This window comes from Muscardinus avellanarius, assembly GCF_963383645.1.
Source record: "Muscardinus avellanarius genome assembly, chromosome: 14".
Taxonomy (NCBI): domain Eukaryota; kingdom Metazoa; phylum Chordata; class Mammalia; order Rodentia; family Gliridae; genus Muscardinus; species Muscardinus avellanarius.
In genome coordinates, this window is record NC_137800.1 from 71118668 (window position 1) to 71179615 (window position 60948).

At 45.1% G+C, this 60948-nt stretch overlaps 2 protein-coding genes across 4 annotated transcripts in view; one reads left to right on the forward strand and one right to left on the reverse strand.

Moving 5' to 3' along the window:
- Positions 1–7180, forward strand: part of LOC308273190 (phosphatase and actin regulator 4-like) — a gene marked incomplete at both ends in the record, with an annotated part of 13710 nt that extends 6530 nt beyond the window's left edge. The window contains 3 exons of the mRNA XM_080710281.1: positions 4527–4667; positions 5778–5854; positions 6982–7180. Of these exons, the coding sequence (XP_080566407.1) occupies positions 4527–4667; positions 5778–5854; positions 6982–7180 (417 nt within the window). The remainder of the gene's footprint in view (positions 1–4526; positions 4668–5777; positions 5855–6981) is intronic.
- A 16218-nt stretch (positions 7181–23398) lies between these two features.
- On the reverse strand, positions 23399–42923 carry LOC308272791 (TBC1 domain family member 7; the record flags this gene model as incomplete). 3 transcript variants are annotated; one of them, XM_080709777.1, is made up of 7 exons in its annotated part: positions 23399–23485; positions 24588–24717; positions 26244–26389; positions 34985–35122; positions 37670–37857; positions 40783–40863; positions 42812–42923. In XM_080709777.1, 7 exons carry the CDS (start codon positions 42921–42923, stop codon positions 23399–23401), a joined length of 882 nt encoding a protein of 293 aa, XP_080565903.1. The 3 variants fall into 3 exon arrangements, with proteins under 3 accessions (XP_080565903.1, XP_080565904.1, XP_080565905.1); XM_080709778.1 differs by lacking the exon at positions 40783–40863; XM_080709779.1 differs by lacking the exon at positions 24588–24717 and having other exon boundaries at positions 26240–26389.
- Positions 42924–60948: the final 18025 nt, after the last annotated feature.

The window sequence follows — 60948 nt, forward strand, 5'->3', positions numbered from 1 at the left end:
ACAGATTTTTTAATTAGGTTCATTGGAGTTGATCGTTGGAATCCCCAAATTCCCCAAAACATTAAAGTTGCTTGTTAAAAAAAAAAAAGTAGTCATAGAAAGTTGCTTAGACATATGTTTAATCCTGATGTCTTAAAAATGATCATGTGAGCCGGGCGTGGTGGCGCACGCTTGTAATCCCCGCGCTGGGGAGGCAGAGACAGGAGGACCGCGCAGGTTCATTGTCAGCCTCGCTGGCTTAAGAGACCCTGTTTCCAAATAAATAAAATAATATGAAATAGGTCTGGGAGTGTTGCCCCAAGGTAGAAGGGCTTCCAGGAACCCCAGTACCACAAAAAAAAAATGATCATATGAGAAGCTGAGCGTGGTGGTGCACACTTGTAATCCCAGCGTCTGGGAGGCTGAGATGGGAGGATCATGGTTCATGAATAGCCTCAGCTACTACTTAGTGAGGCCCTTTGCAACTCAGTGAGACCCTGTTTCAAAATAAAGGATAGAGGTCATGGGTATAAAAAGTCTGATCCACGTGCTATATCTTTGGGTGGTGAACTGGCTCGAACCACCACCCCCATATGCCATTGGCATGGGGCTGTTACTATCTTCTGTATTTCTCTTTTTAATAAACTTCTTTAAATCTTAAAAAAAAATAAAGGATAAAAAATAGGCTTGGGGCTGTCGTTCAGAGGTAGAATGCCCCTGGGTTCCATTCCCCAGTACCACACACACACAAAAAAAATGATCATATGATTTTGCAGAGAGACACTTGACCAATTGTGCAAGTAGGCAAGAGAAGAGGGTTGCTTCCCATATTTATCACCCCCAGAGGGGTGACACTGGGGTTCACTACCCCCAAGTAGCCCCTAGTTTTTGCAGATTTCCATGATAAGATACTTGCTTCCTTCTCCCTGGTCTCCTCTTCTCCTTTCCCTAGGTGAATGGCCCTGCAATTCCAGCATTTACCTCCCCTAGGACTAGACTGGGGAATCAGTAGCAAAGGGGTGACTGTTCCTAAGGGAGACACTGGGGGGCGCCCTTCGCATCTGTTTATGTTGACAGAGCTGTGGCAGTACCAGCAGGTAGAGCATCCATACATGTTCTGGCTCTGGGCAAATTCTTAATCCTTTATCACACTAGGACCAGATGCCAGGGAAGGTGTTGTGGTTTTTTTTTGTTTGTTTGTTTGTTTGTTTGTTTGTTTGTTTTTAACATACTCTTTAGCCCAAAGATTTCCTTGATTTTATTTGATTTTAATATACTCATGAGAAAAATAAAACTCAGTGGCTGAGGCTGATAGCAACAGACCATCATTTTTGTCAACCAAACTGAGAATAACGTAAAAATTGTATCCCAAGAAAATGCCCGTCTTCCCTCTCCAAAAAAAAAAAAAACAAAAAGAATAAATGACTGTTAGTTAAATGAATGGATGCATGGACAGATAGATGGGAGGAAGGAAGAAAAGGAAGAAAGAAATGGAATAGGGATCAGGCTGTATTCATAATGGAATTTCAGCCTATTAACTTTTTTTAAGGATTTGATCACACATATTGTTGCTTCTATAGATCAATACAGCTGCTACCAGTCACTGTCTCCACCCCTTTGTCCAGCCCATCAGCCCCCAAAAAACCTGACTTTGGCCACTAAGATGATTTCTTCAGCACCCAAGGAAGGTCCTCAGGTGCCAGGTCAGAGCTGCATCCAGACACAGGCTAATGGTACATCTTTTGAGCCCCGTGTGGTCAGGGGACAGACATGCCCATGTTCATGGAAGAGAGACCTGGCTGCTGCTTGTGCCGCTGGGATCCACACTCCACCCTAGATCCCAGTGACACAGCAGCTCCTGCTCTTGCTGAGGAGGTAGACACTACCTCCTCCTGATATGGAAGGGTAGTGTCTAAGCCCCCATGGGATATAGGCACAGATCATAGTATCTGCCCTCAGTCCCTTACACTGAATTTTCTGTTTCTTCCAGATTATACCATAGACAGGCTAGGAATAAAACCCAGGTCATGATTTCCAGGAAGATAAATTCAAAAGTGAGGGCTGTATTCAAATAATGTTATGTCTGTGTATGATGGTATCACTAGCCATCTCACTAACATGTACAGGGAGGCCAGAAGGGGTAGGATGCAAGGGTGATACCCCAAGTGATGTGTGCATATGTTTATATCACTTTGAACCTCAGTATCCTGCATAATTACAATGCACCAATAAAAGTATAAAAATAAATAAAATATTACCAACTGTAAGAAAATTCAGGGCCTCACAGCCTTTTTAGAGACACACCACACATTCAATTACCACGGTTCATCCAATGCCCTAGAGTAGACTCTGCTAGACCTGAGGGATACAAACTGTACAATTCAAGTGGGCGTCCGTCTAAATATGGTAAACATTAATGTTTTATGCATTTAAATCATTATACAAATCCTCCCTGCTCCCACGTTTTTTGTTTTGTTTTTTGCAGTACTGAGGATGGGTCCCAGGGGCATTCTACCTGCAACTTACACCCCCAGCCCTATTTTTTATTCTTTATTTTGAAACAGGATTTCACTGAGCTTCACAGGGCCTCACTAAGAAGCTGAGGCTGGCCTTGAACGGCGATCCTCTTGTCTCAGCCTCCCAGATTCTGAGATTACAAGCGTGCGCCACCACGCCCGGCTCTGCTCTCACGTTTTGTTGTCAGGGTGACCGCTCTTTTTTATTACAGTGACTCAAGCCATATGGCCTGGGAAATCTGTAGTCTCCCATGACAGGCCAGCACTAATTCCAAAATGTCCTGCCCCGGTTAAACCAGAGCTGCCTGAACACAGACAAAATCACTCAGGGGAACTGCATGCCGTCTGGGCAAGTAGGCCTGCTCTGACCCCCAGAACTCACCATTGGCCAAGAGGGAGCCGCAGGCTCACTCTGGTCCCACCCAGAGCCCAGCACTACCCGCCATCACTCTGTTTAATTGCAGCAGGCAGTCATCTCCCTGCGCCCTGCCAGCCGGCAGCCCGTTGCAGCACCCCAGCAGGAGCCAGGAGTTTCAGGCAGCTGCGTGAGGCTGCCGGACTGCCTGGACTCTTTCACTTGAGTTTGGTTATAGGCCTGAGCAGTGAAGGCTCTGTCCAACTGTATCTTCTATTAATAGCAGTAAAACACCATCTAGGGCTCAGAGGAAAGATTGTTTTTAAATAACATTGGCTGAACATGAATTGACAGCCTCCTAGAGGGGGAAACGATGTTGCTCCAGAAGAAATAACCCAGTAACAGGAGAAGATAATAGAAATGTCAGCCTTCTGTGGTTAAAGGACAGAGAAAGGGCACTCGAGGTAGCACGGGGAGCTGGTTCATCCCTGCCTTCCACATCACAGAGCCATCCACGCGCACCGAGGCCCGCCTTCCCAGGCCTCACCCTGGCCTTGCTCAGCACACGGTCAGCTCTGCTTCCTTAACTGACCTTGCATTTGAACTTTCTAAGGAGACCATTAGCAACGTTTGCACTAAAGACTCATAAGTCCACACATTCCCATCCTGACATACCCGCTTTTTTGCGTATCTAAAGCACATATGCACATTGTGTGTGTGTGTGTGTGTGTGTGTGTGTGTGTGTGTGTGTGTGTGTGTTACAAGGCAGGTACAGCACGCACGTATAATATCTGGGAAGCTGAGATCGAAGTTTCAAAGCCAGCCTCAGTGACAGTGAAACCCTCGACAACTTAGTGAGACCCTGCTTCAAAATAAAAATAAATAAATAAAAGTGCTAGAGGTATAGCTCAGAGGAAGAATGCCTCTGTGTTCAATCCCAAGTTAAAAAAAAAAAGACAAAAATACTATTAAAAACCCATCTTGAGCCAGGCATGGTGGCGCACACTTGTAATCCCCACGCTTGGGAGGTGGAGACAGGAGGATCTCGCAGGTTCGAAGCCAGCTGTGCTGGCTTAAGAGACCCTGTTTCTAAATTTAAAAAAGTATAAAATAGGTCTGGGAATGTAGCCCAGAGGTAGAAGGGCTTCCAGGAACCCCAGTACCACATATATATATATATATATATACTAAATTCAACAGATGTGGACTCATATATTAAATCATTAAATACAAGACAAAATCATTGTGTAAGTTGCCTGACACCTGGTAGGTAAAGGGCAGACTCAGAAAAAATTTAGATCAGGCTCCCACATAGAAAAAAAATAAGCTTTTTAAAAAGACCAAAATACAGCAGTGCTGTGAAGAAAGAGGCCGGTTGCCCATCTATATAGGAGCAGAGGTATAAGAAGGAATGATAAAGCTCTCAAAATCCTGGAGAAGCCCAGTTCAGAGCCGGAGCTGGCTCCTCTGGACTTGCTGCCTGCCATGGCAGTTACCTCTCTGGACCACATGTTCCCCACCTACAGGTGCACAGAGAGCACCACCTGGTCTCAGCTCCTCTGGCTGACTCTCCTCTCCTCTTCTCTTCTCTCTCTCTCTCTCTCTCTCTCTCTCTCTCTCTCTCTCTCTCCCCCTCCCCCTCCCTCCCTCCCTCCCCCCCTCTCTCCTGCCTACAGCTCAGTCAGAGGCCCACGGTGGAAGAACTTCGGGAAAGGAAGATCCTCATCCGCTTCAGTGACTACGTGGAGGTGGCAGACGCTCAGGACTACGACCGCAGGGCAGATAAGCCATGGACCCGCCTCACCGCTGCTGATAAAGTAAGTATGGGATGGGGAGCCCAGAGAGCAGCATCAGGGCCGCATGCGGGGCTTCTCGCACACCACTGGGGAGCCCGTGACGAGACCTGCAGCGAAGCCTGGGCCCCAGTCTTCACGATAGGGTACTGAGAGCCAGGTTTGAACAGTGCTGCTCCCTTGACACCATTCACCAGGGGCTCCAGGTAATCTGCAAAGAAGTCACTAAACACTTTCTCCACTACTTAGAAAAGGCACAGGACAGACAAGAGGACACTGTGCCTCATTTACAGAAGCAGAAAGGGTTCTGTCTTAATGTTTGTTGTTATTATGACAGAATACCTGAGGCTGGGGTATTTTATAAGAAAAGAAGGTTATTTAGACTCACGGTTCTAGAGGCTAGGAAGTCCAAGATCAGGCAGCAACATCTAGTGAGGGCCTCATGCTGCTTTATAACATGGCGGAGGTTGGAAAGGGAATTAGGGGCATATTAGAGAACAACACAGGGGGCAGCCTTGCTTTATAAGTCTACTCTGGCCGTAATGAGTCCAGTTCCTGAAGAAAGGTATTAACCCCTTCTAATGACCTAATCACTTCTTACAGGCCCTGCTACCTCTCACTGTAGTTGCACTGGAAACGAAGGTTCCCACACACGAACTTTCAGGCACACACTCAAACCCTAGCAGGCAGCAAGGGAGGCTGTGCCCAGAGACAGGCTAGTGCTGGTCTAGGCCCAGAGCAAGTCAGGAGCGTGAGGCTCCAGGCTCAGCACAGACCTTCCATGACAAAGACACCATCCTGAGCATCTAAGAAGGGACTTACAAAGACATCGGAAGCCAAGCTCATGGTGTCTGCCACTCTTGGAGCCCAAGGGGAGAAACAGGGCACAAATCATAGGCACATCTCAAAACAGAAGTTCGCTGCACTAGCCCCTCATTGATTTCTCTTAAGAAGGGGAATCTTGGAACGTTCTTAAGGACACCTCAGGTGATTTTTTTTTTTTTCATTCTGATGAAAGAATGTATTTTACCCACTTGTATGACTTTTTGGAAGAAAAAATATTGTTGTGCATGAAAAAGAAAGGGAGCCCTTTCCCTCTCCTCCCTGCACACTGATGGCTTCTTTTTACTCCAGGCTGCCATCCGGAAGGAGCTCAATGAATTTAAAAGCACTGAAATGGAAGTTCATGAATTGAGTAGACACTTAACAAGGTTAGTATCAGGGGTTTGTTTTGTTCCACTGCCCTCAAATTGCAAGATTTACTTCAAAACAAACATCTCCGATCTGTTCCTGGGTCACAAACCTGTCTGCTTCCGGGTCACAAGTAGTTTGGCGGTGGAGGTACAGGCGGGGATGGGGGGAGCAGGACAAGAAAGGACAATGTGAGGTTCTACTTTAAGTTGAACCTAGCATAAGGGACATTGAAGACCTTGGTAAAACCCGACCTTCTCAGAACTTGTTCCTTAATCCATTCAAATGAATGATCTGACAAGTGCCAGGTCACCAGTAACCCCTACAGTGAGATTTCATGAAAACTTAAACTGAGGAGAAAAGCTGATGGCAGTTCATAGTCTGCCAGCAAAAGCCAAACCTGGGATGAATACCAAATCTATAGGGGACTCCAAAGCAGGTCCGCTTCTGTTACTCCGTGCCACTTCTCCAGACAGTCCTGTGTGGTATCATTTGGAGAAATTGAGGCACTGAGAAAGTAAAGAGTTTATATAAGGTCACGTGGCTACTTAGTGGCAAATCCATTGACTTACTCCTTCTACCCTTTCTCCTTTGGTAAACACTTAGAGAAATAGGAATTACCAAGTATTTGGTGGCTGAAGCCAGTGTCACCACATAGGATCCCCCTGCCTTCTGCTGAATCCAGGCTGGTGGCGTGGGCTGGAGCCCCCAGGGCCAACTAGCTCGGCCGTCAGGAGCTCCAGGCTAAACTGTCCAAAACCCAGAAGGGAATTTGAGGAAGTTCAAGTACTTGGGAAGGTCCTGTGTGTATATGCCTTGTAGAGAAGGCCCACATCTCCTCGTGACTGTCACAAACAGGGCGTCTGAGGACAGGAAGGTTGTATTCCCAAATTGTCTGGCAGCCCCTTGGTCCTGATGAAGTTATTTGTTCTCCTAGGTTTCACCGACCTTAACAGTAGAATTCCTCCTGAGTGCTATGCTGTCTTCAAAACATAAATTTATAAGAACCATAAGTGCTGGTATTTATTCACTTCCCCATTACGATGTAAATCTTCTGAACTGCCTTTTTTTAAAAGAAGAAGAAGAAAAATAAAAGGAAACACAATCAGGATTCTATGTGCGAAAACGAATGGTGACCGCCCTGCAGTCACAGTTTCGAGCGCCGCTTCCGGTCTGCAATGCGTCCCACCCCCCGCGGGGCCCTGACGAAGACCTCACAGAGGGGCCACGTCCTCGACCTCGCCATCCAGGCCCAGCTGGCACCAAGTTTCGCCTCCAGTGAACCCTTCCTCAAGGGTCTGTCACCTGGTCCCAGAAGGCGGAAGCGGCGGGCTCAGCCAGAGTGACTATGCACAGCTTTGTCTGGCTCACCTGGTAGAGCGTGAGCTCACAGGGCATCTGGTTTGGGGGTCTCTGAGGAGGGAGATGCCAAGAGCAAGGGAGTACCTCTCAATTGTCCCTGTTCTTTCTCTTCAACTATCTTGCACACAGGGAGCAAAATGGAAGGGTCTTTTCCTGGGGGAGTCTCCAGTTCCCTGTAGGTCCCTTGTGTGTGCTCTAAGGGTAGAAGGCTGGCACCCCACAGCCCAAGTGGCTCTGGGTTATAGAGAGCTGTCACCTCTCATTTCTAATTCATTGACCCAGCCAGATGTTCAGAAAGCTAGGTGTCACAGGTGATCAGGTGCATAGCACCATTGCTAAGGCATCCCAACATGCCCCTGCATTGGGGCGTGAGGACCCGTCAGGGCCACAATGGCTGGGATCAGCATCTCTGCTTGGCCAGTGTTCTTAATTTTTGCTGTACGCCCCTGGGCCGCTGACTGTGTGGCTTGGAAGTTGATGGCTTCCAGATATAGGACCAATGCAGGGAGTCCAGGAAGCATCCCTATAAGATGGGATCTCCAGCCGCTGAGGGTCGAGTCTCCAGCCGCTGAGGGTCGAGTACTCCAGAACCACCGGATGGCCTTCCATTCTCCTTTCTTTGCACTGAAAAGCTTCTAGGCAGAAGCCTAGACTTCAGCATGTGCCAGATTTGGGCAAACGCCAGGCGTGCCTGCCCTGCGGTGACCTTCCTGCTCCATTTATGCGGAGACTCCTTCCTGTCTTATGAGGCTGGGTGTGTGGAGGTGTGTCTCCAACTATCCTATACACTGGGACCACAGGAAGGCCTTGCTCTGATGACAGGGACACCAAGGGTTGGGCGTGAAGTACCTTCCCTAGGCCCACTGCAGCGTTTTTTCTTTTCCTTCTTAACAGAGCTCACAGGCCCTTAGGCACAGAGCTCTGCCTGGCCTGTGATGGTTCCAGAGCCCTCAAGATCTTTCTAGATCTTCAAAGCTCTCCACTATACATGTCCAGGATTTAGTAAGATGCCAGCCAGCCAGCCTGGCCATGCCCCAAAAGAGAGACAACAAGTACCCACCAAACACCTTGTGGGATCATGTTACTCTTAGGGTGTAACACCCATCCTGGGTCTGTGGAATCTTCTAGAGGCACCATGACTCCGTGGCCAGCACTCACCCAGGAGTCAGGCAGATTTGGGGGTGCACTCAGGGCAGCTCTGTGGGCAGCACCCCCAGCCACTGCTCATCTTGCACCATCCGGAGCAAGCATGCCTCTGCCCAGCCCAAGAGCAGACACAGCCCCATCTGTAGACACCATCACTAGATCTTTGTTTTGTTTGGGTTTTTTTTTTTTCTTTGAATGTCAAATCTGAATAGATCCTGCGTTCGGGAGAGGTATTCAGGGAAAAAATGTGGTCGGGATTTTAGTGTGACTGTAAATGCAGTCTTCCCGAAAGGCTTACTGACATTTGAATGTGCAAATGGTAGGACAAAAGATGCTTAGCTCTCTCATTGAACCTCCTTAGGGCAGGATGGTCAGGCACATGTTCCAGGCAAAGATGCCTGACTGCCCAGGCTTGCGGGCTATACTTCCTCTAACCAGCAGCTCTGCCTCAAATGGCACTTGGCAGGACAGTCGGGCCTTCCCCCGTCCAGGAGTGAGTACACTACTGCCTGGACTCCTCCTACAAAGGCCCCTGGCTTCCCTGCTGGCCTCAGTTCTTGGGCCCTTCAGATTCTTGGGGAATAGACAGCCCAAATCCACCTCTCCGCAGCCAGATGGTCAGCAGCCAGGTTGTCCACCCCAAATGCTCTGGACCTGCAGTCTATTTCATGCACAGAAGAAATTGAATACAATTTCTCCTTCTGTTCCTGCAGGGCACCACCCTTTGGGGAAACCACTTGCTTGCAGGTAGAGGTGCACCTCCCGTGTCCCCAAAAGGTCATCGACCTTCGGGATCAGCTATCTCAAGCCCATTTTTGGTGGTTCCTACCCAGGTTGAGTGACCTCAGTGGCCTGCAGGATGGGCCTCTGCTGTCTCTTAAAGCCTCAAAATCTTTAGAGAGATCTAAAGATCTCATTTTTTTTTTTTTGGCCACATTATTATGAAGCAACTTGTGGTACTTTCCAAGATGACAGTTTGACATTAATTGGGGATATGGGCAGTGGGGTGCTAGATGGTTCAACATCAATCACTTTTCTGAAAAAACTCAAGTTTCAAGTTCTTTTTTTTTTTTTGGCTATATACATTCCTGATTGAGCATTATATCATTTGGATTCGCAGAAGAAGGAAAATGGAAAGTTTCTCAAATCACGTTTCCCTCTCAAAATTAGACACTGCTCCACACCTGGCTCCAACCCCACCTTAATGACAGAAGAGACTGTCGGCCTACTTCATTTTCCCAATTCCTGGTAACTTCATCCCCCCAGCAGGCCCTCAAAGCCCTGTAAAGCATTGAAAACTGTAGCCTTTCTGTCTGATGAGAGAAACCAAATGGCACGGCAGTAAATGAGATGAAGAGCTCTGAGTTTATTTTTCTCCCACTTACGAATGTGTACTTACATTTGCCGAAAAGAAACCCGTGGTGTGTTGCTTCGATGAATGGATTCGTGGGCTCCCCTCCGCGCCGCCAGGGGGCAGAGGCCACGTTCAGTGACTTTTCCTTCCCATTTGTCTGTTAACCCCCAAACCGGTTGCTTTTCCCAGTTGCTTCCTGGGTGTGTGCACATAGTTTGTCTTTGTATAGGAGTGAGAGAGTTTGGTGACCGTCAATCCCGCGCTCTCCCGGGTTCTAATTTCACAGACGACGGATATATGAGGATGACGATGTACATAGAATACAAATTAAACTGGATCTCTATGGCCTAGATTTTGTACATACAGAAACTGCATGGTATTTAAATTATTGTTTGTCTCTGATGATGTATGCAGTTTCTTTAAAAACAAACCAAAAAAAATGTCTAAAAAAATCTTGACTTCTGTGTGTTTTATCACCCACCAGCAGGAATCACTGAAAATACTTAGTAGGGCTGGCGAAGGGCGCTGGTGGGGAGGGGGAAATGGCACCAGCCAGGGGAGACACAGGGCAACCTTCTATATCTGGTAATGTCAGGGGAAGGAAGGATTGTTGCACATAAATTAACTTTCAGGAAGACTTTTTTATACCGGGATTTTTTTCTTCCTTAATATTTAGAATACCTACAATGTTTTGCCCAGCTCTCTGTCCTTGAACAACCTGGGAATAGTGATATAAATTAACCTTTTGTGAAATGGCTCAGGGTCATCTCAGTATTAATTATAAGATGGCCTGTAGCCCTAATGCCCTGGGAGGGTTGGGGGAGTCACAACAACAGTCCATGATGACTTGGCTTTTTGTACAGTCACCCCCTCCATATCTGTGATATCAACCAATCATGAGCCAACGAGTAATAAGAAAAAAATGCATCTGTAATGAACATGTACAGACATTTTTTCTTGCTGTTATTCCCTAAACAGTACTGCATAACAACTATTTACATAGCATTTACATTGCATTAGGTTATTAGAAGTAATCTAGAGATGATTTAAAGTACACAGGTTGTGTATAGGTTCTGTGCAAATACTACACCTTTTTATAGAAGGGATTTTTTTTTAAGTACTGGAGATGGGACCCAGGGGCATTCTACCTCCAAACTATACCCCCAGCCCTATTTTTCATCCTATTTTTAAACAGGGGGTCCGTGAGTTGCAAAGAGCCTTACTAAGTAGCTGAGGCTGACCACGAATTACAATCCTCCTGTCTCAGCCTCCCAAATGCTGTAATTACAAGCATACCCCACCACACCCGGCTAATAGAAGGGATTTGAACATTGGTGAATTCTGCTGTCCACAGGAGGGGAGGTAGTCCTGAAACCAATCCCCAAAGACAGACAACTGTACTGACATCTTGAGAAGCCTATTTATCCTACAAAGCAAAGAGTTTTCCTCCCCCCTCCCTTTTTTTTTTTTTTTTGGTATAACTTTCTGGTCACCAAATGGTCTTTATGACAGTTTTAGGGGGAGCAGAGGGGCTTGCAGTTTGAGTGGCTGAAGTTACCAAGCACTGCATCCTTGGCCTAGAGGCATGGGAAGGCTCTCCAGGAGCTGCTCACATGCTACCCGGGGGGGGGGGGGCTCGGTAGGGTGCCGGTGCCCATGAGCAGTTCTGGACTGGGCACAGAGTCTGCGCGCAAAATAAGCTCCGAGCCTGCTAGGCCGGGAATAGCCCTTCAGCGTGGCGAGGCCTGGGGAAGACAGTCCACAGGGAGCCACTTCCCCAGCCTGGGCCCTCTGAGTGTCCTCACACATTGCCTCTCGGCTGGGGGACAGCTGCAGAGTCCTGGGGAGTCTCATGGGAGTCTGCGCCCCAGGCCCCATGCAGGCAGGCATGCTGGAGCGGTGTGCGCACCGCGGGCAGGTGAGCCTTGTACTGATGGTTTGCAGCCTCTGCGCTCAGAGCCCTTCTCTCTGCCCTTTCCTCTTTTTGGAGCTCACTGGTTTTTAACCTGGCAGAACTTGGCTTCTGTTTTCTAGAGGAGTGGAGGAGCTAGAAAGAAATATTTTCAAGAAGCCCCAACAGTCTCTTCCTGGCCAGAAGCAAAGAAAATGGTGAGGAAGGGGGGGAAAGGTCTGGCTGGACATTCCCTCATGGGGAGGCAGCCTGCTGTGTCCATTCCTGCATCTTTTTCCACCCTGCACCTTTGAGTGGGCTTCAGTTCATCGGCCACCCCACCCCCCCTCAGCCTCTGCAGGTCCCAAGCTGTCTTCCCTACCTCGTGGTGCTAGCTCTGTAGTCGTGGATCCTGGACCCAGGTTTCCCAGTGTCACAGAGCAGCCGTGTAGCCTAGACATGAAGAGCTCGTGGCACCGAGTCAGATGGCTTGGGGTCAGATCCCAGCCCCATTCTCTCCTAGCTGTGTAACTGTGGACATGCCATTTAACCTCTGTGCCCCACTCAGCCTTCCCACCTGTAAAATGGAATGAAAGGCACCTGTTTATGGGGCTGTTATAAGGATTAAAGAGAACAGACAGTGCCTCGAACATTGTTGAATGTACAGGTGGGCTTCACCACGTGGTCGCTGCCTGGACGCTAATCCACCGCAGGCCTGCGGCTCCTTAGTTAAGGCTCTTCCCCACCTGGGTGGTGGCAGCCTGTCTCCTTGCCTGTGGCCTCCACATGCCCAGGCCTGGCATCTGCAGCAGCTCCACTGTCTTTCTGGTGAAGCCCCACTCTGCAGCGTGGCTTCCGAGGTGACAGGGTGGCTCGCGCCCGCTTTCCCCAATTCCGGGTCCCATTCACCGCCATGTCCCTGAGCTGACCCTTCTGCTGTGTCTGGAGGCTTGCGAGGGGGCTGGCGACGTGGAGGCCGCTACAGGGACAGCCAGGGCTTAAGCAGGGGCTTTGGGGACAGAGCACATAAGCTTCTGCAAAGGAGTCCAGCCAAGGCCTCTAGCTGATCTCAGAGCTCTAATGAAGAGCGGGAAACACGTGAGCACCCCCCCAAAAAAAAAAAGAGTATGGACAAGAGTTGTGTCTTCCACCACTTGGTTCCTGTTCATACACCTGTAGCAGTTTCCATATGTTAAACCCTGCACAGCAGGCAGCGTGCTGCACTGTTCTCACACACTGGCTTTTTTTGTTGTTTTGTTTGCTTTTTTGTGGTATTGGGGATTGAACCACTACATCCCCCAGCCCTGTTTTTAAATTTTTTATTTTTTATTTTTGTGGGTCAGGGGATAGAACCCAGGGGCATGCGACCTCCGAGCCACACCCCCTGCCCTGTTTTTTTATTCTTTATTTTGAAACAGGGTCTCACTACGTTGTAAAGGGCCTAAGTAGCTGAGGCTGTCCGCGAACGGCGATCCTCCAGTTTCAGCCTCCTGAATGCTGGGATTACAAGCGTGCACCACCACGCCCGGCTCCCCCAGCCCTTTTTTATCTTCTTATTTTGAAGACAGGGACTTGCTAACTTGCTGAAGGTCTCACTGAGTTGCTGCATCTGTTATCCTGCTGTTTCAGCCTCCCAAGTACTAACATTACAGGTGTGCTCCACCACACCTGTAACCCTTTTATACATTAGTTACTGGTGGCAAAACCCAGGTCCCCAGACAATGACTTGAACAAAGACACACAGATTGCTGCCTGGCAGAGTGGCTTCCACCCCCACATCTGTCTAAAGCAGTAGCCCTCCCTGCCCCCAGGTGATGCAAGCGCCAATCTCCTCCACTCTCTCCAGTTCAGTTTCTCAAAATCCATCCAGTGATCTCAGCTTCTTGTCTTGGGTGATGATATCATCCCCTGATACCCACCGAGGACCAGGCAGGAGAAGTCCCAAGTCTCCCCACTTACCCCCCCACTCCCGTGGCTGCCCATCTGTGATAGGCTGAGTGGGGACCTCCTTTGACATTATTTATAACTCCCTGCAAGGGAAACAATGTTGAATAAGGCCCTGGCTCTGGCTCTGTGTGGGTCCTACCTAGAGCTTTAGGAAAGGCAAGAGGAGAACAGCAAGCCGACCAACAACAGAGGAGAAACGCCAGACAGCCCTGAGCAAACAACCAGTCCTTTTCCTAGAAGCTATTTTCCGATTTAAAAGGGGGGTGGGGGTTGCTTTTGACTAAAGAATGCTTCCTGTAGTTCCCAATGGGAAGCATCACCAGCCACTACTTCCAGGCATGACACCCCAGACTAAGGCAAAAGAGCCTTGTTAAATGCACCGATGGATTTGTTTGCAGAATAGGAGTAGTAAGCCACAAAAGCAGATTTTACTAATCCTTCTTCCAGACTATGCCAACCAGTGAACAGATCTCCTACCCTGAGCCAGAATTCCAGACGCCATTTCTCTTCCTCATTCAAGATAAAGTGAGCCTGCACGTGCCCTGTGGCCTGCGAGGTGCGACAATTCATACGTGGTAGGATCACTGCTGCTGCTGGTCCTTTAATAAAAATGAGAGGTGTTTGTGGTAGTAGTAGAGGAGGAAAGAAGATGTCCTGACCAGGAGTGGGACATTATCACTGACACCTTTTTCCTGGGGAGTCTCAGGTCCACGAGCAGCTGCCTTTTTATGAGGCCTGTGTATTCAGAGTCCCCATCAGAAGGTAAACTAATCTCTGCCGCTGCACAGGTGGAAATACTGTACACATTGATCAAACTACCTCAGACAGACTCCCCCATGGATGGAATTGGGGTACAGGCTTCAGTCCCATTCTGCAACCCCATGACCAGCCCCCAGCATCCCGGAGGGTCAGCCAGCTGTGCAGACTGAGAGAGCACATCTGGGGCTTCCTGCTCAACACCTGGGCCTCCCCAGAGGCTCAGCCTCTCACAGAAGTCCCACCGTGGAGCTCCATGGGCCCTGGGGTGAGAGGCTGGCCTTGCTCACAGCATGTGCTGCCTTGAGGTCGGGGTGCTGGGGACGCCTTCAGGCCACCATTAAAGTGCTGACCATCCTTGTGCCAGCCCATGCCTCCTCCCCACTGCTCAGCATCCTCCCCACGGGCAGCAGGACACCCTCGCTGCAGTTGTCCTTGCTTGTCCAGCTCACTGGCTTTGTGACAGTAGTCCATGTGGGACAAAACCCCTTCTCTCTTTATAAAAAAGCACACCCTCTAACTTGTTCAATTAGGCTAACAAGTTGGCTTTAAGTAAAGGAACTTGGGGCTGGGAACAGGGAGGGTGAAGAGTCGCCAGTCACTGCAGACCTTTTTATCCTAGTTCCCTTTTACTATTTAAAAAAAAAAAAAAAAAGAGCTCAAGTTACTAAAAAAAAAAAAGGGGGGGGGGAGATTAAGTCGGTGTGGTGTGGTGACACCCGCCTGTAAACCAGCACTTGCGAGGCGGAGACAGGAGGATCTGAAGTTTGAGGAGAGCACATGGTAACTTAGGGAGACCCTGCTTCAAAATAAAACATTAAGAGGGTGGGGGTGTAACTCAGTGACAGCCCCCCTGGGTTCAGTAGCACACACAAAGGAAAGTACACTAAACAGTACAAACCTCATCAGTTGTGTTTGATAGACCAAGGACACCGACATGTATCATGTGCCCACAGAGGCCTTATTTCAATCATATCACATTTTAAAATCTAGGACCCAGCTATAATAAGGAAACGCTGGCATGTTTCAGACCATCTGGCCGACCCACTGGAGCGAGCGCTGAGGTTCCTCTTGTCCTGGCCTATTTCTGGCCTCTGGCCCCACCCCCGTGCTGGGAGGTAAGCACATCGCTTGACATTTTCAGCTTACTGTACAGACGTGGTTTTTGCGCTCCAGGAACCAGCTAGCTACGCCTGAGTGGAAACAGTACAGGTGCCCCACGTAAACTGATTGGGGTGGGGGAATGTGGGTGGTGACTGTGGGTTGAAGGGTGGCTGGGAGGGGTTGGAAGCAAACAGGCTCTCTGGTTTAGACAGATGAGGAGGTGTGCATGGTTCCGCCATGGTTGAAAACATCCTACCGTGGGCTTCAGCAAGCGAGAGGGAGCGAGCTGTCGTCGGTGATCACGAGGAACATTTGGCCAGCTTGCAGCCAGCATTTGGGCGGTGCTCATTTGGATTCAGCAGCAAAGCGATGGGGGCAGGGCTGACACAGAGCAAGGCCCCTCCCAGGTCTCAGCACTGAGGTCAAGAGCAGGTGCAGTGGTCTCTCAAAACCCCCTGAGAGCAGTAGGCGCATCCTCAGCTTTTCTCCAAACAAACCACACTCACAGCCATCACTGAGCAGGGGCGCTTAGCTCAGCCACTTCTGGTACAGTGGAGGTAGCAGGGCTCTGCACATCAAGGTGAGCAGCCCCAAAGAAAATACCAGAAGGTGTATCGCTGCTGTGCCTAAGCGCCACCCACGTGTCCCCTCACGGCTCCATCAGCTCTGGTCAGTGTGTCCTCACGCACCACTGGGAATGAGTTCTGCCCAGGGGTGCTGGGCTGCTCACTTTGATCCCTCATCCCCATCTTACGGTGAGGGGACTGTCCCTCACAGGGAACAGCAGCCTGAGACTCTGGCTCTCAGTCCAGCCCCCTGTCCCAAAGCCACTAGTGAATCCTACAGAGTGGTCGGAAGAGGAGAGTTTAGACCCAGATTTAACTCTGTGTTTGTTCCTCCAGACCTTGTCTGCTCTGATGGTGTCAATTAGATTAGGCATAACAGCCTTCGCATTACCAGAAACTTTAGCATCTAACAGTGACCGAAGCAACACGAGTGGTGTTTCCTGATGTGAAAGAAGCTTAGAAGGTCTTTTGGGTGGCTGACACCATCTGTCACAGATCTGTTCTGCCCCACTGTAACCAGAGTCCTTGGACAAAGACCCTGGCCCCGGAAGTCCCAAGAGACCAGGCTTGCACCCACCCCCAGCCCCATCCCAGTAAGCCAATCAAGGAGACGAGTGGTGGTGAAGGACAGAAAAGAGACTTTAGTCAGCACAGCCACACTGGGAAGACTGAATATAGATCTCAGGAAAAAGAGACCTCTCTTTAAGAAACCAACAAAACCTTGGAGGTTTTATAGAACAAAGAATCGGAAGCTTGCCTGGCTGGGAGTTTGCATAGCTGGCCAAGTAGGTCCTATGGGTCAGGCCAGGGTCTTCCTGATCGTTATCTCAGGACGGGCTCTGGGGAGCCCTGGGAAGGTCACTCGAGGAGACTATTGGGTTTCCATGTTGGGATGACCACCCCTTCTTAGCCCAAGCCTCAGTATCCTCGTGGGATAATTGCTTGTGAGGGGGACAGTCTCATCATGGTGAGAGCTGTTCTGCAAGGCTCCCCTTGGGGGTAGTTTCAGTCTCTTGTCATAAAGATGCTTATCAATCAAGCCTGTTCTGGAATCCAAAGTAACTACAGAAAATAGTGGCGCAGAAGATAGAAAGTTACAAAGACCAGTGGAGTCACAGGGAAGGGAAAAATGAAGTTGGTTAGGTCAGTGGCAGGCCCTGCCTGCCCCACCACCCTGATTATGTGGCTTCTATCCTTGAGGATAGAACATGAGTGGTGGTGAAGGACCTCTGTGTTCCCGGCATGAAGCAAGAAGAAACATTGCCTGCGGGCTGAGGCAATCCTCGTTAAGCACTTTTTCTGGAAGTTCTTGTTTACTGGCTTTGTCTTCACACTATTGGTCATTACTTTTAACAAAAGAGCCTGGGAGATAGTTTGATTAACCTACACCTGCCTCAAATAAAATTAAGGCCTGGTTAGTAAGAAAAGAGGGAGAGATGGATCCTGGGTCGGTGACCATAGGTGGTTAGTGCTGGGCGAGCTACTGCAGAGCTATCTTTCCTAATGAGCTGATTTGCAGTAAGATCAGAAGGAAAATGCTTCCAGTGGCCTAGTGGGGAGAGATACCGGTTTGTAGAGAACATCACATCTCAGTACTGAAATTTTATGCCTGGCTTGGTGACATGCTTTATAAGCTTTTAGCAGTATCTTAGGCACAAGTTCACATTTATCATCTGAAAGTGGGAACCGGACACTGGCAGGTGGCATTCTCTTGACATCTTTCTTCAGCAACCAGGATTAAATACTATATTAGGTGGAATCCACATTCCCTAGGTCCTGCCACTCTAACTGGTCTCCAAGGACCAGCAGGATCAGAAAGCTTGTTGCAAACACAGAACCTTAGCTTAGAATCTGCAGTTCACCAAGATCCCGGGAGTTCCTATGCATGGTAGAGTTTGAAAACCCCTGATCCACCAGGCTCCTACAGAACCTGGAATGGGCCTCTCTGGTCCCCTCAACACCTCTTCTCAGGAAGCAGTATGCTCCAAGACTTATTTTTTAACTGAGACTCTGAGTCACAATGCCACTCTCTAAGGAGAATGTCCAGTAAAACCCTTGTAAAACAAGAAAGCCTGGTATTATCAAGTGCTCATTCTGGGCCAGGCAGTATGCTAAGGACAGCATGTGTGTGTTTCTGTGCTTCACCCTCCTAACACCTCTGTGGGATGGGCACTGTTACAGCTGTCCCCTCCCCTGGTTCATAGGCCTAGACATCTGGTAACAGAAAGGTGCAATAGAGTATGCTGTGAACAGGCAGTTGGATGCTGGGTTCTACAACTTTCCCAGTAACTAATGTGACCTCCTGTAACCTTGCACAGTTCTCTTATCTGTGGGTGGCTGATCTGCAGGATCCCAGGCAGCTCTGACATTCCTCAGGTCTAGGAGCACCTTCCATGTGACCTGTGATCGGTCAGCCTTAGCTGCCTGCCCTGATTGGCTGCATTCAGGTTCACCCAGCTGGCAACAGTCTCGTTGGACCCAGATGTGAGACACCCTGGGGGAGTTGTGCACCCTCCTGAGAAATCAGAGGCAAATAAATACAACTGCTGCCTGCCCTGGACTCCAAGCCCTCTCCCACTTCACCCTGGTAGGGACGGAGAGGGCAGAGCCAACTTTCTGTAGATTTCTGGACTGATTTAGATTTGGTATGAAGGTTCGGGAAAGGAGGACATGCTGTATGCGACAGTCTTCCAAAACTACCAGCAGGACAGTCCCCTCTACCACCCCATCTGAAAGGGCTTGCCACTTGCCTACAGGTCAGTTTGCAGAAATCAGGAAGAATTGTGCAAAAAAAGCCACCACTCCAACTAAGTTGAAGCAGAGGCTTCTTATCCCCCACCACTTGCAGTTATCTCTGGTCAACAGACTTGCAAAGTGGAATGGAGAACTTTTAAGGGATCTCCTCTGTCCACAGTGAATTTTTAATACTGTCCCTGCCCTCTGGCTAGAGATGACTGGGCTGTCTGCACCAGACCCAAGCTACCACAGATTTAGGAATGGAGGCCCAGCCACTGGTTCCAGGGGCCTATAACTTAGAAGTTTAGTGTCTCAGGATAAGGTTCCTTCCACCAAGCATTCAGACTACAGAGAGAGAGAGAGAGAACCTAGCTGACCCAAGGAGCAGATGGAGAACAAGAGGATACAGGATTCTATTCCAGATTCCAGCCTTCCTTCTGTGGGCTCTGCAGTAGTCTCCTTTAAGCAAGCTAGCTCTGGGACAACTCTCCAACTTGTCACCAGAGGAGCCTTAAGTGTGGTGGAAAGGACACCACAGAGTGCCATGGAAGAAGACCAGCCTGGAGCACAGGGCAGGGACAGAGAGCCAGGAAGCTTCTGGAAGAGGGACTTGGGCTGAATCTTAGAGGTGGGATGATGGAGCTGCAATTGGGGGAGGATGTTCCTTTCAAGGATGACAGCATGCCCCACAGTGTAGAGCAGCTTCTAGAGCCACATATGCACAGACCTGTACTGAGCAAAGCGAGGCGTGCCGGAGGGAACCAGGCACAGCTCCCCACTTCAAGGAGCTTGTGTCTTAAGAGGAAACCACACCGGATATGATGGTGCAGGCCTCTAATCCCAGTCCTTGGAAGGCTAAGACAGGAAGATGGCTCAAGGCCAGCCTCTGCAACTTAGCAAGCCCCTGTTTCATAACCATAAAAAGGGCTGGGGGTATAGCTTGGAGGTAGAATGTACCTGGGCTCAATCTCCAGAACTAAGAAAAATTAAAATAAAAAATAAGAGAAAATCACATAGAGGCTTTAAGCACATGTAAAATAAGCCACATGGAGAGTTCAAGAAAAGAAGGGGTGGAGTGGGGAGAGGGTGGTTAATGGGTATGGGGTGCAGCTGGAGGTGGTGGGAGGGATAACCTCATGTTCTGCAGCACAGTGCCTCTTCCCCACATAAGCTCCAAAGAGGCAGATACCAAAGGCCTCATTTAATACCTTCTGCAATTAAATGCTCCGTACCCAGCACCTAGTTAGAAGAGCATTCCCATTCACTTCACAAGTGAATGAAGAAGAAAACAACCACAAGAAACAAGCAAATCGCTGGAAAGGGGAGAACCAGGAGCTCTGTGTCTAGGAGAGCTGAGAGCAGCGCTTAGAAATTAACCATACCATCTCTCCTCCCACCTGCTGCCCCCCTCGCCTGTCCTGCCAGCACGGGGTCCACAAGGCAGGAGGGATGAGGAGAGACCGTAGGTTAGCATGCTAGGAACTGAAGGCTGAGGGATGCTGTGGGTAAGTTTTCAGCCAGAAAGGGACACCTGAACCGCTGGGTCTGAATTTGAGGTTTGAACAGGGCTTGCTAGGATGCCCTATTTGGAGTTGCACTGGGTCAGGACAAGCTTCCTGAAGGGTTCTTCCACATCCTCCTTGGTCACAATCTTCAACTGTCTGGTGGTTGTCCCCAGCAGTGAAAGGGAAATTGTCACCTTGCCTAGCAAGTGTCCATTTACTTTTAACTTCCACAAGGCAGGGCCGGGAGAGGGACAGGAAGGGAAAGGGAAGAACTGGTGAGGAAAGCAGACAGGCCAGCGTCCCTCAGGTCCACGGGGACCCAGCACCTCCTCTGACCTGGTCCCCACCCGCCTGGCACTGTGGGGACAGCTGAGGCAGGGAGGCAGGGCCTGTGCATGGGATCCAAGAGAAATGGCTATTTCAGACACCAAAGGAAATGCCGCCAACTCCTGCCACAAGCCCCACATGTCCAGCCTCTCTGTCTAGGACACAGGAAAGCGCCCCTCTGCCTTCCCAACCCGAGGCTGCTCCCTGTGCCCATGGCAGGGGCCAGATAGGGAACCAGATGCTCTGTCCTCGCTGGTCCTTGCCCATACCCCACTGTGGCCCCCCAGAGGCCAGGAAAGCTCAGGACAAGGCCTCCGCTATGCTGTCTCAGCAGCGGCAGGCACTGTCATTGCAAACCAGGGATCTAGTCCTGGGCTCCATCTCCTCATCAGGAAACAAAACACCCCAGTGGGTCGCAGGGGAGGTGATGATCACGTGATGGGACACCAGCAATTCTAGGCAGGTGGGCAGGGCTGGGCATCTCCACTCTGTCGGTGCACAGGACTGGAGTGGGCCCAGGCTTCCAGGCCAACTATCCCAAGCATAGGAAGTGCTTTCTTAGACCCTCAGCCAGGGCCCGCGCCCCACCTCCTGAAGAGCCTCCACACACAGGACCCTGTGCCAACCATCTGTCCATTCAATTTGTCAGCAGACAAAAGCCATACTCCACAACCCTCACCTACACACACTCCACACCCACTCTGTACACATACACATGAACACATCCTCACATTATATCCCCACACACACTCAAGTATACACTGCATGCCCTCCACAACCCTATACACACATCACACACAAATACATACACCTCACACACAATACATACACACACACCCATATGCTGTAGGCTTATACTACACACTCCCACACCCCCCCATACATACAACACTGCATACACACCCCCACACACTTCACACACATGCCCTCCGACCATTCTCAGCCCATGTCTCCTAGCACGGTGAATTTATAGCTTATCTCATTTGTGTTTAAGAATCTCTGGGAGGAGAAGAGTAGAAATGGAACATCATCGTGTTAAATCCCAGTCTCCTGAGGTAGAGGGAGAAGCCACACTTTAGCTGCAACAGCTCTGGCCGTGACAGGCATCCTGGGTTTTAATGCAGAAGAAACATCCCCTGGCAACCTAACAAAATGTTTTCAAAAAAGGGAATGGGGGACATTTTTATTAGAAGTGTGTTCCTCCCAAGGGCAGCAGGAGAAATGAAACACTGAGCTCGCAGGAAAGTAAAATTCTATTAAAAGAAATTGGGCCTTCATCTACTCTGTCACTTCTGCCACAGTGGGCTTTAAAAAAAATCCTTCTGCTGTTAAGTTGTCTAATAAGGAAAACTTTTGATAGTATAAGATCGACTCACTTTAAAAACAATCCCAACCCCATGGCCAGAAAGGTTTTACCAAACTGGAGTTGACAGAACACACTTGCAGGGCTTATTTTTAGATCCCCAGGGGTGTAGCTGTAGCCTTCCATTTCAGATCATCTGAATCTTGGCCAAAGTAGACGACCCTCACTCCCCAAGTCCTGGCGCCCACGCCGATTCCGTAGCCACTATTCAGGCATGAGTCCCCAAAATCACGTTCAAAGTCTCCTCTTGTTGAGAGGCTGCTAACCCCTCTTTTCTGGAATTGGAATTTATTAATATCACTTTACTTCATTTCTATTTTCTTAAAAAATGATATGTAACATTACTTCTGCTTTATTCTCTGCAGATCTCACATATCCCCACTGGGTAGCAGGCAGCTGCGCAGGGATTCCTCTGCATGTATTTTTTTTTTCTTTTGACCCCAATATTCTTCAGGGGCCAAAGGTGATAAATGAATAAATGGTTGGTGGCAAGTCATTTTGTAAAGTATTAACTGCAGGTAGCAGTTTTGCTTTAAGAGTGCTTTCTTCCTAGTGGATTTTTTAATTTTAAACAGCTAGATACTCTTGGATCTGTTGCTATACAGAAGTACCAGTTAGTTTTAACAAGGCCGTTTTCTTTTAACTCTTTCTCAATAGGCTATTTCATACCCTAGGAAGGGATTCGGTTCTTAGGTTCTTATAATTATATAACTTTATAATCTCATCTCCTCACTCTGGGGGTGGGCCAGGCAGAGAAACCAACTCACCACTCAGACTCTGGCAGGTCATACACCCAGACAGTCTGAAACAAAGGGCCCGGTTCAAACATCAGTACAGCCGGCAGCTGCCCAGTGAACGGTGACCACTGTGTGACACAGTACAGCCCTGGGGTCACTGGCTAGTAATCTCAACCTGCCATCTCTACCTTTCCCGTGTCAGGTAGACACAGGCTCTCTGAAGTCCACCCAACAGTTAATGACCCATCAAGAAAAAGCAAAATATCTAGCAAAATATCAAACAAGAACTCTCTCCTAGTAGGTAAATGTAGACATGTTTTGTTCAATAAAGGCTTCATTCCAATGCACAAAGAGGGGAGGAAAGCATAAAGACTGCTTTTAAGCTTATTTATGAAGAGGAGGCCACCAAAGGCAGCTTAGCTTTAACAAGCTGTGCTTGGTGCTAGAGAGGTTTGGCAGCTGCTCTGCATGTCTCAGGAATATACCCACCCACCCCATCCACCCCGCCCCTGGCTGAACTCTTTAAAACCTGGGCGCCATTGTTGAGCAACCCTTTAAAAATGCTATTCTGACTTGAATTTTGCATTTCGGTGTAACTACACGATGCTGTTCTACAACACGGCAACACGGGGTATTTTGATTAAATTATTTTACTGGGAAGGAGAATAACACTTTGAGCACCAAAGCAAGGAGACTCTTTCCAACCGGCTTAGTAGACCAGGTGAGGAGAACAAGCGCCAGCAGCCGGGCCGTCCACACGCCGGGAGCACTCAGGCCGAGTGCACGGGCGTGCCGCAGTGCTTGTGCCACAGGTCGATGGCCTTGCTCACGATGGCATCCGAGCTGTCCTGGGGAATCTGCAACGGCATGCCAGTCTGGGTGAGATTTCTGTGTTGATAACTTTGGGACCTTCTCTCATTTGCTATGGCACTAAACTGATGTCCACAGGAGTTTTCACTGTGTTCGGGAGTGATGGCTTTAAAGGATTGTTTTAATGCCACCTGAGAACACACCAAGCAGCTCTGGTGTGGGACAGGCCTGTTCACATCCTGCGCTACCCACGGAGCATGGGGCCCAGGCGAGTTCCCCGGGCTGCTGAATCTCAGAGCTCTCCAGTGAGGGCAATGGAAGTCCTGCAAGTCAAGGGCTGTTTACAGGCCGCAGGAGATAATCCACACAACACTCAGCCTGGCCCTGGCACTGTCAGCCACCGATTATGATAATGTTGGTGATTCATTTATTGAGCTCACATTCATTTAGCACTTATTACCAGGCCACTGTCCAAATGTTAATATTGAGTAATAAAAAAAAAGAAAGATAGGCCTTGGGTCCTGTCCATGATCCATTATTCATGCAGGTTTAACTCTCTTTATTTCTACCTCTTGACTAGTAGAAAGTATTCTAAAATACAAAGAGAGGGAAAAGCTGATTCATTTAAGCCTTTTTCAGCATGCACTAAGATAACACTCCAGCACATTAACAAACCCAACTGGGATTCCACCAGAGATAGTAACAGAAATGAAAGGGCTTATGAAATCCCCTAGAACATCAAGACTCTTTTTCCATAGAAAAAAAATTACAGCTAGATTTCACCTCTGGCTGGAAGGGACTTTGGTCCCTGTGGGCACACACTCCAGCAACGGCCTTGCTTCACATCATCCCTCAAAGATAGGAAGATGCAAACCATAACCTGCAGGCCAGCTTAAGCCAAGATGTTTCAAGGGAAAACATGTTTTTATATTATACAAAAGGGTATAGTGTAAAAAACATATGGTATTATTTCTCTGAAATAATTTAATACAATAGGGAAGTCTGGCTTGCTAAGCTGACTTTATTTCTAGATTCAAAATAGAATCAAGGAGCTGGAGGTATAGCTCACTTGCTTTGTATGTACAAAGACATGAGTTCAAATCCCATCATCAGGTTAAAAAAAAAAAAATTCGTGTAAAGCAAACTTACATTTTCCAGGAACTTGGTTATCTTCTCCACATTGTTCAGTGCCATAACTTTTATTTTAAAAGTTAATAAAATCTCCACCGCTACAAAAACTAGGATCTTACAGGATCCGCTTATAACTTTATCCCAAACCCTACAAAAATAAGATGATATAATCAAGTTACACACATTTGAAATTGATGTTTTACCTAGACATCTCAAATTACAGAACAAGATGAAATTAGTCCTATTTTAACTATAAGCTTCAGAGAAAAACAACTGCAAAATAACTACTAAGCAATAAAAACAGAAATAAGCACTGAAATCTATTCTAGACATGATCAGTTTTAGAAGGAAAATGCAAAGTTCACTAAAAAACTACAGCTCTGCTAGGAATCTTGCAAATCTCGTTCCCCCATGTTTCAAACCCAGCATTTTCAGGGAAGGAAACAAAAGTCCTGGGCTGGGGATGGGCTCAGTGGTAGAGCACTTGCCAAGCATGCGTAAGAACTGCCAGAAGAGAAAAAAAGAAAAGTCCTACACCATTTTTTATATTTTACTAATATTCTGCAATGTAACGTAATTATTGCATACAATGGGACAACAAAAGAAGCCTATGAAATACGAGACAAACTCAATTTCATTGCCAGTGATTTGGGGAACAGATTTCTTAAATTTTTCCAAGAGCTTAAAGAACCAGTTATTACTCCACTAATACTCTAACTATTCAGCTAATTCCTAAAACTTTTAAAGTTGGTATCATACTCTGTACACTTAGTTATGGGTTTTTTTTGTTATTGTTGTTGTTTTGTTTTGTTTGTTTGTTTGGTGGTACTGGGGTTCCTGGAAGCCCTTCTACCTCTGAGCTACACTCCCAGACCTATTTTTATATTTTTTTATATTTTTTTGGAAACAGGGTCTCTAAAGCCAGCGCGGCTGGCTTCGAACCTGTGCGATCCTCCTGTCTCTGCCTCCCAAGCGCAGGGATTACAAGCGTGCGCCACCATGCCCAGCATCTTAGTTATGTATTTTAATGTTCTCTGTGTTCTGCCTTTCTTCTCAACTTAGTGCTGGAGGGGTAGGGCTAGGACTCAAAAATATCCAAAACAAGCACCTAGAACTGACTTGGAAGAACTAAGTTTGAGTCTTCTTTGACTGTCTTCAACTCCTTTAAAGATGCCATGATGAGGTGGTGCATGCCTGTGATGCCAGTACTTGGGAGGCTGAGACAGGAGGATTGCCAAGTTCAAGGCCAATCTGGGAAACTTGTCAAGGCCCTCAGCAACTTAGTGAGACATCGTCTCAAAATTAAAATTTTTTAAAAAGGCCTATAGTTGAAACTCAGTGGTAGAATGTCCCTGGGGTCAATCCCAGTACCACACACACAAACACAAAAGATGCTGTGATGAAATTAGGAAACACCAGAATTTCTACTAAATTAGGATCTATCATACTGTGGAAAAGAGGAGCTCATGCTTACATAAACTCCTGGAAACTATTTAAAACATGACTATTGTATGGCACCTAACACATGAAGGGCTGTTTTTCTAAGTGCATATTTAATAGTAAGCAGAACTATGCTGTTACAGTAGCTGCACTAAAACAGTTTACATGCTGGGGGACAATCATATGAAGGCCAGGATGCTTCTCTGACCCCAGGTTTTCTTTCAGAATACTTGCCTCTGTAAACTGGACTCAGGCAGGCATCCTGCGAAGCACCTCTTGAACCAGAGATCATAAGGAAGTTTGGACACTGCAGAACACGTCTTCAGATGACTCAGCAGCTTGCTGTCTTCCAGATTCAAGTATTGTTCGAAAGCCTTTGGCTAAAGATTTAAAAATAAAGAGAGATTACTCATTTCCTGTGACATAATGTCACCTGATATTATTATAGCCTATGATGAAAATAAAGTTTGCATGCTGAATGCAAGGAAGTGCTAGAAAACAAAATTTCAGAATTGCCCAATTCACTTGTAACTTCCAGGTTGGTGCTGAGAGTAACCACCTTCTAGGACTGAGGGGCTTCCAGCGATGATGTAGGGCTCTTTGGGTACTAAGCTCAGGACAGTGCCAAGCAAACCAGAACAGCTGGTCACCCTAACACTGTACTGACTAGATTCAAGAGCAAGGGCAAAGTTCAAAGCAAAATTCAATAGTTCTGGGGAGCCCAGGACATTACTGACTGGTCTAGAGCAGTCAATTATGTATAGGGTAAGATCAAAGAAATAAAGTGGGATTGGGGTGGGGAGAAGGAGCTAGGAAGAATGAGGCAAGAAGAGATGCTGATGAAAGGGGCCACTGGCTACTAAGCCAACACACTGGCCTGTGTTGAGGGCCACCTGACTGGCGCCAGGAGGCTCACGCAACAGGAATGCCCAGAGAATGAACTCGGTTTGCACCACAAACGTGCGTGAGGATGTCGTGGAGCAGGCCAGTAACTCAAGCGCGGAGGGAACGATGCGCCTGGATCCTGTGCTGTGCCCTCTCACTGAGCAAATTCAGAAGACTCAGCGCAGCAGAGCCAGCCCCCCAGACCTGGCCAAATCCACCCTGCCCTGGACTTAAGAGTCCACTGAGGGTCAAGGCCAAAAGCCTGGACTCTATCTTGAAGAGTGTAACAGGCCTCATACTGCAAAACAAAATGTGTATTTACCAGTATCTGTCTCTCCCTGTTCTGTCAAAAAGGCAATTCATAACCTTCCCAGTGTCCATAGTGCCAGACACTGTGCTGGGTGCAAAGAATAAAGGAAAAGATAAATGAAGCCCCGGCTTGCAAGAAGTGTCAGATACACAGAGCGGCAGTGAGTCTACGCTTTGAAGTTGATGGGAACAAGCGCGGGATGCTGGGTCATCGGGAGAGAACCCCAGCCAGACAGGACCCAGAAACCGTCTCTCAGGAGAGGTGATGTGTAAGCTCACCCCGAAGTGGGGGCAGTGTGCCAGGCACAGGGGCCAGGTGTCAATCTCTCTCCTGGGGGGCTCTCCGACTGCTTTGTTTATGTAAATCCCCCACATTACCACAGTATAAACTCTCCAACCCCCTGTGCTTCCCCGGCACGAGTGGAAAGGCTCCCGTCCAGGCCTCCACCTTGGGACCCTATTCTGGAATTTTGGTTGGTTCTGCCAATGGAATATAAGTGCTTTTTTTTTTCTTTACAAAGTGATGTGAAAAGTATATACACATGTGTATTTTTTCCACGTTTAAAAACAGTATACATTCTCTATTTTATTTTGTGGTGCGCGGGATGGAACTCTAGGCCTGGAACACGCTAGGTAACACTTTCCACGGAGCCCCACCCGAGCCCGCCACGCCTCATTTCACCTATCGGACCTCAAGTGACACAGATAAGGGGCACTTTTAAAGTCCTGCCTTTCCTCCTTACCAGACTAGAAGCTCGCTGGGGCCAGGGAGCAGGTCTTGCTTTGTTCACTGCTTGACTTCCAGTACTTAGAGCATTAGTTAGCATAGTAAACACCAGATATATGATTTTTAAGTGACTATGAGGAACTAATATGAAGCTTGGAAGCACATTAAGCAATATCTTGATAACCACTCAATGTACATCTTTTTGCTTATTTCTTCCTGATTCATAACATGTTATAAGAAAATTTGAAACTACAGGAAAGAATAAAGAAGGACATAAAGGTCACTTTATAATCACACTACCCAATGATAACCACTAGACATATTTGGCTTATACTTTGTCCACTTGTCTTCTTGCATACACACACACACACACACACACACACACACACACACACACACACCTGTCTTTTATTAGTTGGACTCATATTAAATACAGAATTTAAGATTTTGCTTTTTATACTCAAAAAATTGTGAGCATATTCCCAGGTTAATAAATAACCTTAAAGGGTTGTTATTAATATTAAGAGTTATCCCTAAATAAAAAAGAGGAAAAAAAAACCCACAAAATTTCTACATGAAAAAATGCACATGACCTCTGGCCCTATTTTAATGAAAGAAGGTGACCTAGAACCACACTGAGGTGTCATTCCACACCTGTCAAGAGACCAAAGACATGCGGCAGGGCCAAGGCTGTGGGAGACAGGCTGCAGGAACCATCTCTCACTCATGAGATACAGCAATGTAGGAGCTCTGTGAAGCGGAATTTGAAAAGGCTAGAAAAACAATACACGCGTCTCCCATTTGATCCAATCTCTACAGAATCTATTCTAAAACAAAGTAAATATGAAAAAATGTAGGCACAATTGTGGCTGTCCTCTGTAACACAGTTATAAAGGTAAAAGGCTGGAAACAGCCCACATGGCCAACAAGAGAGGACAGTTTGAAAAACTAGGAAATATATGCACAATGGAATGTTATGCAGCCATGAATAGAAAGGATTATCTCTACGTATTTCTGTGGCAGGATCTCAAGCATCCCTCAGATGAAATGGTGGATGAGGAAAACTGTATATTGTATGGCACTGCTTAACTTTGGAAGTGGGTGAATTAAAACATACATGTTTGACGAAGAAAATAAAGCATACATCATCAACAGAAAGTAAAACCTGACCAAGAAAAAAAAAACCTTGCTTACTCTGAGACAAATTCACATCAAAACGAGGAAGAGGCTGCTGCCAGTGCTCAGTTTACAGCCTCTCTCTAGGATGGTGTAAGAGTGTGGCAAAAGCAGTGCAGGGAGCTCACGTCCCCTGTGGCGAGGCGTCCAGTCTGCCCCTGAGGCTAGCCTCCACTCTCCTGGACAGCCAGAGGCCCACAGAGAGCAGAACTTGGAGCCCGTACGGGAGATGTGGACCTGACCAGGCAGGACAGACGCACCTTCACTTGAAGACTGTCAGCGTCCGCCACCTGTGTTTCCCTAGAACCCAAAGCAACCTAGGCTGTGTGGTAATAAGTTCACTTGGTCAGACCACAAAAATATGAAAGTGACAGACCAAGGTTATAGGAACTCTGCTCTGACAGAAGCTAGGAAGAAGAGATCTGCTAGATGACACAGTAAGAAATGTTAAGGAAGACGAAACCCAGCTTAACTAAGCTTCAAGGGAGAAGAGCTGAGTAAGCGAGCCACTTGGTGCTCAGATCACACAGCAGCACGAGGGAAATTTAGCTTTTCTCACGCTTTTAAAGGGCTCTTGTTAAAAGTGCCTAATGTTTAAAAACTATGTGCCAGGCACTATGGTGTCCATACGAAAAAAGACACCTTTTTTAAAAAAATAAGGAAATCAAAGGTTTAAAGAAACATTAATTATCTTGCCTATTCTAAAATTCATTTCTACAAAGAAAAAAGAAAATGCAAGAATATCCAAGACATTTTTTAAAAAGAATAACAGTATGAGGAAACTTTCCCTACCTGCTAACAAAATGTAATAGAAAACTGTATTAAATAAACTGTGTGGCACTAGTCCAAGAATAGAAAAATAGCTCAGTGAAAAAGAGAATGTGGAAAGATACAAACAAATCTGGAGGTGCGGCTTCTGATAAAGGTGGTGCTGTGAATCTGTGAAAAAGGCTGAACCGAGAGGCAGAGGAAGCAGTGGTCCTGCGGCTCCTGAGGGGCCTTGGGCAAGTGGCTGACTTACCTGCCTGCTGCTTCAGTATCCTCACACAGAGGTGACATGCTCAGAAGTCATTTATGAGTACAGCAAAGTTAGCACTGCCTGACATGAAGTACATTTGTGTGTGTGTGTGTGTGTGTGTGTGTGTGTGTGTGTGTGTGTGTATACCTACAGCCTTTTTTATTTTATTTTGAAGCAAGGTCTTGCTAGGCTGCTGAGAGGCTTGCTAAATTGCCGAGGCTGTCCTCGTACCTGTGGTCCTCCTGCCTTAGCCTCCCAAATACGAGGATTACAGATGTGCACCACCAACCCCAGCTACAAAGTACATTCTTAACTCACCAACCAGTGTGGGCAGAGACAGAAGGATGGTGCTGTGCTGGCCAAAGCTATGGAGTTGCAAGCAAATGTAAAGGAGTGAAATCCCCTCACAGTCCGAAAGTCACCAAGAGATATCTCTGACAAGCTAAATGACCAAACTTAAATGTTTGAGTGAGCCGGGCGTGGTGGTGCAGGCTTGTAATCCCAGCATTCAGGAGGCTGAAACAGGAGGATCACAGTTTGAGCACAGCCTCAGCTACTACTTAGTGAGGCCCTTTGCAACTCAGTGAGACCCTGTTTCAAAATAAAGACTAAAAAATAGGGCTGGGGGTGTAGCTTGGAGGTAGAATGCCCCTGGGTTTCATCCCCAGTACCGCAAAAAAAAAAAAAAAAAAAAAAAGTTTGAGTGTTTTTAAGTTAGGAGAAAATGTATTTTTGTAACCCTGGCATTGGAAAGGGCTAATTATGATATAATGAGCAAAAGAACTTTACTGACAAATCCCATTGTGTCAAAACTTAAAATCTTTGTAAAATAGACAGGGAGAAAGTATTCTCAACATATACAACAGAAAAAGGATAAATATCCAGAGTGTCAATAACTCTTACAGAGGAGAAAAGAAAGCCAAGGTAATAACAGAAATATGCTAAGCAGCTACACTTCACTAGAAACTGCAGGTCCGTAGCAGAAAATGAAACAGCAACTTCACTAACAGATAGACAGATATTCAAGAGACAGATCCTATCAAGTATTGGCAATGGGGTAGAGAGCAGGAAAACTCATAATCTTTCTGGGAGAGCATAAATTGATGTGGCACTTTAAAATTTACATATGTCAGAAATAAACAGAGAGATTTTAAATGTCTCCCTTCACTGGAGCATTCCTTTCAGACTAAGTTTGTACAGGGAACACATATATGAAGGCATGCTAATTGTCGGTATGAATCTGTTATACCTTCTTATGGCAAACTCATGGTAGAAAGCACTATGAATAAATCAGGAGGAGAAACTGGTTCTCCTCCTCAACCCCAGCTACATTTCAGAATGGCCTGGAGTTCTTTTCTTTTTGTTTTGTTTTTGGTGTTACTGGGGATGGAACCCTTCTACCTCCGGGCTACACTCCCAGACCTATTTTATATTTTTTATTTGGAAACAGGGTCTCTTAAACCAGCGCAGCTGGCTTCGAACCTGTGCGATCCTCCTGTCTCCGCCTCCCAAGCGTGGGGATTATAAGTGTGCGCCACCATACCCGGCAGGCCTGGGGCTTTTAAAAACTCAGGATTCAAGCTGGGCATGGTGGCGCACGCTTATAATCCCCGCGCTTGGGAGGCTGAGACAGGAGGATCACACAGGTTCGAAGCCAGCTTCAGCTACTTAGTGAGGCTCTCAGCAACTTAGTGAGACCCTGTTTCCAAAAGTATAAAATAGGTCTTAGAGTATAGCCCAGAGGTAGAAAAGCCCCTGAGTTCCACCCCTAGTATCACAGGAAAAAAAAAAAAAGATAGGACTAGGGGTATAACTCAGAGGTAAAATGCCCCTGGGCTCAATCTCCAGTACCCAGAAAAAAAAATGTCAGGATTCCAGGGCCCCACCCCTAGAGATTCTGATTAATTGGTATGGGCAGGGGAAGGGAGGAGATGGGAATTTTTTAAAGCTCCTGGCTATACTAACAAGAAGTCAATACTAAAAACTAGTGATTTATCTGTAACAACTTGGAAAGGTCTCCAGGTACTAAGTTAAAAGTAAAAAAGACCATAGGTTCAAGTGTACCTGCGATGCTACTTGTGATTTTTAAAAACCATCTTACTAGCCAGGTGTGGTGGCACACACCTGTAATCCCAGCATTTGGGAGGCTGAGACAGGAGGATCTGTATTTGCAAACAGCCTCAGCTACTTAGTGAGGCCCTTTGCAACTCAGTGAGACCCTGTTTCAAAATAAGAATAAAAAATAGGGCTGGGGGTGTAGCTTGGAGGTAGAATGCCCCTAGGATCCATCTCCAGTACTTCAAAAAATAAATAAATAAATACCATCTTACATATACGTGCACAGGAGAGGCCCTAGGAAGGGCTGAGGGTGTTGGTGCAGATCTAGGGAAACACAGACTCATCTGGATTAGATTACTTAATTTCTTTTGAGACTGGGTTTACTGATTACTTATATTCCCCAAAACAAGGAATGAATTTTTAAAGGGGTTCTTTTTTTTTTTTTTTTTTTGGCTTTTTGGAACCTGGGATGGAACCCAGAGCGCCACACCTGCAAAGCAGGCACTCTGCCACTCTGCCACTGCCTCATCCCAGCTCCAGGAATGAATTTTTACAGCATAAACTATGAAAATTCCACTGACTTCTATATTAAACAAGAAAAGCTAATTAAACCATGTACAACTGAGACCTGATTTAATTAGGCAGCTAACATGTTTACTTCTGCTTCAATTCCATGTTTATATTATTTTTATTAAAATCAACTAGATGGACCACAATTCAAAACCCTACAACTCAAATTCTACTTAATTGAAATATGTAATGAATGCTCTCTCGGAAACTGGAAGAAGCTGTTCACTGCCATATCAGTAAATACAGACGTGGAGCAATGACCCTCGGAGCCCTTGCCTGTCCTCAACACCCCTCATTCCTCCTGTACCCTCTACCACAGTTACCACACTCAGTAGAATTTCAAGTGAAAAAAGAATTCAGTGACTTAAGAAATAAGACAGGCTTGCTTCTAATGAGTAAGAGGGGAGAAAAAAAGAGAGAATGGTGCAGGAAAACTGGCTTAGGCTGCGAAGTGGGTCCTTGGATTCCCAGGTCGTGCTCGGCCCCAAGAGCAGGCTCCCTGCTCACCTCCTTCACCAACAGAATCCCTGTTGAACAGAGTATCATCAAGTGCTAGACTTTAAAAAAGCCGTATTTCACTGGGTGTGGTGGTGCACGCTTGTAATCCCCGCTTGGGAGGCGGAGACAGGAGGATCGCACAGGTTCAAAGCAGCCTCACTGGCTTAAGATACCCTGTTTCCAAATAAGATATAAAATAGGTCTGGGAGCCAGGCATGGTGGCACACACTTATAATCCCCATGCTTGGGAGGCAGAGACAGGAGGATTGTGCTGGTTCGAAGTCAGCCTCGCTGGCTTAAGAGACCCTGTTTTCAAATAAAAGTAATATAAAAATAGGTCTTGGAATATAGCCCGGAGGTAGAAAGGTTTCCAGGAACCCCAGTACCACCAAAAAATAAAAAATAAAAATAAATAAAATAGGTCTGGGAGTGTAGCCCGAAGATAGAAAGGTTCCATCCCCAATACCACCAAAAAAACAAACAAACAAAAAAAAAAAAAACATGTTTCTAGCCTCCCCTGCAGATGCAGAAGCCAAGTGACACAGCCCAGGCCACCAACACTGGCTGCCCCTAACTTATGATGGCCTACGATATTTTTTTCTTTAGGATGGTGTGAAAGTGGTGAGTACCAATAGAAACTGCTGTGAAGTTTGAATTTGGCTTTTTCCCCACTAGCACTGCCTGCTAGGATGCGGTCTCCCCCAGTCAAAGGATAAACCACCACTTGCACAGTGCACTGCGCTGCTGCTCGCTGGTGTTCAGTAGGTCGAGTGTAGCAAATATTTTTTACTTAGGACAGTTTTGTCTATGATACATTTATTGAGATGTAACCCCTTAAGTAGAGGAGCACCTAACTGTATGCAGGAAAGCCTGCTTAAGGGTGACAGACTTGACTAGCTGGTCTATTTCTTTTCCTTCAATTCTATTTTATTTATTTGGTACTGAGGACAGAACCCAGGGCATCTTGACGCTGGGTAAGCAATCCAACACAGAGCTGGACCCTCATCCTTTTTCACTTTACTTTGAGACAGGGTCTCACTAAGTTGCCCAGGCTGGCCTCCAGCTTGATGTCCTTCTGCCTCAACCTCCCTCCCGAGTAGCTGGGATGCTGATATGTGCCACCACACCTGGCTCCTTCACTTGTACCTCTGCCCCTCCCTCCCTTCTGCCCAGAATGTGGGTGTCCCTGCAACTGGTCCAACAGCCACCTCATGAGCAGGCAAGGAAGGACTCGCCTACGCATGCTGGAGCGAGCTGGTGGGAGTCGAGAGTCCTGGGTGCCCCGTGCGCCACAGCACCAGCCCGGGGCAGCCTCACCGCCGGGCTTCCAGTTTCATCGGAAAACAAGCTTCTGCTGCATGGGGTTTCCATTACACACTGGCAAATTTAAACCTTAAGTAATACGGAGGGCCCATTCAATACAAAGCCAGTGGTTTCTGGGCCAGGATAAGGCCACAGTTTGCTGAGGCTGTAGAGCAAAGTGTGGCCTGCAGTGGGGCAAGTCCAGCCAGATCCTCCTTAGTGCACCCACTGTGGTTCTTCTGTGCTCCAACAGCAGAGTCGAGACCAGCTGGTCCCTAAGCTGGAAATATTTACTTTTCAGCCTCTTACAGAAAACGTTTGCTGAGTCCTACTAGAAAGTCCACTCATAATTGTAGCAACAGTGGGGGGTTAGAGAACAATCTCCAGTACCAGTGCTCGCCCCCCACCCCAAAGCCAAAAGCCATCCCTTACCAGCTGGGGTAAAGCATCCCGGTACTTGTAATTTAACTGGTTTACGAAGCATCGGATAATCCAGTAACAGTCAACACTGTCCTCCACCATCTCTTCCATGGCTTTAGCAATGGCGAGGAACCCTTCATCCTCCGGCTCCTGAAAGAGTAATAATAAATCTCAAGAAGGAACCAGGAGAAGAGAAGAAGGCACATTTCTTTAATAAAAATGAAACCTTGGTCCCTAAATTTTTTAGAGGCTGCATTAACAAATCAGGGTGGGATGAAAAAACAGAGTCCATCAAGAGAAGAACAAGGTGGAAGTAAGGATGAGTAACTACAGAAACCTGTCAAGCAGTGTTGTTTATGAACAGCTGGTTTTCAGGTTGAGCACACAGAGATACTCCAACTTCTAACATTAAACCCATCCCAAAGTCAATGTAAATCATAAGCAAGGCACCCACTCTCTTCCAGAAATATTCTCACTGCTAGATGAGAATTTTTCAAAAGGATGTGATACACAAAAAAAACACCTAGAGACATTTGTCAATATAGGAATTTGTAAATATTGAAGCACTCCAAGAAGGCTAAGAAAGCATTTGCTTTATTACAAAGCATTCATACACACTTTGGAAATTTTGTTCTAGCTTTAAGCACCTAAAAAGTTAAAATGTCCCTAGAATTAGGGTTTCAAGAACCAAAAGAATGGCATTTCTCAAACCATGTGTCAATACTCAGAACATGAGCATAAGCCCTCAAATAAATTTCAAGAAACCTTATAAAAACCAGACCCTTGTTTTATTTTCAGACACCATTATTATATACAAAAAGGTTTACATTTTCAAACCTAAATGCCTTTTTTTTTTTTTTTTTTTTTGCCGTACTGGGGATGGAACCCAGGGGCATTCTACCTCTGAGCTATACTCCCAGCCCTATTTTTTATTCTTTATTTTGAAACAGGGTCTCGCTGAGTTGCCAAGGGCCTCACTAAGTAGCTGAGGCTGTCTGTAAACCACGATCCTCCAGTCTCAGTCTCCCAAATGCTGGGATTATAGGCATGCGCCACCATGCCCAGCTTCAAACATTCTTATTAACAGACTAAAAAGAAAAATAAAATGAGTGGGGGCTGAGCAATGGGAAAGGCTGAGTGGCAGAGCACAGAACAAACCCAGCCTGTGGAGGAGACTGCAGCACAGGGCCTGGGCTGGGAGCCTGGACAAGCTGAGTAGAGGTGGGGCGGAAGCAGTGACCCACCGATTACATTTCTTGACCTAACAGATTATCTAACCTGATTTAATAAGTAACTCAACAACTCATGTAGTACTGGTGACTTCGCTGTGCCAGTACTAAGTGAAACTCTAGGATGGAAAGGGTAAAGAGTTCGTTATCTTTTAGCAATCACCTCTTGATAAATAAAAGTGGATGGCCTTTATGAGATTTGTCCTAAGGTACCACATCATTAACTTCTAAAAATTAAAATTAATCAAAGCCCAATATGCAAAAAATAATAATTTTATAGAATAGCAAAGTTTGCAAGCAAATTCCTGTTGGACCAGTTCAGTCTATGTAAGAAAAACAACTTTAAAAAATAAAACTGTCATTCAAATGTGAGTAAGAGCTATAATAAAGTAGCCATAGCTTGAAATCTGTAATTATTCTTTTGCCTGCCGTCTTCCTCTCCCCTTTCTTCCCTTTACTAACAATAAGCAGTCCAAGTAATGAGTAAAGATTTGTTATAAATTGAGAAAAGCAGCGTGGGCCCTGCAGGGCTGAGGCAGGGGGGCAAGGAAGGCTGATGAGCAGTCAGGGCCGAAAAGGGCGCCGCAGCAGCCAGAGACCACTGGGCCCAGAAGGCCAGGCCCAAGGAGCCAGGGAGCTGCAGACCAAGGCTGAAGGCGGCTGGCAGTGTGGACTGCCTAAGGGAAATGAGAAAAGAAGTAAATAAACTGAGAATATGGGGCCCTTTCATATTTGCAACTCACCAAAGGGAGGTACAAATGTGGAAAGCTGTTATTTGTGATAAAGGGGATTACTGGGACAGTTATCAAGTTTGAATGGAATCTATAAATGACATGTTAATGATGGTATCAATGTGAACTTCTTGGTTTGGATGACTGTACTAAGATTACCTACCAGTCAGTCCTCGTCTTTAGAAAGTGTTCACTAAAGAAATAGGACACATCACATCTGCTTCTTACTTTTGAACGCTTTAGAAAAAGAATTGTGTGTAGACATATGGGAAAAATGACAACACAGATGTCTTAAAATGTTAACATCTGGGAATCTTGATAAAAGGTATGTGGAAATTCTTGGTAGTATTTTCCCAACTTAAAATTTGAAATTAGTCATGCGTCACATAACAACATCTCAGTCAACATGGGACCCACTATAAGATGGTGGTCCCATAAAATTAAATTGTCTAGTGAATTCACAGTGCTCTCAGTTTGAGTAGACACACTCTAATGTTTGCACAAGGCCAAAACTGCCCTACGTCACGTTCATCATAAGGCATCCCTGTTGGTAAGCAATGTATAACTGTATTTTTTGAAAGGCAGATCAGATCACAATGTGCAGGTCGTGGACACCGGGTAACAAGCGGCAGGCTGCTTTTACTCCACTGACAATGGGAAGCAACTGAAAGCTTCTAAGGAAAGCAAGGTGCAACCCAAGGCTGGCAAGATGGGGCAGTCAGGAGTCGACCACTCACCAGTGGGAAAGAGGGGCTTCGAGGCAGCTTCCCACACTCCAGCTGATACATGCGGAGATAGACTTCAACCTGAGGCGTCGCATCACTGACGAAGCGAATGACTTTCAGAGCGTGAAGAACGTCGGCATACTGCTCCCTGCGATACGTCATGACCTGGGCGTGGGACTCATGGTGTGGAGGCAGGATCCCTAGGCAGACCCAGGACATAAAAAGGGCAAAGTACTGAGACAGCAATCCAAACCCCTTCTCTAGTAAAGAATCCTATACAAAGCAGCCCATCAAAATTAGACTATAGTTCACAAATACTGCCCTGTAGAACCTATTTTAGAAATCGATTTCTCAATCTTAAATGTCTGATGATGCATCACTGATATTAAAGAGAAATGAAACAGCATCACAAAAGCCTTCAGAAAAGTACGCCACACAATTTCAAGATAACAATCATATCAACCGTGATAATGGCTTAATTTGATTTATACCTGTCAGCCTAGAGCCACCTTTGGCTTCTAGATGCTTCTCTCCAGTTTGGGCACTTGGCCCAAAACCACCAACAAACACTGTTTCCTTCTCCTCCAAGAGTTAAAACTTTTTCACAAAGTATCCAATCTTCAGGGCCACAGAAACCCCTGCTCTTCCTGGATGAGATCACCTTCAATGAGTGCAATGCTTGTGACTCCATTTAAGCATGGCTTCTACTCACTGGGAATCTGCACATGTATTTTACAAGCAAATGGCTTGAGGAAACATGGTAGAAAGAGCGCTGGACAGGCCTTCAGGAACTACGGGTTCTGGTCTCAGATCTGCTAATACCAGGACTCTCACAGGCACGCCAATCCCCCGGGCATGTGTTCCTCATCCATCAGAGGCAGGAAACAGGGGAGACATTCCACCAAATGTCCTCTGCAGAATCCAAGCCCCATGAGCCTTCATAAGAATAGGGTGCCACTGTCAAGAAGATTTAAGGAATGGCCACAGCAAACTGTCAAGGCTCTCGGTTTTGCAATAAGGAAAAATATTTATTTATTCCAGCCTCATTAAATGTAACCAGGCTGTACAGCACAGACTCTAGAACTAGAGTTCCTGGGTTTGATTCCTTACTCTACAATTAATTAGCTGAGGGACCTTTAGTAATTTCTCTGTATGCCTTAGCTTTCCCGTGTGGAAAAAAAAATGGAAATAATAATACCTAACTGCATACAGTTGTGATGAGTAAACAGATCAATCTACATATAGCACTCGCAAGAGTACCTGCCCATGCTAAGCCAGGGTGTTTTGGCTATGGCTCCCTCTTTGATGCAGAACACCACAGATCCAGTATTCTAAAGATCACTCTGGGAAACAGCAGATGAGTTGAACATCTGTGGCCAACAAACCTGCTTCAACATTCCTTTTCCTGACATAAACCCTTACTCAATGTAGCTACGAGCTCTACTCCAGGCTTTCAGAAAGGCCAAGATAACACACTGCTCAGTGTCCTCCCCATCTGGGCCATGGAGTAAATGGCTGCAGTTGAGACTTCCTCACACTACTAGCAGCTGCATGATGCTTCCCATGTGAACCCTTAAACCTGTTTTCTAAGACTCGGTCCTAAAATGTCTATCTGGTATTTACCTAAAATGGTACCATGAAGGGAACATTCAAAGATCCCTGAATAATCAAAATCAAGGACTCTAGGAAGAGTCCTCCACACTGTGACAGCTCTAAATTTCCAGTGCCTTTACCTCAAGAACTAGCAAAGACTTCCAAAATACAGAAGGGTAAGAAAAACAAAGGTGATGAACAGCCCAACAGGCCCTGCCACTTAGGATGTGCACCAAACCCCAGCGGTACATCTCCCATGATCTCCAGGGTTACTAATAAGACACATAATACTTCCCAGCAGAAGCCAACACTGTCAACATTACCACCTAACATGCACCCCCAGAACACATTTATTTTCATGGCCACTGGAAACAATCAGTTTTTTTTTTTTTTTTAATGCTGTTGTAAAAACTAAAATAGTGGCCATCACTTCTGCAGATTGTAACTGCACGGTGACCTAGACATAATGGTGCATAAACACTACCAGAGTACACAGCAAAAAATGTCCTTTTGTAGCTCTTCTAGAACAACCTATGTTCCCTTGCTGTCTCCATATTATACAACCACACTCGGGCTGCAGGTTTCTCATATCCTGATAATATACAACATTTTAAAAAATGAGGTCTATGATCTCTCCTACCTTCAAATGACTTTTACAGACTTGAGCTTCACTCCTAGCCCTGTCACTTACAGGTGATAAAGCCTCAGGGAAATTATTTAGACTCCCAGATTCCTTCTCCACTTGTACAATTAGGATATCAAGACCTACGTCAAGAGAAGTCTAGGATTTATGTGAAATACTCAACGAGGCACACAGAGACGCCCAACAAACAACAGTAATCATTCATATTCCTCAGAAAGCTCATCCCGACCTCTCTCTCACAGCTAAGAGACTAAATGGAGAGTCTAATGGGTGGGCATTATGTGCTCCAGTGGGCTCAGCAATGACAGGGACACATCCCTGGGCTCAGAAGGGATCCTGTCAGTTACTACGGCACCTTTTCTTCCACAGAAACCAAGCACATCAGTTCTCCTCATTGAGCCACTCATCGCTGAAATGTATTCACTCACACTTCTAGGGAGAGAAACTCTCTGACATCACGCATTAGAAAGTTATGCTTCTGCTGTGAATCACAGAATCTAAGAAATTTAAAGCTGAAATCTTGAAGCGGTTTAGCTCAATATTCTCTTTGTACAGATTCAAGAAAAAACAAAACAAAACAGAAAAACATGAGTCCCCAAGGGGTTTGGCTGACAGCAAAGACTAGCATAGCAGTCTTCCCACACCTTATCTCAGGAACATGCATTACTTTCTTTTGCACTGCTAATAAATGACGCTCCTAAAGTAATAGTTAATGTACTGCTGCTGAAGTCACTATCTTAAAGGCTTTTACAGTGAGCAATCATTGGGTCTCCTGAGGAAGATCCAATATTCAGCAAAAGGCCCAAACATATCCTCCTTTTTCTGACTGTAAGATGACAAATGATCCCATTATTCAATGCTTTTGAAGATAAATAATTCCCCCTCATACCTAGAAGCACCTTCCATACCAACGCACGGTACATGGATGGAAGAGGAAACCTCTGGCTAAAAGTACAAAGTTTCTCAATATCTAGAGAAAGAAAAAAAAGGTAGTCAGAAGCTTTTCACAGTAAGTAAAGTACATTTTATATTTTAAAACTGAAAGTAAGCCGGGCTCGGTGGCAACACTTGTAATCCCAGCGCTTGGGAGGCTGAGACAGGAGGATCACACAGGTTCGAAGCCAGCCTCAGCTACTTAGTGAGGCTCTCAGCAACTTAGTGAGACCCTGTTTCCAAATAAAGTACAAAATAGGTCTGGGAGTATAGCTCGGAGGTAGAAAAGCCCCTGGATTCCACCCCTAGTACAAAAAAAAAAAAAAAAGTCATTTAGGCCAGGTGTGGTGGCGCATGCTTGTAATCCCAGCATTCGGGAGGCTGAGACCAGAGGATCGCGGTTCTCAGCCTCAGCTACTTAGGCCCTCTACAACTTAGTGAGACCCTGTTTCAAAATAAAGAATAAAAAATAGGGCCTGGGGTATAGCTCAGAGTTTGAACACCCCTGGGTTCCATACACACACACACACACACACACACACACACACACACACACACACACATATAAACTGAAAGTATAGTTCAGACATTTCTTCAAGTGAAGTGATCAGAAATTTAAGGAAATGCAATATTGGTCTGATTTCTAGCCCAGGTCTCCCACCAGCTAAGCTGTTAAAAACAACTTGCACTTTACAGTACAGTAGATGCTTTGCATGCATTACTACATTGCTTTCAATACTAGCAGTAGTTAATAATTATAGGATCTATTTACTGTAATCCACATCACAAGCATGATGGGGATAGTTCCGAAGATGTAGAAACTGACGCTCAAAGTAGTTAGGTGACTTCAACCAAGTGAACATAGCTAGTAAGTGCTACAGTCAGGCCTCAAGTCCCAATACATTATACTTAACAGCCCTGGCCCTCGATTCCTTTACTTATCAAAGGAGAACAATAATGACGGGCAAAGCTGGGCCTGGTAGCACATATTTATAATCTCAGTACTTGGGAAGCTGAAATGGGAGCAGGTTTTCAGCCAGCCTCAGCAACATAGGAAGGCCCTCCACAACATGGTGAGACCCTGTTTCAAAACAAAATAATAAAATAGGGCTGGGGGTGTATTTCGGAGGTAGAATGTCCCTGGGTTCCAGCCCCAGTGTCACAAATAACAATATGGATGATGACGATGACAGACATACTTAAAATCTAGACTATGAGGACTAACCACCAGATAATTTTTTTTTCATACTGGAAACTGAACCTAAGGACATTCTACCTCTCGGCTACATCTTCAGCCCTACCTTATTTTTTATCTTGAAACTGGGTCTAAGTTATGTGTGATCTTGCTAAGTTGCTGAGCCTGGCTTCCAACCTGCAATATTCCTTTCTCAGCCTCCCAAGTACTGGGATTGCAAGTATGTGCTACCATACCTGGCTGAGAAATATTTCTAAAATATTAAAAGCATCCAATACAGCCTGGGACTGTAGCTCCATGATATAATATTTGCTTAGTATGTGCAAGGCCCTCAGGGAATTCTTAGCACTGCAAAAATAAATAAAATAAATAAATACTCTATGCAAATAAAAACATTAGTTTTAACTATGGTTCAGTTTATTCTACGTTGATCAACAATGGGCTTTATTATTACTGGCTTAAAATAAACCAAAATATCACTATACAATGCATTATTAGTATTTCCACAAAACAATCATGACTAGAGTTGTAAAAGTTTACCTAGAAGTTACGATGACACATCTGGAAATTGAGACAAGAAAATAACACAGACTTAAAAAAATTCTCTTAGTAAACTATAAATTCAAAAAATCTGTAACTTTTTTCAAAGTTGACCATTCTGTCTGTCATCCTATCACTAAAAAATAGGGCAAGCAGCAAATACCCCAGGATGTCTTTTCAGATAATATTTACTTCAGAACCTCTGGGATGACTAAGAATCAATACACTCTATTAAACCTATAAAACTCACCCAGCCGGTCATCTTTTAGGAGGATTTCCAGTGACTTCTTTTCTTCAACTCCACGAAACCCCACTTTCTCATAATATACTGATCGAAAGTTTCTCTGGGAGTCCTCAGTCATGTTTCATTCTTGGAGGGTGAGGGGAGGAGAGAAAGATTTTAAAGTGAGCCTACAAACAAAGAATGAAGAATTAGAATATTTTTCAGTGATTTTGTCCACCTTTTCAATTAGTAGAACATGCTATCATAAACTGCCTTTTCACAGTACTCAATATTAAGGCTTTCCATTTACACAACTCTAACACTATTGCACCCGTTCACCTTGGCCAAAACTCAAGATGTAAGTCAACAGTTCTCTGCTAAAATAGATGGCACAAGTTCATGCACGAGGGTTTCTACCTATTAGAGCTCCTTGCAAAATGAGCTACTGTATAATCATTACACATGCCCCCAAAAAAGTGAAATGGGAAGGCAGGCAGGATATGTCACCCAAGATGCACATGCTTGCAATCCCTGGACTTGGGAGGCTAAGGCAGGAAGACTGCAGGTTTGAGGCCTGCCTGGGCAACTTATTAAGACTCTGTTTTGAAAAAATAGGGATGGGTTGTATCTTAGAGGTAGAACAGCCTTGGGTTCAATCCCAATACCACAAAAAAAAGAGGGCTACTAAACAATACATACTATGTTTTTGTTTATACCAAATATTATGAACTTTAAAAATCAGGACTAGCTGGACATGGTGGCACAGGCTTGTAATCCCAATACTTGGGAGGCTGAAACAGGAGGATCACAGGTTGGGGCCAGCTTCAAGTACTTAGTGAGACTCTGTTTCAAAATAAAGAATTAAAAATAGGGCTGGGGTGTGTGGCTCCTGGGAGAATGCCCCTGGGCTCAATCCCCAGTTTAGCAACCCAACAAAAATTAAAACTATATTCCAAATATTAGCAATGGCTTTCAGTAGTAAGATTCCACATGATTTTGATTTTCTTTCTTTTGCTTAGCTGTGCTTTCTATAATGGGTATTTTGTAAAATGAAGTTTTATAAAAGTAAAAAGCCACAAGGTCCTCCTTTAATTTTCTTTTGTTCTAAACACAATTATACAAATAGGATTACTAAAACTCAAAACCCACAACAGATAAACAGTATTAAATAATAGCCAGAATAAGGTAAGGAACGTACGGCAGTTAACAAATGTCACCAATCAGATCCGGAGGCAGAAAAACAATTTAAAATCTGGCATTAGAATTCAAATGGCTCAGTGGTCTCCATTTCTTTCAAAATAACCTTTGTAATACTGAAGGCAAATCGCCAAGTAAATATCAAATTTTGCACTGCCTCACTCAAATGCTTAAAGTGTTGATGCAAAAAACACGAAGAACTCAAGAATCTAAAATCATTCGAGGCCCAATGACCAGAGGACGGTTTCTCTCTTGTTGAAATGCTAATCCTCTGAACCGATTCGGTCACAGGAGAGATGATTCACTTAGGAAAAGCAATTCCAAAGGACTCTGAGCTTTCAGGTGTTTAATAAAAGAAAAAAGACACAAAAATATTAAAATGCACCATGAATTGGGGGATTTTCTAAAGCATTCAAACAGTTGCACATGAGGTCTCTGCTGTAAGGTCTCGGTTGTCTAAGGTCACCCATTCTTAAACTGCACTGCAAAGGCAAAGACATCCCCTCGGAGGAAATACTGTCAATTACACCTGCCGCCCAGGAAGGAGCGACCGCCTATCGGGAAAGGTGAGGACAGCTCTGTCCAGCACTCCGGTCCCAGGCTCCCTGGGATGTATGCTTCACCTCCAGCAGCCGAAACACCCGGGTAGAGACTAAGTGGTCCGGGGAGGCAGCAGAAACCAGGCGGAGAGGCCGAGCTTGCCAGGGGCGCGTCCTGCGGCGCGAGGAGGCCGCGGGACACCTGCGCGCGCCCGCCGGCCCCGAGCCACGACCCCCGCGCCGCCGCCACCCCGGCCGCCGGACATGACGTCATCCCGGTGGGCGGAAGCCGAGCGCGCGCAGACAGCCCCGCCCACCCTTGCGCTTCCGGAGTGCTGCCAGAATCTCCACTGCGCCTGCGCGAGCGTCTCAGCATGACGTTGGTTGTCTTGGTTCCCAAGACGCTTTCTTGATCCCGGGAGTCTCGCGTTCTCTGGCTTTTGCTGTTCGGTGATGCTCCCTATCTCTGGCCCTCCGGGTTCCGCCTTAGAACGCCCCGGGCCCTTTGGTCAGTCAGTGCATCTCCAAGCTCCCGGCCGCCTAGGGTTCGGATTTTGCTTTGTTTATTTAAGGAATGTGAAAATAGACGGAAACCGGCCAGAGGAGAACAAGCAAAGCTGTTTATTCAGAGCTGGCCATAGCGTGGGAGCCTGCCACTGTCTCTTGTCCGAGTGCTCCGGCTGTGACTGGGCTGGCGGAGGGGCGGGAAGACTTCCGGGGGTCTCAGCGGACCCTGCGGGCGGCCGCCCAGAGGAGGGGCATTCTGGGGACCGATTAGGGGGATAATTGGCTTTCTCAGGTTGGTCCTAAGTTGGAAGCAGGGACAAAAGTTAGGGGAAATCTTAGTTATTAATTAAGTTCCAGCTATTTGGGACCAGAAGTTACTGTTTACCCTCCTGCGAGTGTGACTTAGAACAAGCTGGTTGCTGGGCTATTTGTTATAGACCAAGAGCTGGTTTTCTGCACAGGTTGTGCATCGGAGTTCTGTTTTTTTTTGTTTTTTTTTTAATGGTCTGGCCATTGTCTTTGTATTTTCCACCTCTAGATAAAATGCTGTATAAATACATTAGAGGTAATATAAGGAAGTTAAACTAGCCGGCCATGGTGGCACACACTTGTAATCCAGTACTTGGGAAGCTGAGACAGGAGGATCGCAGTTTCGAGGGCAGCCTCAGCAAACTAGCGAGACCATGATGCAAAAAAAAAAAAAAAAAAGGAAACCGGGTGTGGTGGCATATGCTTGTAATCCCAGTACTTGGGAGGATGAGACAGGAGGATCGCACAGGTTCGAAGCCTAGTGAGGCTCTCAGCAACTTAGTGAGACCTTCTTTCCAAATAAAATATAAAATAGGTCTGGGAATAACCCTCCAACCAGAATGTTATTTCTACAAGATCAGGTATCTTTGCTTTGTTAACTAATGTGTCCTGAGTTCATAGAATGATGCCTGGCACACAGTTAGTGCTTAATACTGACCACCAAAAGAACAAAAAGGAATCTCACGTAATGTGAATGGGCAGCCGTTCTTTCCTGAAGCTGCATATTTGGGCTCTGAGCTGTTAGTTGTTGGGACTCCTAGCACAACACTGATTATACAGTAGTCAGGCAATAAACTTTATGGTTTTTAATTGAAAAAAGCATTTGAAATTTGAAAAGGGGTAGCAGGCCTGGTGGCACATGCTTGTCATCCCAGTATTTGGGAGGCTGAGACAGGAGGATCACAGGTTCATGGCCAACCTCGGCAATGTTGTGAGACCCTGTTTCCAAATAAAAATAAAATAGGGCTTGGTATATAGGTATAGCTCAGAGGCAGAATGGCCCTGAGTTCCATCCCCAGTACCTCAATCAATCAATCAAAGTCAGGTGTACTTCATTTGAATATGTTACTGACCTTTTGTGACCATATCACTCCTCACTGCCCTGTGGTCTTACTGCCCTCTGGTGGTTAACTGTTATTACTAAATTATGGAACTAGTGCTAGTGGTAGAATCAAGTCTCAGGTTCCGAAGGGCCTCAACAGGTCAGCAACTTCCACGAAGAGTAGTGCAAAAAGCAAAAATTGAGTGTGTAATAACAGCAGAATATCTTCAGGAATGACATCATCTCTTTCAACTCCAAATTTACTTTGGTAGAATAATAATTGTCAGCCGGGTGTGGTGGCGCACGCTTGAAATCCCAGCATTTGGGAGGCTGAGACAGGAGGATCACGGTTCAAGGACAGCCTCAGGTATTTAGTGAGGCCCTTTGCAACTCAGTGAGACTCATTTTCAAAATAAAGAATAGAAAATAGGGCTGGGGGTGTCGCTCAGAGGTAGAATGCCCCTGAGTTCCATCCCCAGTACTGCAAAAAAAAAAAAATTCTTTAAAGAGAATAATCAGTGGTACTGTACTGGGGTTCCTGGAAGCCCTTCCAACTATGGGCTACACTCCCAGACCTATTTTATTTTTGGAAACAGGGTCTCTTACGCCAGCACAGCTGGCTTCGAACCTGCGCCATCCTCCTGTCTCTGCCTCCCAAGCGCGGGGATTACAAGCGTGCGCCACCACACCCGGCCATCATCAAGCTTTTGATCCTCTTTCTAGAGGTAAGGGAAAGGCCAGCCTCCTTTACTTTGGTCATTTGGCAGAAAATCAAGAACCACCGAAGGAATGGCATTCAGTGCCGATGTCCAAAGGCGCTAGTGGACCCACGTGAAAACACAGAACAGTCTGTTAAGGGCACCGTGGAAGGTGCACTCTAGGAGAGTCACGCCAATCTTGATTAAAGTACACCTGAGCCATCCTTCCCCTCGCAGCGGCAAGAACTCTTCTATGTCGTTCTCAATGTCAGCAGCAGAGGGCAGCAGCAGCAATGGATTGGGACCGCCTCGCACAGCCTGCCAAACCCGATTCTGAAGGATGCCGGGGATTCTGCCTCCACCAACCAAAGGCTGATGTTTCCAGGTGCTGAGGAAAAGGAGGCTGGCCTTGGTTTACCCAGCCAGCCACAGATCCATCTTCAGCTTGTGGATGGAAACGCTGTGCAAGGCAACAGGGACCTGTTTATTCCACCAAGCAATAAAAAGCAATAATAGTTACATGGGTTTTAATAGTTAGGTGGGTTGAATGCCTCCTTTTCTAAGAGCTGTATGCATATCGTCTTTAATTGTCTCAACAACCCTGAGGAATTGCTCTCATAACTAGCATCCACATACATTTTATAGGAAATGAGTTCCAGTGGACACAACTCACACATATTGATGTCTGGATACTGAGCCCCTATATTTAACCCTTGCCCCATATCACTTCTCTATGAAGTGGTGGTGTTATTGGAGTATGCGTGTGTGTACACTTGTCCTTTTGTGCACAGAAAGTTTTTTTTTTAAGTTAAAATATGAGGTAAGGTGAAGAACTTCCAGATGTTTCGATTTTTTTTTCTTTTAAACCAAACACCAGGAGAAAGAAACAAGATACGGTTGTGCATTGCTTAACAACAGGGTACCTTCCGAGGACTGCGTCATTCCGTAACTTTAAAATTGTGAAAACAGTAACAAGTGAACTTACGCAAACCAGAAGAATCACCGTGTCACCAGGCCATGGGATCACTGTCATATTTATGCTGTTAGTCATGGGCCTAATGTTGCTTTACAGCTCATAACCGTTACTTGTTGACTAACAAGTACAGCTGTGTTCAGTGTGGTCCGAGGACTAGCGCTGATCCACCAAGACTTGGTTCCAAACTGGACTGTTAGGTAAATGTGGAAATGGAGAATAAGCATTTAGACACTTTATAGCAATCTCATAGGGCAATTTTATATCTATTAAATGTAATAATAAAATGGGGGACCAGACATGATGGGACATGCCTGTAATCTCAGGACTTGGGAGGCTGTCAGAGGAGGATCATAAGTCCGATGCCAGCCTTAGCAATTTAGTAAGACCCTGTTTCAAAATAAGTAAAATAAAGCCAGGTGTGGTAGCACACGCTTGTAATCCCAGTACTTGGGAGGCTGAGACAGGAGGATGGCAGGTTTGCAGCCAGCTTCACCTACTTAGTGAAGCCTTCCACAACTTCGTGAGACCCTGTTTCCAAAGTAAAGAATTAAAAATGGGTCTGGGAGTGTAGCTCAAAGGTAGAACACCCCTAGGTTCGAAGCCAGCCTCAATAGCTTAGTGAGATTCTGTTTCCAAATAAGATATAAACTAGGTCTGGGAGTATAGCTCAGAGGTAGTAAGCCCCTGGGTTCAATTCCCAATACCACAAAAAAAATTTTTTTAATTAAAAAGGTGAGCTTTGGGCCTCATTCCTGCAGCAGCATCAAAGGCTGCTATTTAGGTATATGAAAATTATTTTTTCTTGGATAAGTGGCATTTCCCAGGGAAAACCAATCAAAATTAAAAGGGAACTTGTCAAGGTATAAGTAAAATTTTAGAAAAAGAGAATGTGTTAGAGTAACAGGGAAAATGCACCATTCTGTGTTCACTTGTAGGTGTTTCCTTTCTCTGCAGAAATAAGCTGAGTAATGTTAGGTCTGCTTAGCATGCAGGGCAGAGTCAACATCCATCCACATAAAACAATTTGCCAGGAGGAATTTTCCAGCCCTCCCCCACAATGTTTTCCTCTTCTGTTTCTGTTCTGTATGTAATGTCATTTCTTTGAGATTTAAAAAAAAAAAAAAAAAACAGAGTCCAGAGCTTTTAAAAGCTCATAGAATCACCAGGCAAAGTGGCACACGCTTGTAATCCCCGTACTTGGGAGGCTGAGACAAGAGGATCACAGGTTCTCGGCCAGCCTCAGCTACTTAGTGAGGTCCTCTGCAACTTAATGAGACCCTGTTTCAAAATAAAGGATTAAAAAACAGGGCTGTGATGTAGCTCAAAAGCAAAATGCCCCTGGATTCCATCCCCAGTGCCAAAAAAAAAAAAAAAACCCTCAGAATCAAAGATTTTTTTTTTTTTTTTTTTTTTTTTTTTTGGCTGAAAAGACCATCAGAGACCATTCACTGGCCCTCTGACTTGAGGAAACAAAGAAATGATGCGTGCTATTTCTGTTTTACGGATAAGGCCTAGAAAGAGATGATTTAATTTTCCCAGTCCTGCAGCCAGTACTGGTAACTCTTCTAATTACTTGCCTGATCCCCAACCTTAAAGCCTGTTGTGCTCCAAAGGGGTCTCGGGGTTGACAGATAGGAACGAGGGTAGCTCTGATTAAACAAAAGGAGGCCGCGGAGAGTGCGCCCCTCTCAGGTACCCGGCGCAGGGGGCGTTGCCAGCCAGTGACCCAGAACATAAAGGCCAGAATGGAACTTGTTTATCTTGGTTTCCTGCGCTGAAAGTCTCTTGAAACTCACACTAGAATTAATTATTTTTTGGTAAATGGCTGTTAAAAAAAAAAAAAGGCTGTAAGTGGGTTATAATCCTGCTCCACAGTTCTATGATTATGGCAGCTGGGTCTCACTGCTTCCTGGGTTCCACTTCTTGGAGATGAACTGTGCCTGGGCCAGCCGGGGCCACATGGCTCAGAGGAATTGTGCATGGGTGGGTAAAAACCCAACAGAGGGGACAGCGGAACACAGTTCAAATGTGTGGACCCATACTGCTGGTGGTGCAGGGGTGGGGGGTGCACCATGAGGTTGTCCAAAGAGGTGGCTGTTAGTATAGGGACTGCTGTGTAGGAAGGAGAAAAGGGAAAAGATTTCCCAGTGAGTTTATGAGATGAGCTCAGAGCTACGCCTCACCAAACCTAAGAATACCCCGACGAGATACGGAAATGTTGCCGCAAGCAATGCATGGTCTAAGGCTCTAAAGAGAGATCGAACACTGGGAAAATTGTGGATCACCAGCAGTGACCGTGATGCTGCTGGGGGTTTGGGGGAAGGACGTCCTGTGCTCTCCATCAGAAGAATCAGAGGCCCGGATGCAATAGGAGAAAGACCCTTTGCTGGAGCAGAAGGGAGACACCGCACTGGCCAGGGGAAAGTCAAGCTGGCTCCACGGATGAAGGGGAGAACAGGTTTTACTCCTGTTGAAAGGATGGCAGGCTAGTTTAGGAACATTAATTGGCTTTAGGTGCATCTTAAAAGATGCTCTGTTTTTTTTTTTTTCCCCCCTAAGGGAGTGCTTTAATCTTAAAGGAGGGGTAGTCAGCTGGTCATCCTGTCTCCAAATATTACATATCTCATACTGATGTTGCTCCCTGTATTAACGTCTCTGTCTTGTGGTAAGGATGAGTTGGTGTAGCTGTTAAGAGAACATATAGGTGTTGAGTGGGCGAAGTCCCTAGACTGCATCTTCCCTTTTTTTTTTTTTTTTTTTTTTTTTGTGGTACTGGGGGTGGAACCCAGAGGCCTTCTACCTCCAGGCTATGCTCCCAGACCTATTTTATATTTTATTTGGAAATAGGGTCTCACTAAGTTGTTGAGAGTCTCACTCAGTAGCCGAGGCTGGCTTTGAACCTGTGCGATCCTCCTGTCTCAGCCTCCCAAGCGCTGGGATTGCAAGCGTGCACCACCACGCCCGGCTTGAATCTTCCCTTTGTCCCTCTGGTGGCCCCTGACTTCCTCATTCCCCACTCAGAGGTTTGGGTTTTTTTTGGTTTTCTTGGCGGGTCTGGGGATGGAACCCAGGGGCATTCTACCTCCAAGCTACAGCCCCTGCCCTATTTTTTATTCTTTATTTTGAAACAGGGTCTCACTGAGTTGCAGAGGGCCTCACTAAGTAGCTGAAGCTGTCTGCGAACCGCGATCCTCCCGTCTCAGCCTCCCAAATGCTGGGATTACCAGCGTGCACCATGTCCGGCTTCACTCAGAGTTTTTATTTCCCTAAACTTAAGGAGTACTGCTTTTCATGGGGCTTCCTGTCTCAAGCTTACCAACAAGATCCTACTAATGAGACTCAAACTCATCGAGCCAAGAAACTCGAGTACGGAAGTATTGAGACAGATCCATCGAGACCTTAAGTGATTCTTTGACAAGCAGAGGCAGGAATTTGGGTACCATAGTGACCTGTCCAGGTCAGTTAAGCCCAGCTGGCTGGTATCTGACTTGGTGGCTCCATCTGCAGTAGCCAGGGCTTTGCCGTGGGACCCAGGGGATTGGAATAGCGGTGGGTCAGGCCAGCCTTTGTTCCCTCTCTCCTGAGCTGCTCCGGGGTCTGTGGGTCAATGGACTCCACTAAACCAGACTGATAAACCACATGGCCCTGCCACGCAGGGGATTTATCTGAACACATCATTTGTGAAAGGGCCTTTGCTAAGCCATGTAGCTGGGTCAAGGATACAGAAACACCGTTAAAGCACAAGGAGGCCTTATCAGGAAGGGGAGGGGAGGTGTTCACGAGGACTTCTGCTACCACCAACTACATGGGATTTGTGGCCCTGCTTGAAATGGCTTCACATGCCCTGGCCTAATTTGTGCAAAGCTTTCAACATAGGATTAAAGATATCCCAGAGCTGAAATTTTTCTATCCACCCAGAGCACTAGGCTATCAGCCAAGGAAAGGGCCCTTTCATGCAGGGAAGTTCTACCCATGGGAAAGAGGGAAATTGTTGCCATAAAGAAAAACCAGCAGGTGTGGTGCATGCTTGTAATCCCAGTACTTGGGAGGCTGAGCCAGGAGAATCGTGGTTCTTTGCCAGCCTCAGCTACGTAGTGAGGCTCTTTGCAACTCAGTGAGATTCTGTTTCAAAAATAAAGAATAAAAAATAGGGCTGGGGTATGACTCGGAGGTAGAATGCCCCTGGTTTCCATCCCCAGTACTGCAGAAAAAAGAAGAAAAAAAAGCCAGCCTCAGCTGCCTAGTGAGGCTCTCAGACCCTGTTTCCAAATAAGAAAATCAGGTGAGGGGTGTAGCTCAGAGGTAGAATAGCTCTGTGTAGAAAGCAAGCCAGCAAGCAAAAAAATACAAACCAGCTGGGCGTTGTGGTGCACGCCTGTAATACCAGAATTTGGGGAGCTAAGATAGGAGAATTGCAGGTTTGAGGAAAGCCTCAGCAACATTTTGAGATTCTCAGCAACCTAGCACAATCAAAAATTAAAAGGACTGGGGGTGTAGTTCAGAGTTAGAATGCCACTGGGCTCAATCCCCAATACCACACACACAAAAAGACAGACAGACAGACAGACAGACAGTCAGACAAACTGTCTTTTTGCTTTTAGGCTCTGCAAAACGAGGGGGGTTGGAATGGTGGTTAAAGAGTTAAATGGGAGTAGGTATCCCCAAAACATCAAGTTGCCTGCCTGGCCAAGGCCAGGAGGGGGCACTGTGGCTCAATTACCTGAGGCATTCCATAATTTTTTTTTATTGTGGTGAAATGTACATAATAAAGATTAAATGGGTTTTTAAAGCCATTACTTGTAGATAAAGAAAAGGTCGAATTTGTCTTCTTCATGTCTACTTCCAAAGAGTTCTATCTCTAGAAAGTTTTTTTGCCCTACTTCACTACCCTGGCCCCCCAATAAAATAGAAACAGGGGCCGGGCGTGGTGGCGCATGCTTGTAGTCCCCGTGCTTGGGAGGCGGAGACAGGACAATCGCGCGGGTTCAAAACCAGCTGTGCTGGTTTCAGAGACCCTGTTTCAAAAAAAAAAAAAAAAAAAATATATATATATATATATATATATATATATAGTAGGTCTGGGAGTGTAGTAGCCCGGAGGTAGAAGGACCTCCAGGAACCCCAGTTCTACAAAAAAATAAATAAATACAAGAAAGAAACAGGGACTGATTTATGACCTATCTTGAATAAATGTAAAATTTGTAGAAAAAATATCTTCTATGAAAATAATTTGTAATGTGTAGACTTGCTACCTGAGAGAGGTCTTGTGATAAAAAATGTATTTAATTGATATAGTCATTATGTGTTTATGGAGTATCGTGTGACATACTTGTATCTAATACATGTATCTAATGTGTAATGATAAAAACAGGCCAATTGGTATATTTACCGCCTCAGGCATTTGTTATTTCTTTGTGGTAGGGACATTCAAAATCCTCTGTTCTGAACTTGGTCGACCACAGTAGTCCTGTTGTGCTATACATGGGAACTTATTTATCTTGCCCAACTACGCTGCTATCCACATTAGCCATCCTCTCTCCTTTTCTCCCTCCCATTGTCACAACATTCCCAGACTCAGATAACCACGATTCCACTACTTCTTTGAGATTAACTTTTTAGCTTCTCATATAAGTGAGACCACGTGGTATTGGTCTTTTCTGCACCTGTTTCACTTAGCATAATGTCCATCCATTTTGCTATAAGTGATATAACTTCATTCTTTTATAGCTGCATAATATCCCATTGTGTATACACACTGCATTTTCTTTATCCATTCATCTATCAGTGGACACCTAGGTGCAAAAGAAAGTAAGTCCAAATGTTTCTCCAACATACTGATGGTTACTGCTGGGCAAAGGCCCTTGTATTAAAGGTTTGGTCCCTAGCCCGTGGTTTTATTGGCGGGTTGTAAAATCTTTTGGAAGTGGGCATAGTAGGACATCTTCAAGTCATTAGTGGTGTGTCTTCAAAGGAGATTTGGGGCTAGGGTCAAAGGCCCATGGACTGAAACCATTGAAACTGTGAGCCAAGATAAACCTTTTTTCTTCATTAGTTGACTGCCTTGGGTATTTGTTATAGTGACAGAAAGCTGACTAACACACTGATCTCCTCTCCTTTGGATGTGCACCCAGTAGTGGGAGTGCTGATCATATGGCAGTTCTCTGCCTATTCTTTGAGGCACCTCCATATTATTTTCCATAGGAAGTATACTAATTTATGTTCCCACCAACAGTATGTGAGAGTTCCCCTTACTTCTCTACAGGAGCATTTGTCATTTTTTTGGTCTTTTTGATAATAGCCATTCTAACTGGAGTGAGACAATGTCTTATTAAAGATTTTTGCATTTTCTGGATGACTAGTGATATTCAGCATTTTTTTTTTCATATACTTGTTGGCCACTCAAACATCTTCTTTTGATAAATGGCTATTCAGGTCATTGCTCATTTAGAAATCAGATTATTTGTTACTATAGAATTGTTTAAGTTTCTTAAAGATTCTGAATATTAGTGCTTGTTAGAAATATTTTCTCCCACTCTGTAGGTTGTATCTTCACTCTGTTAATTGTTTCTTTTGCTGTGCAGGAACTCTTCAGTTTGATGTCATCTATTTTTCAATTTTTGCTTTTGTTGTCTGTGCTTTTAGGCTTATGTCCAAACAAACCTTCCCCCAGACCAATGTTCTGAAGCATCTCCTCTGTGTTTTTTCCAGTAGTTTTGTAGCTTTGCGTTTCATGTTCACAGATTTGATCTATTTTGAGTTGATTTTTATTTATGCTGAGAGATAGGGGTCTAGTTTCTTTCTCCTGAATATGGATATTCAGTTTTCCCAGCACCATTTATTAAAGATATATTTCTTTCTCCAATGTATGTTCTTGTTGCCATTGCTAAAAAATCAGATGGCCATAAGTATATAGAGTTATTTCTGGGTTCTCTTTCATGTTCTCTTGGTCTATGTGTTTATTTCTATGCAAGTAACATGCTGTTTTGGTTATGATAGCTTTGATACACACACACACACACACACACACACACACACACACACACACACACAATTTTATTTTATTTTTTGCGGTACTGAGGATGGAACCCAGGGGCATTCTACCTCTGAGCTACACATCCAGCCCTACTTTTTATTCTTTATTCTGAAATAGGGTCTCACTGAGTTGCAAAGGGCCTCACTAAGTAATAGCTGAGGCTGTCCTCGAACTTGATCCTCCTGTCTCAGCCTCCCAAATGCTGGGATTACAAGTCTGTGCCACCACGCCCAGTTCTTTTGTAATATGCTTTGAAGCCAGGCATTGAGATAACTCCTGTTTTCTTCTTTTTGATTAAGGTTTGCTTCAGCTACTTGGGATCTTTGTAGTTCCATACATATTTTAAGAGGAGTTTTTTTTTTCCATTTTTTAAAGAAAATCATTGATATTTTCATAGATATTGCATTGAATATATAGATCACTCTGAGTGATATAGACATTTTAATGATACTTATTTCAATCTATAAACATGGAATATCTTTCAACTTTTTTGTGTCATCTTCAATTTTTTTCCTTTTCATTTTTTTCCCTTTTAGTACTAAAGATTAAACTAAGCAGCAATCTACCTCTGGCCCGTATCCCCCCAGCTCTTTTTTATATTATATTTTTTATTTGGAAGTGGGGTCTCACTAAGTTACAGATAACCTCACTAAGTAGCTGAGGCTGGCAGTGAATCTGTGATCCTCCTGTATGAGCCTCCCAAGTACTAGGATTACAGGCATGCACCACCACGCCTGGCATCTTTTTCAATTCCCTTCATCAGTGCTTTGTCATTTCCACTGTAGAGATCATTCACTTCCTTGGTTACATTTATCCCAGGTATATATATGTTCTTAGGTATATATATGTATATGTGTTTGGAGCTTTTGCAAATGAGATTCTGTTCTTGAGTTCTTTCTCAGCTACTTCACTACTGATGTGTATAAAAGCTACTGATTTTTTTCATATGTTGATTTTGCATACTACAACCATATTGACTTTATTAAGTATAATAGTTTTGGATTGAAATCTTTGGGTTTTTCTATGTATATAATCATTTTGTCTGCAAATATAGATGATTTGACTGCCTTCTATTTAGACATCTTTTATTTTTTTTTCCTTTGGCTAAGGCTTCTAATAGTTTATCGAGTCATAATGGTGAATGTAGATAGACACTCCTGTCTTGTTCCTGATTCTAAGACTAAGCAATTTTACCTTTTCCTCACACTGTATGACATTGGCTATATGTTTGTCATATGTAGCCTTTATTGTGTTGAAATATGTTCCTCCCATCCTTAATTCAAAGTTTTTTATTTTGTTTGTTTTTGTTTTGTGGTGCTCCCAAGTACTAGGATTACAGGCATGTGCCACCATGACCAGCTAGTTAATATATACTCTTTAAAAAAACCCTCTTTTTTGCCCGGTGTGGTGGTGCACACTTGTAATCCCAGCATTTGGGAGGCTGAGACTGGAGGATTGTGGTTCACGGACAGCCTCAACTACTTAGGCCCTCCGTAACTTAATGAGACCTTGTTTCAAAATAAAGAATAAAAAACAGGGCAGGGGGTGTAGCTCAGAAGTCGAATGCCCCTGGATTTCATCCCCAGACCCACACACACACAAAAAAAATAAAACTCTTTGTTCATCATTTGGGGAGGTGTTTCTATTTATTTGTTTGCTTACTTGTTTGTTTTGTGGTGCTGGAGATTGAACCCAGGGGCATTCTACCTCTGAGTTACACCTCCAGACCCATTTAATTTTTTTTATTTTGAAATAAATTCTCAAATAAGTTCTCATTAAGTTACTGAGACTGGCCTAGAACCTGCAATCCTCCTGTCTCAACCTTGTTCTTGCTTTTCTATTTCCTTGAGTTGAATCACTAGGTTGTTTATTTAAAATATATCATATATATAATTACATATATATATATTAGACACTACTGTAAACTCTCCTCTTAGTACTGTCTATACTGAATCCTATAGGTTCTGGTATGTTATGATTTTGTTCTCATTTGTTTCAAGAAATTTATAAATTTTCTTTTTATTTCCTTGTTGACTCACTAGTCACTCAAGAGAGTGTTGTATTATTCCATTGTGATAAAACAGTACATGCTATGATCTCGATATTTCGAATTTGTTGAAACTTGTTCTGTGGCATAAGGTGCAGTGTAACCCAATGAATGTTCTTTGCTCTGATGAGGGTAATGTGTGTCCCACGGCTTTGGATGGAAGGTTCTATAAAAGTCTGTTCGGTCCAATTGGTCTGTAATTTAGTTTAATGCTGGTGGGCTTTTTATGTATTAGTTTGGATGATGTCCACTGATAAAAGTGTGATGTTGAAGTTCCCATCCATATTCATGTCAGTCTGTCTGTCTGTCTGTCTCTTTCTCTCTCCCTCCCTCCCTCTCTTTAGATCTAAAATGTTTGCTCTTTAGCCAGGCGTGGTGGCGCACGCTTGTAATCCCAGCGCTTGGGAGGCTGAGACAGGAGGATCGCACAGGTTCAAAGCCAGCCTCAGCTACTGAGTGAGGCTCTCAGCACCTTAGTGAGACCCTGTTTCCAAATAAAATATAAAAAGAGGTCTAGGAGTATAGCCCAGAGGTAGAAAGCCTCTGGTTCCTCCCCCAGTACCACCACAAAGAAAATAAATAAAATAAAAAGTGTTTGCTCTTTAAAACTGGGTACTCAATTAAAAAAAAAAAAAACTGGGTGCTCCAGTATTGCGTATATATAAATTTAATAGTCATGTCTTCTTGTTGATCCCTTTATCATTATATAGTGACTTTCTTTATATCTGTGTGTAATTTTGAAGTGAGGTCTATTTTATCTGAGAAACAGAGCTACTTCTACCCACTTGTGGCTTTTATTTGCCTGGCTCATATTTTCCATCCCTTCATTTTCAGTCTGTATGTGTCTTTGCTGCAAAGTAAGTATCCTATAGATAGCATAACACTGCATCTTTATTTTTCATCCATTCAGCAAATAAATATTTTTTGATTGGAGAATTTCAATTTCTTATGTTCAAGGATGTTATTGATAAGTAAAGCCACACGCCCGTCGTTCCATTCGTTTTTTTTCTGGTTGTTTGTATAATGTGTGCTCCTTTCTTACTCTTGTTCATCATTATGGTTTGGTGGTTTTCTGTGCTGATAAAGTTTCCCTCCTCTTTCCTTTTTAATTACCTGGACCTTTAATTCAGATTTTTTTTCAATAAAACAATTAAAATAACTAGGTCAATCTTATTGTAATCTTTTTTTTTTTTTTTGTGGGTCTGGGGATGGAACCCAGGGGCATTCAACCTCTGAGATAGAGCCCCTGCCCTATTTTTTATTCTTTAATTTGAAACAGGCTCTTACTAAGTTGCAGAGGGCCTCACGAAGTAGCTGAGGCTGTTTGCAAACTGCGATCCTCCAGTCTCAGCCTCCCGAATGCTGTGATTTCAAGCGTGCACCACCACACCCCGCTTGTAATCTTATACCTTATATGTGAAAAAATGTTTTAAAATTTTTTGTTGAGAGACAAAGTTAAGCACGAGAGTGTACATAAAATACATAATGTCAGAGTTTGTGCTTAGATAACTTCAGAAGATAGCCACCAGCATCTAGAATCAAAGGAATTTTAACTTTCGTTGTTAATTTTTTTTGTAAAGTTTGGGCTATTTATTTATTTATTTTTGCAGTACTGGGGATGGAACTCAGAGGCATTCTACCTCTGAGCTACACCTCCGGCCCTATTTTTTATTCTTTATTTTGAAACAGGGTCTCACTGAGTTGCAAAGGGCCTCACTAAGTAGCTGAGGATGTCCAGGAACTGCTATCCTCCTGTCTCAGCCTCCCAAATGCTGGGATTACAAGCATGTGACACCAAGCCCGGCTTGGGCTATTTAATAGATACCTGTGTTTTTCATCCTTAACAACATGTGCGTGTGTGTGAGAGAGAGAGAGAGAGACTGACGAGTGAACCCAGGGCATCCTACCTCTGAGATACACACCCATTCCTATTTTATTTATTTATTTTTGAAACAAGGTCTCACTAGGTTGATGAGAGTTTCACTACTTGCTGAGGCTGTCCTTGAACCTGTGATTCTACTATCTCAGCCTCCTAAGTAATGGGATTACGGGTGTGTGCCAGCATGCCCAGCTACCTTCAGTCACTCATTTCGGACTCCTTACGGAATAATAATAGAGTTGGGATTAGTTTTCTACATGCAAATTGATTCAGGTGGAGTGGTACAGTGCCCTAGACATGCTTATACAGAAACGGACCTTTTTTATTCTGATGCACAACTATATTTGGAAAACATGATCTTCCTACAGACAAGGATTTGAACACTTAGAGGGGTCTTTTAAAGCATTCATTTTAAAAGAATTTGTCATTACAAATAAATTTCAATAAAACATTCAAATAATTTTCAATAAGCATGGAAAAAGTTTTATAGTTGGGAATAAAGACTAAGTGAGGGCTATTCCTACCATATTTGGCGACTTTGTTTATTGACAATCTGGTAAAGTTAATGACTGGTTTTATAAATAATTGCTCCTCTCTCTCCTCAAAAAGGTTTTCAAATGTGTAAAGTAATATGCATATGAGCATAAAATATCAAATTATACTGCCACACAGTTATCCAAATTTAAAAGAAAATTGTTTATGAACCAATGTATGAGTATATTGGTTTGGGGTTTTTGTTTACTTGTTTTTGTGATACTGGGGAGTGAACCCGTGGATGTTTTACACCTGAGCTATGACCCCAGCCCATGTTTTGTTTTTTTTTTTTTATTTTGAAACAGGGCCTCCCTAAATTTCTACAGGCCTCATTAAATTTATGCTGAGGCTGGCCTTGAATATGTCCCCCTCCTGTCTCAGCCTCCCAAGTACTGGGATTACAGGTGTGCACTCAGCCATGCCTGGTTCAGTTTTTATTGAATTGTAACAAGGTCTGGTTGTAGTCTAGTGATTTCCATTATTTCAGAGAGGAAATTTCAGTGATGAATATAAAATGCTATTTCAAGATATCTACAAAACCAGTAATGAAATCTGTAAATAAAAATGAGTTCTGCCAGCGATAAAGTCACAGACACCACTGTCAATACAACTGTCACTTGCTGCACACTTAAAAAAAAATGCTAAATTTCACTTAGTGCTAGTGAAATTAAGATGCATTTTCCCTCCCCATCTGAGTTCAGAGACCCCCCGAATTCACATGCCAGGTCAGGAATCACGGGCCTAACTGAAGGTTGGAGGAAACAGGAGAGGGGATGGAGAGAGAGTCAAGGCAGGAGAGGAGAGCAGACTGGGAAGGAGCAGCTCAGGCAATAGGACGGAAGTTCATCTCTGACTTGGTTTCCCCATGCAAGGATGGGGAAGCCTGCGGATATGCTGTGTGACCAGGAAGCAGAGAGGAAGGCTTTCCTTGGGTGGCTTCAGTTTAAATCAATGGATGAATGGAAGCCAGAGGTGGTTGTAAGCAACGAAGGGAGAAACCCGCACATCCCAGGAACCCAGCGAGCTGATCTGAGAAACAAGCCTGGAGTCCCGGGTTGCTGAGTTGGGCTGATGAGCTCCGCCTCTGCTGGCCATGCCTGCTCCACTGGGGATTTTCTTTAGAAATGCTCTGCTGCAGAGGGAGAGAGCAGACCAGGGTGACAGCCTAGAGGAAAGAAGCCAGAGACCATGTGTGCAAAGAGAAAAGGTTAACTGGCAGATTCTTAGTTGAGTGTGTCCAAGGGGCCCCGGCGGGGATAAAGAGGCAGGGAGAAATGGCAGATGCTGGGTCCATGAAGATGTTAGGTTTGGGGGATTTGCAAGTAGAAAAAGCATCAAGAAAAGAAGAGAAGAGCTGGGGCGCACTTGGAGTCTTAGAAACGGTGGTTATTTAACACAGCCGC